We start from the raw sequence: 69,745 nt of genomic DNA, 5'->3' as shown, positions 1-69,745 counted from the left end.
CCAAATTACAGTATGGCTGCCATTCGAGTAGGTAGGGAAAATATCAATCTCCCACCTGGTAAAACGGTGCGTGTGCGATGTAAAGTACCACCTACCTTTGACATTTCCAATCCTGTGGTCCTGTATGAACCACCGGAAGAGAGTTCCATCCTCGAACAGCTTAGTGTTGGAGAGGGTCTACTAGAAATCAGTGATAGCCGGCAACCATTTGTTAAAGTGCCAATCTCTAACCACACTAAGCAGGAAATCATCCTGCCAAAAAGGTCTCAACTTGGCTCCATCCAGCATGTAGTCAAGATTCTCGAACTAGGCAAGCAGAATGTGCAATGTGGGAGGCCATCACCAGCCGGTGTAGTAACGGCTGAAGTTAATGTTGCTTCCCCTAGCACTCCCCCTAATGACCTGTGGCAACCACCGGTTGACCTCAGTCACCTCAGTTCAGACCAACGAGAAATAGTTGAGAAAGTACTTTATGAGGAGTCAACTGTATTTGCTCGGGACAGCAGTGACATTGGCTGTATTCCCTCTCTCCAGATGTCAGTTAGACTCAGAGACGAAACCCCTGTCCAAAAGGCTTATGCATCAATCCCAAAGCCATTGTATAGGGAAGTCAAAGAGTATATCCAGGAGCTGCTGGTGAAAGGCTGGATTATTAAATCACACTCACCATATGCTGCACCTATTGTTTGTGTGAGGAAGAAAGATGGATCATTGCGCCTCTGCATTGATTACAGGCTCCTCAACAAAAAGACTGTGCCAGATCGGCACCCTCTTCCCCGCATCCAGGACCTGATTGACTCACTGGGGGGCTATAGATGGTTTTCCATCTTAGACCAGGGCAAAGCTTACCACCAGGGCTTCATCGCTGAGGGGTCCAGACATCTGACTGCATTCACAACCCCATGGGGTTTGTATGAATGGGTTAGGATCCCTTTTGGCCTGTCTAACGCGCCAGCAGCCTTCCAAAGAAGTATGGAGGAAATGCTGGATACACTCAGAGATGAGTGTTGCATCCCGTATTTGGATGATGTACTCTGTTTCTCCAGGTCTTTTGAGGAGCATGTTGAGGTCCTGCGGCGTGTACTCCAAGCTCTGAAACAACATGGGGTTAAACTCAGGCCTGAGAAATGTGAGCTACTCCGCAAGGAGGTCAGGTATGTTGGCCGCCTGGTGTCTGCAGATGGGGTGAGGGTAGACCCAAAAGATCTTGAAGCTGTACAGGCACTGAAGCAGAAAACCCCACAAACAGTAGGTGATGTCAGGCGACTGCTGGGTTTTCTGAGTTATTACCGCGCTTATGTACAGGACTTTTCCCGTATAGCCAGGCCACTCTATGGACTACTCCAGACAAAACCTAGTCCACCGCTGACCAAGCCAAAAAGAGGGAAAATGAAGGGGCCTCAGCTTCCTTCACGGACTTTAGTAGAATGGGATGACCAGCACCAAGAGGTTCTGGAGCACCTCATAGATATTCTAACAAACCCACCGGTGCTGGCCTACCCAGACTTTGACCACCCGTTCATACTGCACACAGATGCCTCTCAACAGGGCCTCGGGGCAGTACTATACCAAAACCAGGATGGTAAGATGAGGGTGATAGGTTATGGGTCCCGTACCCTGACTCCAGCTGAACAGAATTACCACCTCCACAGTGGGAAACTGGAGTTCTTGGCCTTGAAGTGGGCCATATGTGACAAGTTTGTAGATTACTTGTACTATGCACCCCACTTCATTGTATTCACAGATAACAACCCCCTCACTTACGTTATGAGTACGGCCAAGCTCAATGCCGTGGGACATCGCTGGGTGGGGCAGCTTGCTGATTTCCACTTTGAAATTAGGTATCGGCCCGGCAAACAGAACATTGATGCAGACACCCTTTCTCGCTGTCCACTTGATATCAATGTCCTTATGGATCAGTGCTCAGAAAGACTATCAGAAGAAGTAGTGTGTGCCACTTGGGAGGGAACTAGGACAGCCAAACAAGGGGATGTAGCTTGGGTAGCAGCCCTCAATATCACGTCACAAAAACAAATACACTCAAACATAGAGCCACTTTCAGTAATCAGTCACAAAGAACTTGCAAAGGAACAGCATAAAGATCCTGTAATAGGTAAAATCTTAGAGTTAAAGGAGAAAAACAGAGAACTAACTGATGAGGTACGTAGGACACTTGACAAGCCCACAAGAAAACTGACACGGGAATGGAGCAGGTTGCAGGTGGAGGACGGCCTTCTTTATAGGAAGACTCCCGGGCGACGACAGTTTGTCCTGCCTGCCATCTACAAGCCAACTATCCTCTCACACCTGCATGACAGTATGGGACATGTTGGGGTGGAAAGAGTCCTTGGCCTAGTAAGAGACCGCTTTTATTGGCCTTTTATGAAAAGAGAGGTTGAGGAATACATCACCAGAAGATGTCGCTGCATAAAGCAAAAAAAGCCAACATTGCCTGACAAAGCACCCATGGGAAGCCTTACATCAAGCTCACCCCTAGAGCTTGTGTGCATTGACTTCCTGCACCTTGAGACCAGCCGAGGTGGGTACGAATACATATTGGTTGTAGTCGACCACTTCACCAGATTTGCACAGGCGTATCCCACCAGAAACAAGGCTGGAAAGACAGCTGCAGACCGAATCTTCAGTGATTTCATCCTGCGATTTGGGTACCCAGCTAAGCTCCATCATGATCAGGGCCGGGATTTCGAGAATGAGTTGTTCAAGACACTCAGACAGCTGTCTGGTGTAAATCATTCCAGAACTTCCCCATACCATCCTCAGGGCAACCCCGCAGAAAGATTCAATCGAACTCTGCTACAGATGCTCAGGACACTGGGTGAGAAAGAGAGAGAAAACTGGAAAGATCACCTGGCTTACGTCGTTCATGCATATAACTGCACCAAACATGAGTCAACAGGGTTCTCTCCATATTACCTTCTGTATGGCCGCCATCCACGTCTGCCTATTGACGTTCTCTTTGGATTGGTAACTGAGGATGAGACATGCACTCAAAGTGAATATGCAAAAAGATGGAAAGAGAAAATGATTGAGGCATACAAGATAGCCAGCACTAACAGCCAACATTCAAGTGCAAAAGGAAAGCGCTATTATGACAAACGGAACAGAGGTGTGACTCTGCAGCCCGGGGACAGGGTTCTTGTTCGCAACCTTTCAGAAAGGGGAGGTCCATGCAAACTGAAACCATACTGGGAGAAAGCCATTTACATTGTCAGGGAGCAGGTTGGGGATAACCCAGTCTATAAAGTCAGTCCTGAGAAGAAGGGTCACCCCACTCGTACCCTCCATAGAAACTTGTTACTCCAAGTTAATGATCTGCCAATAGACCTAACTGAGTCTGCCATGCTTGATAAGCCTCAAAAGAGGAAAGGAAGGTCAAATCCACCCCTGGAAACTGTCGAACAAAGACAGAACAGTGACACAAGTGATTCCGAGATGGATGGGGAGGCACCCCGTTACTGGCTACGGGTACCAAGAGAACAAGTGCAGGCCAATTTGGACATGTATGGGCAGGATACCACAAGCAGGCTACAGAGTACCATTGAGACACCTGGAGATCTATTGGAGGAGCACACCCCTGTGGAATCTGAGTCTGAAAGCGTGAACGTAGGAGAGATAGAGCAAGAGAAGGAAAATGAGATTTTGCTCTCTGCTGAGGAGCCCCAACTTGACGAAGCACAGCAGGTGCTTCAGACAAACAACTCAAGGGGAAATACTCAAGAGTGTCAACCAGACTTCCAGCCTCAGCCAAGGAGATCTACAAGGGAGAGGCGACCTGGCCAGATGCTGACCTACTCTTCCCTTGGTCAGCCAACTTATCAGCCACGTTTGGTTGTTGGCTCCATAGGAGTACAGCCGATATTTCACATGTGCCAGTACCCACAATCTTACTGGTATTCAGTCCAACCCACTCACACCATACCTGTCACCTACTCACCAATTAATCATTGTATCCACTGTTGTTAAGGTCGAGAAAGACATCTGACAGGTTTTGTTCATGCGATACTGTTATAAATTTGTAATGTGTGTTTATATGTATCATATAGGAGTTGAAACCTGGTTCAAGAGGTAAAAGGAATTTGGACTATTAACAGCAAGTGTCAGGAGCCACTTTTGTTTGTTGGGGAGCGTGTGGCACACCCAAAATGTATGGCCACTTTTGTGTTAATCTGTTAGTTTCATTTATTTAATTTGCTTACCTGTGATTTCCAGCGACAAAGACTCAAAATATTTTTGGGAAACATGACCAATATTTGTGCTGATTTATTGGGCAACATGGACTATACAGAAGGACAGTAAAATTGGAGCAACACCTCAGGTGGAACTGTTGATTCCAGGGAAGATGCACCCCGGTTGCTTTAGGGGGGTGAATTTCCGCCCGCTAAACAGATGCAATCTGGAAGGCAAACCGAGTGCACTGCGTCTTCATTGCTCCTGAATGTTACCGGTATTTGCAGGTTAGTACTTGGTTAAAAATGATACCACTGTCTGTCATTTGGAGAAAATGTTATTCTGCATGCTACGTTTGTAAAGTTGCATTGTTTTACACTTGTGAGCAGCAGTTTGGAGACCTGCAGCAGCCTCAGCTAGGGGACAGGCTCTGCAGGCCGCTGGCAAATACGTCACGGTAACGTTACGGTATTGTGGGTCGTATGCCCCGAGTGTGGTCTTGCAGGAGTGTCACTGCAGGTTTATTTGTTTTACATGATGAATATTTGTACTCCTACACACCTTACTGTTTAGAATAGAAATGTTTAAGATGTTTTGGCACTTTAAGTTTGAATGAGTATGAATGCCTCACATGTTATACGGGACTGTTTTATTTTCACAATGCTGTTAAGAATGTGTGATTAATTGCTTAGTTTCAGTATCCAGAACAGATACAGTGTCTACCGTAAATTGGAACAGCTAAAAGCATTGTTTTAAATACAGTTGAGAATGACTGTAAGGTGCACTATAGACATGTAGTAGCTTTCCATTGCTTATGCAAGGGCAACTGTGTACTGTTATTCCACCTGCACAGAGAGGTTGTACATTGGAGATAGTGGAGTGTTGATGTGTGAACACATCTACTTCTATGTTTATAACTGTTGGAAATATGGACATATGTGAGTTGTAAAGACACTGGAACTGAAAGAAAGTAATGCATACATGAATGTTGTTAATGTTTATGGAAATCTGAAACAGATGCAATCTGGAAGGCAAACCGAGTGCACTGCGTCTTCATTGCTCCTGAATGTTACCTGTATTTGCAGGGATTTCATTTTTGTTATGGTGGCACCATCCCTGGGGCCCGTAACAAATTGTGGGGGCTCGTCCGGGATCCACTTCCAATAGACTCGTCGACGGAAGAGGGTCCAGAGATATCAGAACCATCAGGCCAACGCGAGGTGACGTTGCTGTAGCCAAGACGACAGCTGGTGAGTGTCCGTGAGGGGAAGCCAAGATTCAGGCGAGGATCTTCGTTCTGCCAAGGGAACTGCACTGCTGTGTCTCACCAGTGGAAGCACATCATGTCAACAGCACGCAAGGAGCTGGTTTGGAGCATCAAAAAGAACCTGTATAAGCTTTCAGGTGGGGAAGCCTACCAGCTAGCAAGAGACATTGCAACTGACTATCCAGGTGATGAGTTAGAACCCACTGATGAAGAAGGTTGTGTGGAATGCATTATTAAATATATGCAGTCTGATGCCTTGTTACAATCTGAAGATGAAGGAATGAGTCAGCTGCTAGCGTTAAATGATATGTTGTGCAGCATAATTGAAAATCGTGATTTGCTTAACATAGTGCATAAGGTTGCACAGTCACAGGACAATGTTAATGTACCCGCTAAGACAGTAGAGTGCACCACACTCACACATGCTGCCTCCCATCAGTCACCACCAGTTACTGATGCTCTACAGCACACTGACTTTGGTGCACAGACACCCAACACCAATCAAAGCTTAACCCAGGCTAGAATCACACGAGGTGAGCTGGGTAAGCAGCCACAGCAGTAACATATACACACATATACACACACGTCAAACACTATATACAGATATCAAAATATTATATACATTTGTAGCCGGTAAGGTACACAGCATACACGGTATGCATTATATGGGTGAGTGTAATAAATAAAATGTATCTGACTGTATGGATAAAGTGATGGCAGTGTAGGTAAAGTGTCCAAGTGACTCAAGACATTATGATGTGTTATACAGTCTAACTACTGTTGGGATGAATGACCTGCGAAAGCACTCCTTCCTGCAGCGAGGATGTTTCAGTCTCTGACTGAAGGAGCTGCTCAGTTCACCCACGGTCTCATGAAGAGGGTGATGGGGGTTGTCCATGATGGATGTCAGCTTTGCTAACATCCTCCTCTCACCCATCACCATCACAGACTCCAGAGGACATCCCAACACAGAGCTAGACCTCCGCACCAGTTTGTCGATCCTGCTCCTGTCCCTTTCGGTGCATCCACCCCCCCAGCAGGCCACTGCGTAGAAAAGGGCAGATGCTACCACTGAGTCATAAAAAGTCTTTAACAGAGTCCTGCAGACACCAAAGGACCTCAGTCTCCTCAGCAGGTGGAGTCGACTCTGGCCCTTCTTATACAGGACGTCTGTGTTTGTACTCCAGTCCAGCTTGTTATTGAGATGAACACCCAGGTACTTGTAGGAGACCACTGTCTCAATGTCCTTTCCCTGGATGTTCACCAGTGCTGTAGCTTTGTGTTGCAGTATGACGTTCTGGAGGTCACTGATGCTCTCAGCATTCTGCTTCTCCAGTTTCTCACACCTTTTCTCGAGCTCTTCACATTTTTCCTGTTTCTCAGCATGCTTTTCTTCCAGCTCTTTGTACTTGGCTTGATGTACATCCTGTGCCTCGTGCATGTTTTTATTACTTTGCTGTACTTGGTCTTGTAATCCTTGATTTCTCCTGTGCACTTCTTGCAGCGTACACTCCATGTCTGTATGTATTTTCTCCTGTTGTCCTCTCTCCTCTTGCAGCTCTCTATGCGATTCTTCTAGTTGTTCCTTTTCTTTAAGCAGCTCTGTATTTCTGTTCAGGGCGTAGTTAAACATTACGTGTAAGCCTTCATTTTCTTCCTTCATGGCTTTGAGCTTGCCTTGCGTCTCCTTGTTCATCTTTTTCAACTCATAGAAGTTGCATTGGACTTCTGTGTGTTTCATTTGCTCTTCTCTCTTCTCATTCAGTATTTGTGTGTTTCTTTCCAAAGCTTCGTCAAGCAAAACTTTCAAGCCTTCATTTTTTTTCTCACTTTCTTGAAGTTTACACTGCAGCTTTCTGTGTTTGGCTTCTAGTTCATCTTTTTCTTTAAGCATGTCTGTATTTTTTTGCAGCGTTTCATCAAACAACACTTGCAGCTCTTGATTTTTCCGCTCTGCAACTTGGACCTTTTTGAACATATCCTTGAATACAACATTGCAGTGTTGGTTCAAGTGTGCAATGTGTCGCTGTGCTTGACGAAACATTTCTTGCCAATAACATTCACTTGAGATCTGCACGTTGACCTGATTATGCATATTCTGAACTTCTTGGTCTTGTGTTTTCACTGGAAGTTCATTGCAGATGTCTCCTGGTGGCTCATTTTGGGCCTCCATCTCTCTTTTTGTCTCTTCCAGAGGACATTTCTCCTCCTGCACACTGTGGTCTGATGCATTTCTGGGGGATTCTGCGTCAGTATCAAGTGGGACATCTGGCTGATAACCCCAGTAATAGATATCTGTGGCAGGGTCAGTTGAGATTTCTGGTAGATCTCCCCACTCAAGTGGAATTTCTGACAGCTCACCACAGTCAAATGGGACTTCTGGCTGATCACCACAGTCAAGGGAGTCGGTGTTACCGTGCTCTCTTGGGTGCAGAGACATGTTGTGATCTCGAACCATAAGCTTTATCATAAAGGAAAGTTTTCAGCCTGATCTTAAAAATAGAGAGGGGGTCTGTCTCCTGAATCCAAGCTGGGAGCTGGTTCCACAGAAGAGGGGCCTGAAAGAAAATGATATCATACTGTGTTCATTCAGAATCAGGAGCTGCTGCACCACCCAACATCTGACTGTCCACGATTATGAAATGCTGCCACCTGTCCTCTGATCTCCTGTCTGTCTGTTCTACTGTTGAAATGAAGATCTAAAGTTATCTAAAGCTGAGCTCTAATCTTTAGCAGTATAATCTTTTAACCTCTACATGTGACTTTCTCCAACTTTCTTTAATCCCAGAGGAAGCAGCAGACAGTTTGAGGGGGTTTGGGCTCACAGATGGTGACAGCATGGACAGACTGTGGTCCTTCCCTGAAGAACTGCAGGAGTCACAGAGGAGATGAGTCCATCTCACTGTCTGGACCTGCTGACTGATGTTCTTCTGCACTGCAGGTGTAGCACAGCACTTACAGGCTGCTAACATCTGAATCTTTGAATAACACAGTAACCAAGCAGTAAATGCAGAGCGGAGTATAAACAAAGTAAATAAGGTGAATGAAAAGAAACAGTGTATTATGGGAACCCCCCATAATCATAGATTTTGGATGTGGCTGCTGGGTACAGGAAGAGGCCCAATCCATCTTCTCTGGTATGACATCTGGCTTCTGCTCTTCATTCAGCCATTGCTCTGCAGAGTGATGATTTTGATTTCAGTCTGACCTTGTTCCTCATCCTTCCTTTCTGTCTGTGCATTGCAGGAACCTCAGCGTACGCTCCTCCTGAGTTTTTCACACATGGAAAGTATGAGGCTATCCCCACCACAGTCTGGCAGCTGGGCGCGCTGCTATATGAAATGCTGAATGGAGTGCATTCTAGTTTCTCTAGTTTCATTCACAGGAAAAGACCTTTCAACAAAGTCCTACCCAAAGGTGAGACATTGGTAGAATCTCTGTGTTTTGGTGCTGACACTGTATAAACATTTTGCTTACAAGTTCCAAAAGATTGCTGCAGGTTCCCTCCTGATCTTTGCTTTGTTTTCTGTCCTCTCTCTAATCAGACTGCCAGAACTTTTTGAAGCAGTGTTTAGCTCGAAACCCACAACAGCGGGCCACCTTAGAGCAGATTCAGCAGCACCCCTGGCTGCAGACTCAAGCTCAACTCAAACCTTAAACACTTGCCAAGATGCCTGGACTTTGATCTGCCTTTATTTTCTTTATTTGCTTATTTCTTTTTTTGGTTATTTACTTTTGTTCAATTAATTACTTTATAGTTACCAGTCACGGCAGATGACTGGTAACTACCAGGCCTAGGCTGCTGGGGACTGCCCCTCCCCGAGCCTGGTTCTGCTGGTTTCTTCCTGTTAAAAGGGAGTTTTTCCTTCCCACCGTCGCCAAGTGCTGCTCATAGGGGGTCGTTCTGACAGTTAGTTATTTTTCTTTATATTCTTTTCACTGTTATTGTTATTATTATTCTTATTAACCTGGGCCAAACACTACATAACTTGGCCCCAAATTGGACTATAGAAAATAATAAATAAAAACAAATTGGCTCAAACTTTCTTGATATGAGTTTTGTTAAATTGTTTCCACCTGTTAAGGTCAGTAGCCTTGACAGTCATGTGTAGCCTTATTTAAAACAATACACATGTAAACAAATGTTACCTGTTCCTCTCTCTAAAGCCCCATTTGCTCATGTTATTTCCCATGCTGTTGAGCTTTGTCTTTAGTGTTTTTGCTGTTATTGGTCTGATTGATTCTGCCTGTTTAGGTCAGTGGCCTTGACAGCTTTTATTTAAAACAGCACAAATGTAAATGAATAAATACCATTTAGCACAGAATGGACCACAGGCCACAGTGAGGTTGGAGTTTGGTGTAAGTAACGTGTTGGCAAGACAGGGGTAGAAATGCTCAACATAATGTCACTTAATTTGAGGCCTCAACAGTCACTAGGTACCTGCAGCTAAGGTAACTGGTACTGTCCTAGATTAAAGCTGCAGGGTTTTTACCTTACAGTATACAGTGCCATGAGACAGGATTTGTTAATGAATCAAACCGAACAGATCTAAAGACGGAGTTCCTGGAATTTGGGTTTATTGGAACAGGACAAATAGACATCCACAGTCCTCTCAGGCAGCATCTGACAGAAGAGCATTTAATGAGCAGGGATTTGACAAACTTGGAGATAAAAGTGCATTTGCTGCATTTGTTTTGTTTGCTCTTGCTTTTTCAAAGACAATGAGGCGCAAACAATGTGCAAAGCACCATAAGAAGTCTGTGTTCTGATGATGACTTTAAACAGCTGCTGAGTGAATCTGTGCCCATGCTTGGAGGTCTTGTGTCCATTTTCCAATAATCACAATATACAACAGAATCACGGTGAATGTTCAGAGCTGTCAGTTTGATTTAAGGTGCTGCCAGTTGGTTTTGAGAGAACAATGAGTTCAATCTTTTTTAAAGACTGGTTTATACATTCAGTGGCTGAGAGAGACGGTCAGTGAGGATATACATCTCCCACCCTGTGTGAAAACACAGCAGCAGAAACTGATGTTTCCCGAGTGGAAAAAGGTGAACAGGGATGACTTCTGTCTGTTTTAACCATCTAGGAGCTGAGAGATCACACAGACAAATAGAACACATTCATTCTCATATTGTGATGCATTTCATTTATTTTTTAAAGTGTTTTTAACATTCACCTTTTTAATGGCTAACAGGGATAAAAATAGGTTGTTGGAAAGCACTGGGAACCACACGATCCTGACACAATGGAGTCTTATTGTTACAGCTAACAACTGTTATCTTCCTACTTAGACAAAAGAAAATATATTCTGTAATAACAACTATTGCCTTATACCTTTAGTAACAAGCCCATAACACCTCCAGTGTTTTTAGCGGTTACATAGTACTTGTGATGACATGCACACACAGATGAAGTGAACAGTTTAAACAGTAAACTCTTAGGTATACTTTAAAGTGGATAATTACAAATTTGGATACTTTAAAATACAAGTTCAATCTATTATTATTATCTATCATTATTATTTGAGCCTAAATTTTTTGGACACCATTTTGGATATTTTCTAGCAATGACTCTGTTGGGTCGTGGTGCGGCTCTCTCCCTCTGCCCCTCTTACCAGGCGGAGGTGAGACCAATGGAAACCAGTGCACCTTGACAGTAACTTCACACTTTACAAAAACTCACTGGAGATGAGCAGGTTTCGTTTCCAGGATTTATTGAAGCACAAAGTTAAACAAAGCACAAGAAAGCAAAAAGCCCTCCTGAGACTGAGTGCCTTGGAGCCGCTGCAAAGGGGAGAGAGGAAGAGCAAAAAAGTGCGCTCCCTCCCAACTTTACCACTGCCTTTTATCGCCCAAACTCACACCTCCCCCTGCTGTTATCAGGACCAGTGGGCATAGAAGGATGCTCCCAATCCACTATGAGTTTGATCCTCATGCAATGGCTCCAAGACTGTCCAAGACTAACTTGAAACACTTTTAGGGCGATCTTATCTCAATACACAAATTTACTCCCTTACATTATTACAGTAGCTCAGGGGGGACTTCAACCCCCCTTTTCGGGACACACACTCCCCGCTACTCGACCTCCACACTGGCAATGCTGTGTCAAAAGTGCACTGTGTACAAAGGTGAGCCTCTAAATATGAATGAGTGCAGTTCTACTAGTGGAAAAAAACCCAAGGCCCTGGCAGAGCAGGCCTCAGTCCTTTCCACTCACCTAAAGCATGCAGTGTTCCAGTGTGTGTGAGGGACACTATAGGTGACAAATAATATATAATGTGACCATTAATCCAGTGTGTGTGATTAATATATGTAACAATACATGATATAAAAATAGTAAATACTGATGTCAAAATGATAAAAATACACCACATTCCCCCCTTTGATGCCTGCTGGTATCAACACAAAGTATTTTTATCAAAACAAGAGTAAATATTTGTCAAACAAGGTGAACATTAAAACACTGCGTGAGATGTTTTTATTAATATCATTATTCGCAAGCTTCAAACCTAAATCTTCTCACTCACATGGTGTGCTCGTCAACTCTGGATGCTAGAATAAATCTCAATCCAGCTTTCACCAAACAAACAAACTGATCTTACCAACATGCATCCTCACTTGCAGGGCACACCACGCAGGTCAGAGGCACCTTTACTTATGGGCTCAAAATATAAGGCACTTGAGATATAGTACATATATAGAAAATACAACTGCAGCATTGACTAAGGCATATTCAGTGAAAGACAAATTTCATAACACTGTCAGCATCAGCGTCCCCCCCTTCATTGCTCTAAGCAAATCATTGATGATCTTGAGCTTTCAATTCTCAGCCGTGAGCTTCTGAATCTCACTGGCTTGCTGGCCGTAACCAACTTCCTGGTGACAAAATCAGTGTCACTGTCAAGCTCTGCTGCTTTATTCTTTAGCTGACTTGTTTCACAGACTAGGTTGCTTGAAGATGCATTAAGCACTCCTGAACTGGGGGACCTCTCAGATCCCCCCCTAGTTAGCGTTGTTCCCGGTGTGCCTCGTGCCACGAATGTTAGGAGGCACTGGCTATCTGTTGTCATCAGAACTCCCACTGACTGGGGAAGCAGCTCCCAGGAGCCACGTATGTGATGTCACCAGGTCGTGAAGGCCCCTCAAACGACTAGGTCCCAGTCCAGGTGGCGTCCTCGGCCCACAACGTGTTCTGGTCGAGATGGTTCCTTCTGCGTTTCCCGAAGATCTAAGAAGATCTGGGTCCGTGCTGGACACCTGCTCTGCTGAGTCTCCCCTCTCCCTGGACCGTTCCACGACAGGGCGAGCCTTCCCTGGTCCTGGATCTCAGCGAGATTTTCTCCAATACGAGGCCAGGCTCGGCAGCCTCTTGGCTGGGGGAGGCTGAATGGGACTGTCAGAACCTTATCCTCCATTCTGGTTTTGCCATTACTGCTTATAGCATAAGACATAAGATGAATAATATCCATAACATGCAATGCTAAATCTACTTGAAGTAAAACCCTCCCTTTTCTCCCTTTCTTCTTGTTAAGTTGTTTTTATATATACACTTCTCTTCATTTTTTACGCTTTTATAGTGGGTAACAGACAGGATGGCATCTAAAGTTGTTATCTTATTTGGGGAGTCCTTGCCATCACACGGTAGTGTGTTTCATAAGGCAGAATATACTCAGTCTATTTTGCATTATCATGTACAATATTTCATGCAGTTACCCCTTGTAGTTAATCATTTTGGTTGTCATATAAGCTTTTATCTGAATTCCATTAGAATTAGGAGCTAATATTATGTCATGAGCTTCAAATTTAACATAGGTTAGAATAATACTTTGACCAAAAGCAAGCTTTATTTGCTTTACAGATGGACTACTAAAGCAGATAAGCATCCATTATATTTGTCTGATAGGAATTTCTTCTGTTCATTTAGGACAGTATCTGTCATCTGTATCCCCAAACAATTATGGGGTTCCCCAGGGTTCTCTATTGGGGTCACACTCTCTTTTCTTTATATTTGCTTCCTTTGGGTTCCACTTTTGAAAAGCACATCATTGCCTTTCATTGCTTGGCAGATGAACTACAAGTGTACTTACCTTTACAATCTGATTGCCGTGCTTCTGTGCAGACACTAGTAAACTGTCTTAGGGATGTGTAATCATGGCTGGAGATAAACTTTCTTAAACTGAATAAAAACAAAACAGAAATAATTTTATTTGGACAACCTTGGTTGGGTACGAGAGCGCTATTGATCGTTTAGCCTCCTATTATCACCCTGTTATGTGGAACCTTGGTGATTTTTGATGGTGTTTTAAAACTCAATAAACATATTAGCTTTGTTGTTAAGATGAGCTTTTCCAATTAGTGAAAAAATGAAGGCCTTTTTCCTACAACATGACTTTGCGAGAGTAATTTATGCTTTTATTACTTCTTGTTTCAAACTATTATAATTCTTTATATGTTGGATGTGATCAGGTGTTACTTTGTTATTTAAGTGAACTTTTGAAACCCTATATTCCTACCAAAGCCCTGCGGTCTACAAACCAACTGCTCCTCAGTCTGCCTAAATCGAGGCTGAAAAGCAGAGGCAACAGAGCCTTTACAGTGGTGACGTCTGATCTCTGGAGTAATTTACCCTTTCACATAAGAGTAGCCCAAATTCTCAATCATTTAAAAATTTAAAAATGTAATATTTGCTTGCATACAGATTTAATTGAGTTTAGTACCCTGGGTTTTTACTATGCTAACACAGCTTTTTCTTTTTTTCTGATTGATTCTTAGTATACATTTATTTATTGTTGGTTTAGAGACTGATCAACAGTGCATGTTTTATATAAACTATACTGCACTTAGGTCAATTGAGATTGTTTTAATATGCTATAACATAAATTTTGAATTGACTTGATGCACCCAAGCATATTATCATATTTAGACAAGAAAGACCTCACTTTCTACACTATGTTACCTATATGGAACAGTATTAATACTACTATTATTATTGCTAATAACATAGCAAATCATCAGCCTCACTTTCCAATGTCCTCCAACAATTATCCCCCCTTGAGGCTGATGAGTGCTTGACCTTAACTTCCTACTTTGGCTCCACTGTCTGTTCTCCAGCTTCATGCTGACCCCCTCTGTATTCAGATGACTTATGTCCAGTGAAGTGTCACCCTTTAGTTCTCCTCCTCCTGGAAAGACAAAGTTAGTTCTGACCGGGCTATTCCCTCGATCACACCTTTGAGATCTCCTGGGCATTTGATTTTAAAATAATGGCCACTGCACTGGGAAGCTGTAAAGCATCAATTAACTGCAACACAGCCTCTCCATATACTACAGGATTGCCTTCAACTCTCTGAAATCCTCTCTATCTCTAAATATTAGCATTAGTATGACAAACCTCATTAACATAGGCTGAATCAATGTACAAATTAAGTCTTACCTGTAGCCAGTGTACAAGTGACTGTTAAAGCTTTTTGATCTGAGATCAGCGATGAACTCAGCAGATCAACCTTCTGAGCTTCTAGAGCAGAAAAACTCACACCTGCAGAATTAAGTTAAACAACCATGTAGCCCACATTACAGCCACACTCATCCCTAAAGCAAGAACCACCCAAAATCAGTGTTAAATTAGCTGTAATAAATTCATTATGCACATTAATTTTCTCAGCTCCTGAATTTGTCAGTCTGTGGCACAATCATGAGGAGTTCATTTTGGAAACAGGGTTACCATTATTACATCTTTAATAGTTCAGGGGCAGATAACCTTACCTCCTACCCCGTAGTCTTATTTGAGTGATAACAAACCTTGGGCAAAAAACAACACACACAATTGATGTGGCATACAAAGAATTACAGGATGACCTAGAGTTAAAAATCCTAGTTTCTGAAAAACAAAGTCTGCTGCCATCAAACCTTGATTAGGGTTTAATATTTTTCCCGAAAATGACATGAATCAAATCCCGGGAAATGACGAGCCATTTCCCGGGAATCCCGGGAAAAAGTTTATTTATTTTTTTATTTTAATTAGGCCTTCTGTAGCCTGTGTCGGCCTTAACCTATTGTGATATTGTAGAGGTAGCTTTCCAGCTATGTCCTGTTATGCCCAGTAGGGGGTAACGTCGGCTTGATTAACGCAATAAAGCCTACATCTCGACATTGGAGTGCTCGAGCTATGCGGTGTTGTATCGTTCCTCAACACTCCCTTAACAAATATAATTCGAATATTCCTCCATTGTACATGGAATTATACCAAGATATTTTACAACTGCTGGTGCAAAACAATACGGTTCATCTCCACAGCATTGATAAAGACTCAGCCACGCTGTCGTGGCGACATCTGTTGCGCTATATCTCCACCAGTGGAACGCTGTAATAGTCATTGAAAAGTTAACTACCGTACTACACTATAATATGACATAACACAGGGCCTTGAGTAATGCACTACGACTTGGTCATTGCCATTCTGACAACAGCAAATTTATAACACCGTGTCTGAGGGTTAAAGTAGGTTCGCTGTGAATCGTCTTTTGAAAAACTGGCCGATCCTTATAGCCTAAAAAATATACATTTTACTCAACTCCATTTTAAAAGCGAAATATGTTAAAACAATCTATTTCATGATAATTTCTTCACACATTAGGCCCGTATCCTAATTCATGATTGTTAGTAAGCGGCTGCAAACGAGGAAAAGAAACACTCGAAGTTAAACAGATATTTCTTTATTGTTCAGGGCAGGCATATTTTATAGGCTATATAATGCAATATAACAATATATAATAATATAAAATTATATAATACAAAATACCTTAGGGTAAACACATTGCCTACGATTTCAACAAATTAAAGAGGAAAAAAGTACAACTGTGTAATACCTCTATTAAAACGCTTGAGATGAAGGCTGAAGCCTTAAACGGAGGCTGAACGTGCCTGAAATGAAGAGTAATGCTTTTCGCATTAAACGAACCCTTCTCTCAATATTTCCTTAAATTTAACTTTCTGAAGCTTTCTTTTCTTTCTGAAAGTCAAATCGACGCGCGCGACTTTTTTCCCATTTCCCGTTTCCCGGGAAACGGGAAATGGTTCTGATCGCATTTCCCGGGAATCCCGGATCCCGGGATTAAACCCTAACCTTGATAGCAAGGTGAGAAGCCAGCTTTCATGTTATCCAGTTTTATATTGTAATAAGGCAGGAGCTGCTTACCTACTGGGGGATCCTGCGTAAGGGCAGCTCTTACCTAGCCCCTGCTATTAGCCACATATAAATGGAAAGGTTTCGAGTAATCTGATTACCCAATGCCAGGTCAGATTGCGTGTCCTGCTTCAGTGCATCAGATGTTGTTTCAGCTCCTGTCGACCACTGCAACTAGGGATCAGAGTTAGTTTGTCCTGCTGTCTTATTGAAGCAGCAAAGATGCAATTTTAAACACATAGTCACAAATCCACCGTCTGCTGAATCCTGCCATTCCCAAACATGTCAACATTCACCAACCGTTTGCGGTTGTCAGGTTTGAATCAGTTTTTAACTGAGAGAGAGCAGTTAGCTTCCTCTGTCCACTAAACTGTCTTCCTAGATATTCAATGGTTTGGTAACAGAATTGCAAGAATTCTTCTCATTTTGTTCTTTTAGTGGACGACAAATCAGCTGCATGCTGTAAGACAGTACTGAGAATATGCAGATACTGCAAATCTTACACTAAAACTTGGTTGAAGATGTTAGGGCTGTTAATCACAATTATCATAGAATGTACTAAGTACTAAGCACAAATACCACTTAATATCTGGGGCACTGTTAGAAAGCAAAGATATGGATCAGGAACCACAGGTGTATCAGAATCTGCAATTGCATCAGTATGTAACTGTCTGAATTTTGGTTTTAATGTATGAGCTTTAAAAAGCACTTCAATAGCTCATCAATATTAAGCCTGATAGCTTCAGTGGCATGTGACTTAAATGAACATTGCCCAATTTAATAAGGTAATTTGACCCCAGGTTTCAGCTCAACTGTATCAGGCTGGGCAAATTTGAGCCTTCCCTCATTTCAAGGATTCAAGGATTTTTATTTGCCATTTGTGCATGGACCAAGGTCTAGACACATTGGAATTTTTTGTGCAGGGCTCTCTCGTAGTCAACCAAGTATACTGAGTTGTTTCGCTCAGTTGAGATGGAACCTGTTTCAACAACTACTCATGTTCAAATGATAATTTAATTTGATCTACACGTGTTTATCTAATAACAATTCCATGCACTATTCATTCACACCTCAGTCATACTTGGTGGCGGAAAGCTAATAATGCAGTCCTGCCCTGGGGCAGTCTGACAGAAGCGTGGCTGCCAATTCGCGCCCACTGCCACTAAATACCATCCACACAACCACATTCACACTTAAGCAATGTGGGGTAAGTGTCTTGTCCATGACACAATGACAGCATGCGCTCAGACAGGGACTCAACCCAGCAACCCTCCGGTTGCGAGGTGAGCACCTACCCACTGCACCACTGCGACCCACTTTATTCACTAACACTTTCATCACTATTTTTCATTAAAATCCTAATGAACTGTTTGTCTTTAGAAATGTTCATTTATTGTGTAGTTAGATTCCCTCTAAAATAAGCTTTGTCTTTTTGAACCATCAGTGCAGTACACGAGAGTATGTCCACGAGCAACCAACAATGAGATGCGGCCCAGCATTTGACACTTGTTACCAGTTTTTCAGTCCATCAGGTGCAGCAGCCACACCATGTGGAGCAAAGTAGATGTAGTCATTAGTAAAAAGAAAAATGTTCTTTTATTGATCAGTTCATCAAAACAGTTCATAGTCTTTGGACTCCAGTTTCTCATCAAACAATAAATGTAGAGCAACCCGGGCTCCTCAGCCTCCTCCTTTGCGTTCGTACCCAGAGCTCCCACATTTCATCTGTCGTTCATTTAACACGGAGTCTTCAGTCACTGGCTGCAACCAAAACACCTCAGGCTGAACCCAGACACAGTCTCTGTGTCTGTTGGCACATCATCATTCCTCAGTTGACAGTTTGCATACAGTTCATCACTGGTGCACATGATTTTGCTTCTGAAGAACACAGAATGTCTTTTCTCATGAGACTTATTGAAATGTCAGCTCACTTGACAAATTAAAGGATACGTCAGCTTGCTCCTTTTCCTCTTCAGGCCTCTCTGGACCTCCTTATGGCCAACAGGCTGTTGGTCTAGCCCAAGAGGTCATGTGGCAATCTCTGGAGGTGACCTGTGAAGTTACCTCTAGGCAGGTTGTTCCTCTGTTGAGTAGGCTTAGTGAGTCCAAGCGGCGGTCCTGGCTGTGACAGTTCTCTCCTTCCTCCACGCCAGGTCACTCTGCCTCTCATCTGCCTCTCGTCTCTCCCACGGGTGTACAAGTCCAGACTGTCACCTTGATTAACATGCATGTGTACAACAGGCACAGCAGATTCAGTTAGAGTGTTAGGAATAGTTGGTGCAGGGAATCCACCCATTGCCTGTGTAGTGCTGACAGCAGGAGGAGCAGGCTGGGTGTGTGAGAAGAAGCTGCAAGACTCTGGACCGTGTTAGCAGTCAGCACCGGGGCCTGAGCCTCAGTGTGCAGTTATCAGAGGTGTTTAGCCTTCTCCTTCCTCTGATTGGTCAGCTCTCTCTGTCTCTCCTCCGTTGGAATGTATTCAGCCCTTTTGCTGGACTCTCCTCCTCTGTCAGGATCTCTCCTATCTTAGAAGATCTCTGCCATCAGGATACTGCTGCCTGAAAAACTCCACCATACAGTGTGTTGCATCTCCAGATTCACATCATCAGGCAGGTTAGTCTGGAATACTCTGCTCAGCTTACTGGGATGTCTCCCAAAGAGCTTAAATGTCTCAAAGTGCAGAGGAGCTCCTGCAGCATTTTCTCCCAAGGAAATGATGACTTACTTGGTTTTTGTGTGATGTCAAACAGTCCATCAGCCAGTCTCACCATGTCCATAAACATCCACGGCTCATGGGTAGACACATCTCACCCCCTTCACGGTGGAGCACATAGACACATTGCGCTCCCCCTCCTCCCATTCAGGAGGTAAGAGTTCATGTGTGTCTGGACGTCACTTTGCCGGCTGTCCGTCCGGTGTATTATCTTCCAACCTCTGCAGCCGTCTCCCTCTCTCTCCTCTCCTGCCTCCTTTGCAGGAAGGCCATCCTCTTCCTTCTCCAGCTGTTGTTGTTGTTGTTTGGGAAGGTTGCTGTGGAGACCTGCAGCGTCATCTGTAAATCATCTCTGGACACAATGTTAGTAGAAGAGAACAGATTGCATTCTGCTTGTGTACTCTGCTCTTTGTCTTCATGGTTTTTTATTTAAAGGTCCACCTCTTGTGTGACGCCACTCACTGCAGTTTGCTCAGAGGACATGATCTCAAAAATGACCTTCAAGCACTTAAAGAATAAAGTGGAGAAATTTTCTGCCACAATGGGGCAGAGAAAGACACTTCAGGATTTTTTACCCTTTTTTCTTTGACTGTTTCACCTCCAGTTCATTACATCATTTCTGTTTACCATAAATTTTGCTTTAATCTATTTCCCCTCTATCATAACACCCAAACCACTTTCTATTAGTAAACACATTCTCATCTATATTTAACTCAGCAACATGCCATGTTAAAAGATACCAGGTGAAAGTCAGAGATGGAAATCATCATTGTCATTGTGCATATACCACACTCCTGGTTGGAGGTGGATATTACCGTTTTATTACCACGTGCATGGGGCTGTTGATCACCCCCCCCCCCCTGTTTTAGAGGGTCTCCATGGGTTCCTGCTCCACACTCGCTCTCTGCTGTGAAACAATAACTGTCTCTCTGGCTGTAAGTTCTACTCAAAGAGTAATCTCTCAGCACCATCACATTTATTTAATTCATTTGTTATTTATTTTAAATGTATTTATTTATTTACTAATTTGGTAAACTTACAGATTTACCTCTATAACTATGTTGGAACCAGGCAGATATACAGCAGAGAGGTCATTGCAACTCAATTTACCCCCTTCTTCTAAACCCTCCGGTATTCAAAGAACGTGCTGAGGTGAAGACATCATCTGCACTGAGAACACACACACAAATATCAAAACAATATTTCCCGAGGACCAACTTACAAATTTTTCTCTTTCTAGGAACTCCTTTTGACTTCATCTTGAATTATATTTTAAATTAAAGGTTCTTGTGAGTTGTCAAAGCTTCAGGTTGATCAGCTGAGTGTCCTGCAGTCTCTCAGACCTGTTACACAGATGTGTTTCTTATAATCAGATTATAATTTGTTTCTAAAATTCTTTTATTTCCTCCGAGGCTCAGCTGTTATTTCATCCTCCCTAATCTATTCTCACCGCTCCTTTACCTCACTCACACCTACTACATTTAGATTTTCAGTTCAATCTATTTATTTAAGGCTCAGTTTGTGTCCAAGCTATATTATTATCATTACTATTTAGTTATTATTATTCATACTATTGTTGTTATTATAGCTATTTTATTTAATTCTCTCTTACCCCTTATTCTCCCAAATATTTTAACATTTATTTCCCCATTTATTTCTTCCAATTTTATGATTCATTCTTACCCATTCTCTTAGGCTTTTTAATTTTATTTGACTCTTTTTCTAGTTAATGTTACTTCTATTATTAGTTTTAACCAATCCAGTTATTCTATCAGAGGTTCATCACATTTAAATGGGTTATTCTTTTACTCAAATTTATTTAAACTATTCCTGTTTTCCCCTCTTGGTCTCTAATTTAACACTTCTAACCCCTCCAGATTATCTACTTTCAAACTTTTTACACTCTTCAATATTAACTTTAAACCTCAATGTTTAATTTTCCTAGTTTACACTTATTTCTCCCAATTTTATGCAAACTTTCATACACCAATTACATAGAAAAGCAGACAAGTTCTGCTTTTAATATACACACACAAACAGATTTATGCTGCTGCAGGCTGAGGCCTTGCAGCCCGCAGCAGGTCCATCCTCACAAATCACTCCTCTACTACACTGACCACCAGTTCATGAACACATCTAGTTTGGTTTATTTAATCTACACTCAGATTATTTCCCAGTTATTTTATTGTTACCATTACATAATATTATCTATTATTCTACTACAGCTGTTTGAGATTTTATTTACTTTTCCACTATCTTCTAGTTTTCCCCAAGTACTTCCACCCTTATTTTCCCAATTTCTCCCAATTGTGTCACTTGTTCTCACTCACCTATTTTAAACTTCTAATTCTAATCTATTTCTTTTCAGCTTTTCTTTTGACCAACATCAATTTTAACATTGTTTGAATGACTTACTGGCTCCAGCAGGAGCTTTGTTTTGTTCACAATGAATAAACCATGGTAGTACTGGGTAGGACCATAGTACTTGTAATCACCAGGAGTTACCATGGTTACTGCATAAAAACCATAGTAAACCATAGTGAATTTTCGTAAGTGAAGAGATTGCTTCAATTAATATACTAAACAACACTAACCTAGAAGTGAACGACCAAAGACTCTGCCGATGAATACAGAACGACGAATACAGGCGATCGGCATATGAGCTGCTGGTCACCTAGGCAACCTGGCATAGCCACAGTGTGACCAGCTGACACCTTGATAGCGATGCGCGACGGCAAATAGTTTTTTTGTTTGTTTGTTTTTGGGACGGGCAAATAGTTTCCGGTGTGCACGCGGCTTTCCTGTGTTCACACCTGTTCACAACGTGTGCGCGCACTCGCGCACGTGTTGGAATATTCTACGTCATAATTCAGTTTATTCTGTTTACAGCGAGAAATCATACGGATTTTCCTGGATTCACGACTTCCACTACGAAACTAATAATTTGTTAAAGGTAAGTACCACTCTGTAAAAAACAAACTTTTGCACATTATGCAAAAGTTACATTCCAGTTAATTATGCCAAAAAAGGTCTTTTTAGTGCAATTATTATTATTATTTACTTGTTAAAAAGAACTTCAGCTATGAATCTCCCTTTGCACATTTACACTTTACACACTTTATTGGCAGAAAAGAGGGGAAAAAAGTGCTGATCTGTACCCATGATACAAATCAGAGCAATATGTTGGGTTGTTTTCTAAGGGACTAGTGAAGAAAAGTCCTTTAATTAAGAGCAAATTTCAAATGTGGCTAAAATCAATGATTCTGTTCATTAAAAGAAGCCAAGTTAGAAAAGAGTTCATGTAAAAGGGAATGGGTGACTGGTACAGAGTTGCTTCTAATGAAAATGGTCTTGTGCTCACATAATAAGCTAGAAAGTATGATATGCTTTGTGTCAGAGGCTCGCTTAACATCTCTCCATCTCTTTTATTTTACAGCAATGCTGAGAAGAAGCAGTCGTTTACAGTCAAACGGCTACTATGGCTGTGATGGGAAACCAGTCATCTCCTACAAGGAGACAATGTACAGGTAAGGTGGAGTATATATGTATGTAATTGTGTTTGGCTGTCACACATGTGTGACATGCTTATATGTGCATGGTATATGTTATTTTTTTAATGAATTTGTTTTTTAATGTACATTTTTTCTCATTTGGTTTTATTCTATTCAGGTTTTTCAAAAGGTGCAAATCTCGTTTACATCCCAGATTTGATGGATCACCAGATACAGAACTGGGTACAGAACGGTATACACCACCGTATACACCACCGTATACACCACCGTATACACGACCGTATACAGAACTGTATACACCACTGTATAAAGAACTTGATCCGGCAATAGATAAGCCCAATCAAACTGGTCCTGCAAATTGGCCATGGAGGACGATGGCTTTCGTCCTTTTCTTTTGTTTTGGAGTCTTTTTGACTCTGGCTGTCCCCACTGGGTTCTCCATCACCACTGTGAAAAAGGTATGGCAATCAGATGCAGCTTATAATAACAAATAATAATGATTCTGACATAAATCAGACAATGCCAGCATAATATTATCATAAGGTGTTTACATACACATAAACTGATTCTTCTCAATTACAGGTCTTCACTGGGAGCTCCGAAGATGTGTGGATACACCTCAAGGAGGTCCGAGGGGAACTGGAGGAACTCAAGGAGCTCCGAGGGCAAATGAAGGAACTCAAGGAGCTCCAAGAGGAACTCAAGGAGAAAATGGAGTTCCTTCATCCATTATCGGACACGATGGCCAATTTTGCCCTGGAGAGACTAGGTGAGACATTAATTCAATCTGGAAGTTGTGTAAGATTTTTTATTTATTTTTGTGATATTCATTTCTCACTCTGTCTTTAATCTAAAGGAGCCAGGATATTAACTGAAAAGACTTCAGAGTCCTATCCTCCAGAAGTGCCAGGATTGACCCTGTTTGGGTTTACAGTGGTAAGTGCCAAACGGCCTCCACCTGTAAGCCCGAGAACCCTTCTTCAGGTAATAACTTATTCCACAAATTAATATGTCATATGCTTGCATGACACAGCAGTGTGATTTGATTGATTTATTTGTTTGTTTTCTTTTAAGGGATGGGCACCAAATAGTCCGGGGCAGTGCTGGGCCTTTAAAGGTTCAAAGGGACAGCTGTCAGTTGAGCTGTCCCACAGCATATATGTCAGCCATGTGTCAATCGGGCACATACCAAAGAACATATCCCCATATGGAACCAGATCAAGTGCTCTGAGGATGTTCTCAGTGTTTGTAAGTCACAGATTTCTCAATTTTACAGTGCAAACATCTTTGCAGCACACTATTGAACTTTTACATACATTACAGTATATTAGAAAATAACTTAATATGTATCTGTTTGTGCGTCATCAGGGAAAACAAAATATCGAGGATCCAAAAATCTACCTGGGTACCTTTGAGTATGATGCCAGTGGAAGGCCACTTCAGCTATTTGAGATGGCGGTGAGTCCACTCTGTCAATAGCCACATGCACATACACTGTTTATTTCTCCAACTTATTAAAAATTAGAGTAATCGTAGATTAGTTATTAAATATAGCTTTCCTGTTAGTAATCATTACTAAATTACCGTCCTGTTGTGTTATCAACAGGCACAACGTTTATATCCAACTAACTCAGCTTATTTAATTTTTTTTTGTCTCATGAAAGCTGAAAGACTCTAAAAACTAATGACTTTTTTACTTTAGGATCACCACTATTCATGGGGTGACAATATAGAGAGAAGTAATTGGTCAGTAGGTGGTTGTTTAAGCCCTGCACGAACTTACTGTCTAACATAAATCTGCAGTACAAGTTACTGTGATGTCATGGTGGTACCCAGGTATGTAGTAAGTCACCTTTGTAATACTGAAAACACCTTTTAAAAACTGAAGTCACGTCACTAATCCTCAAACCCTGTTTCACAGTAAAGGCGTCATTATGCACTTTTGTGACTTCCATTTTAAATCCTGGGAATATAATGCATTTCATCTTGCTTGTTATTCAGTAGGTGAAGGACGAATAACCAGTATCTCAGAAAATTAGAATATTGTGAAAAGGTTCAATATTGGAGGCACCTGGTGCCACACTATAATCAGCTAATTAACTCCAAACACCTGCAAAGGCCTTTAAATGCTCTCTCAGTCTAGTTCTGTAGGCTACAACTGAGTACTGAGTGCTGTACATGCTCATACTTTTCATGTTCATACTTTTCAGTTGGCCAACATTTCTAAAAATCCTTTTTTTGTATTGGTCTTAAATAATATTCTAATTTTTGGAGATACTGAATTTGGGGTTTTCATTAGTTGTCAGTTATAATCATCAAAATTAAAAGAAATAAACATTTGAAATATATCAGTCTGTGTGTAATGAATTAATATAATATACAAGTTTCACTTTCTGAATGGAATTACTGAAATAAATCAACTTTTTCATCATATTCTAATTTCATGACCAGCACCTGTACAGTACCAGTCAAAAGCTTTAGTGTTGAAAAAAGTTATTTTATAACAAGCAAACAAACAAATATAACAACCCATATTCCAGCCAATCACACAGTAAAATGGGCAGTGTTAATGCAATTTTAAAAAGCTTAATTTAATCAAGCATGAAATACATTTCTGTTTGTCAAAAGTCAGAAAGATACAAGCGAGGTAACACAGACTCACTGCCCTCACTACAGACAGCTCCTCCTTAAGATTAGTTAACACACGAGCAACAACACTTTAAAACTTAAACAATAAAAAAAGATGACGACCCCTGTGGCTCACAACTGACCTGGTATCAAAGCTCCTCCTCCTTTGTGGCTCCTCCATGGTCACATCCACCTGCATGAGCACATGACATCAGAAGAGACACCACAACAGAGTGTTAGTGCTGCATAATTGATATTTTACAGGTGCATTAGTTAAGATAGATTTCTGATGTTACACAGACCCTGTTCACACAACATCTGAACAAAGAGTCGCTGAAGCAAAGTTCAGATTGTATTTACCTTAATTAGGCAGCGTGCAGAGATGAGATAAGCTCAGCAGTGAGCTGCAGGCTGCAACACAACATAGAGGTATAATATTATTAAAGATGATTCACCTGAAAGAAACTGATGACATTTCTATGTCCTAGAGTCCGTTCAGATAACATCCAGATTCTGCTCCATTGTTGTTCTTTAACTCTGGGAAATATATATGTATATATATATATATATATATATATATATATATATATATATATATAGAGAGAGAGAGAGAGAGAGAGAGAGAGAGAGAGAGAGAGAGATGTGTACAGACAGGAGCATTCAGCAACAAGTAAGCAAAGGCTGATCATTCATGAGCTCAAGGTCAGTTAATATGAGGAGCTGGTGAATTTAAGTAAAATTAAAAAAAAAAAAAAACATTTAGGATCTTTTGCAGATCATACCTCGGTCTCAGCCTTCACAGATCAAACATGTCTCAGTGTGATAAAGCACTCACAAGATGACATTTTTGACCCCCCCTCCCTCTCTCTCTCTCTCAGACAGATGCTCCCAGATTAGCTGTGCTAGCTTAACTTTACCTGCTGTCAGTCCTGGAAAGGGTCAATAAAATTATTCATGTGCTCGTCCCGGTATAACATAAACTACCGAGACACCGACCTAAACTGCCCCAGTGAAATAAATCCCCGAGGGGCTTTTTGAACTTTTAAACTCAGGGCTTGCATCTATGTTAGCTAATATGACGGTAGCTAATGTGCTATAAGCTAACTCCACCACCACAATCTCACATTCTGAATTAAAAACAACATATAAAGCAGTTACTTTCATTATCTCCTACCGGACAAGTTTACTCAACAGGTAACGCCGTGAATGAAGCACATTTAACAGAACAGTTTACAGTTCTTACCGTAAAGAAGCGCTGCCGTCCACTCCCTGCTTTCTGTGTGAGCAGCCGGTAACTTTGGAAAAAAAAAAGGCGCGTTTGCTGAAGGGGATCCGCTGTGAGTCCGGAGCGGAGCCGCTGTTTGGCGAGCCGCTGTCTGTGAGCGGGCCATAGTAAACCATAGTGAATTTTCGTAAGTGAAGAGATTGCTTCAATTAATATACTAAACAACACTAACCTAGAAGTGAACGACCAAAGACTCTGCCGATGAATACAGAACGACGAATACAGGCGATCGGCATATGAGCTGCTGGTCACCTAGGCAACCTGGCATAGCCACAGTGTGACCAGCTGACACCTTGATAGCGATGCGCGACGGCAAATAGTTTTTTTGTTTGTTTGTTTTTGCGACGGGCAAATAGTTTCCGGTGTGCACGCGGCTTTCCTGTGTTCACACCTGTTCACAACGTGTGCGCGCACTCGCCCACGTGTTGGAATATTCTACGTCATAATGACGTCCTTTGTTGACAGCCTTTATCTGTGCGTTGTGAAGTGGGAGGGAGTCCATACGCTGAACCTTGGCTGCTATTTCAGTTTATTGTTTACAGCGAGAAATCATACGGATTTTCCTGGATTCACGACTTCCACTACAGAACTAATAATTTGTTAAAGGTAAGTACCACTCTGTAAAAAACAAACTTTTGCACATTATGCAAAAGTTACATTCCAGTTAATTATGTCAAAAAAGGTCTTTTTAGTGCAATTATTATTAGTATTTACGTGTTAAAAGGAACCTCAGCTATGATTCTCCCTTTGCACATTTACACTTTACACACTTTATTGGCATAAAAGAGGGGAAAAAAGTGCTGATCTGTACCCATGATACAAATCAGAGCAATATGTTGGGTTGTTTTCTAAGGGACTAGTGAAGAAAAGTCCTTTAATTAAGAGCAAATTTCAAATGTGGCTAAAATCAATGATTCTGTTCATTAAAAGAAGCCAAGTTAGAAAAGAGTTCATGTAAAAGGGAATGGGTGACTGGTACAGAGTTGCTTCTAATGAAAATGGTCTTGTGCTCACATAATAAGCTAGAAAGTATGATATGCTTTGTGTCAGAGGCTCGCTTAACATCTCTCCATCTCTTTTATTTTACAGCAATGCTGAGAAGAAGCAGTCGTTTACAGTCAAACGGCTACTATGGCTGTGATGGGAAACCAGTCATCTCCTACAAGGAGACAATGTACAGGTAAGGTGGAGTATATATGTATGTAATTGTGTTTGGCTGTCACACATGTGTGACATGCTTATATGTGCATGGTATATGTTATTTGTTTAATGAATTTGTTTTTTAATGTACATATACCATGCACATATAAGCATGTGCATGGTATATGTTATTTGTTTAATGAATTTGTTTTTTAATGTACATTTTTTCTCATTTGGTTTTATTCTATTCAGGTTTTTCAAAAGGTGCAAATCTCATTTACGTCCCAGATTTGATGGATCACCAGATACAGAACTGGGTACAGAACGGTATACACCACCGTATACACGACCGTATACAGAACTGTATACATCACTGTATAAAGAACTTGATCCGGCAATAGATAAGCCCGATCAAACTGGTCCTGCAAATTGGCCATGGAGGACGATGGCTTTCGTCCTGTTCTTGTGTTTTGGAGTCTTTTTGACTCTGGCTGTCCCCACTGGGTTCTCCATCACCACTGTGAAAAAGGTATGGCAATCAGATGCAGCTTATAATAACAAATAATAATGATTCTGACATAAATCAGACAATGCCAGCATAATATTATCATAAGGTGTTTACATAAACATAAACTGATTCTTCTCTCAATTACAGGTCTTCACTGGGAGCTCCGAAGATGTGTGGATACACCTCAAGGAGGTCCGAGGGGAACTGGAGGAACTCAAGGAGCTCCGAGGAGAACTGAAGGAACTCAAGGAGCTCCGAGGGCAAATGAAGAAACTCAAGGAGCTCCAAGAGGAACTCAAGGAGAAAATGGTGCTCCTTCATCCATTATCGGACACGATGGCCAATTTTGCCCTGGAGAGACTAGGTGAGACATTAATTCAATCTGGAAGTTGTGTAAGATTTTTTATTTAATTATTTTTTTTGTGATATTCATTTCTCACTCTGTCTTTAATCTAAAGGAGCCAGGATATTAACTGAAAAGACTTCAGAGTCCTATCCTCCAGAAGTGCCAGGATTGACCCTGTTTGGGTTTACAGTGGTAAGTGCCAAACGGCCTCCACCTGTAAGCCCGAGAACCCTTCTTCAGGTAATAACTTATTCCACAAATGAATATGTCATATGCTTGCATGACACAGCAGTGTGATGACAGTGGTCTTTGCTGAACTCTATTTGATTGATTTATTTGTTTGTTTTCTTTTAAGGGATGGGCACCAAATAGTCCGGGGCAGTGCTGGGCCTTTAAAGGTTCAAAGGGACAGCTGTCAGTCGAGCTGTCCCACAGCATATATGTCAGCCATGTGTCAATCGGGCACATACCAAAGAACATATCCCCATATGGAACCAGATCAAGTGCTCTGAGGATGTTCTCAGTGTTTGTAAGTCACAGATTTCTCAATTTTACAGTGCAGACATCTTTGCAGCACACTATTGAACTTTTACATACATTACAGTATATTAGAAAATAACTTGATATGTATCTGTTTGTGTGTCATCAGGGAAATCAAAATATCGAGGATCCAAAAATCTACCTGGGTACCTTTGAGTATGATGCCAGTGGAAGGCCACTTCAGTTATTTAAGATGGCGGTGAGTCCACTCTGTCAATAGCCACATGCACATACACTGTTTATTTCTCCAACTTATTAAAAATTTGAATAATCGTAGATTAGTTATTAAATATAGCTTTCCTGTTAGTAATCATTACTAAATTTACCGTCCTGTTGTGTTATCAACAGGCACAAAGTTTATATCCAACTAACTCAGCTTATTTAATTTTTTTTGTCTCACAGGGTCATGAAAGAGATGTGGTGAAGTACCTGACACTGAAGATACACAGCAACTGGGGCAACCACAATTATACATGTATTTATAGCTTTAGGGTTCATGGAAAGAAGGCACTCAGTGACCTTTAAAGGCTGTAGAGACATGTAGGAATATATTGAATATAAAAATGAATAAGAAAAGAAAGAAATTATGTGAAGATCAATCAGATTGGACTAGTTCAGTGTTTGCAGTCTGATTCACCTCACCCTCCAACCGGTCGAGGCAGATAACCGCCCCTCCCCGAGTCTGGTTCTGCTGGAGGTTTCTTCCCGTTGAAAGGGAGTTTTTCCTCCCCGCTGTCGCTAAATGCTTGCTCGAAGGGGATCGTCAGATTGTTGGGAGTTTCCTTTCTTTTCTCATTCAATCATCCTTTGAGATGATTTTTTTTTTTCAAATTGTCTTGTATGAGCACAATATCGAATAAATAATAATAAAATAATAATAATAAAAAAGAGACAATGTGTTTGTTAAAATTTCTTAAATGTCAGTGTATATTATGATACAAAACTACTAATTATGTAACAACTGCAACAGATTATTGGTCCTTCACCTACTGAATAACAAGCAATTATTTTAAGATCTACATTAATGAGAGAGATTGGCCTGTAGCTGGATGGGAGTGTGGGGTCTTTGCCTGGTTTAAGAAGCAGGCTAATGTTAGCAGAGTTTAGGGTTGGAGATAAGATGTGATCACTCTGAATCTGAGTTACCATTCTGAAAAAAATGGGAGCTAGCTCTGACCAAAATTCTTTATAAAACTCGGCTGGAAAACCGTCTGGACCTGGGGCTTTATTATTTGGGAGGTGCTGTACTGCTTCACTAAGTTCACACAATGAAAGAGGTAAATCCAGAGCTGCAGCTTGATCGTCATCTAGTTTTGGTAGAATTATATTGTTAAGAAATTCTTCCATTTCAGTATCAGATGGGTTAATCTGTGGTGAGTATAAAGCTTCATAAAAGTCTTTAAAAGAGTTATTTATTTGTTGTGGGTCATGAGTAATGTTACCAGTTGAATCTTTAATAGAATAAATAGCTGTTTTTTCTTTATTTAGTTTTAATTGGTTGGCCAGGAATTTTCCAGATTTGTTTCCATGCTCGAAGTTTTCCAAACGCAGCCTCTGCAACATAAATTGTGTCCTTTTATCAGTTATTTCATTTAACTCCAGTTTCAGTTTCCTCAGGTTGTTAATTATATGTTCTTGTGGTGAAGCAGCATAGGCAGTTTCTAAAGATTTAATTTTCTGTTCTAATTCTAACACAAGTGTTTTTTCTTTATTTTTCATATGCGAGCAGTAAGATATTATTTTGCCCCGCATTACTGCCTTTCCTGCTTCCCAAAGAACACATGGTGATATTTCCGGAAGATCATTATTTTCTAAATATGCTGACCACTCCTTTTTGAAATAATTAATGAAATCTTGTTCTTTAAGTAATGATGTATTAAATCTCCAGTTCCTGGTTTGTGGTGTAACTTTTTTCTGTGTCAGAGAGAGAGACACCGGTGCATGATCACTGATCGTGATAGGATGAATCTGTGTGTCTGTAATGTCCATCATCATGGAGCTGCTAACTAGAAAGTAGTCTATGCGGGAGTGGGAGTGATATACTGGTGAGAAAAAACTATAATCCCTCAGAGTGGGGTGATGTGAACGCCAAGCATCACAAAGACCAAAATCCTTCATGTACTGTTTAAGAATGTCTGCAGACTGCCAGTTCCTCTGATTCACTGCTGTACTGAGCCTGTCAATATCTGCATTAAGTACCAGGTTGAAGTCTCCTCCTATTACTAGTGTAGTGTCAGAGTGATCAGATAGTGAGGTGAAGAAAGTATGAAAGAAGGAGGGGTCATCAACATTTGGTCCATATATGCTAGCAATACATAAATCTGTATTCTGAATAGATAAATTAAGTATTATAAATCTACCTTCAGGGTCTATTGTAGTGTTGCTAATGTTAAAGTTTATCTTCCTGTTAATCAGTATAGCTACACCTCTTTGTTTGGAGTTATAGCAGGCTGAGTAAGTGTGAGGGAACTGTGGAGAGGAAAGAGTGTGCACAGATGTTTTGGACATGTGTGTCTCCTGTAAAAGAACATCTGCTTTTAAGTCTTTTAACTGATTAAAAATTTTTAGTCTTTTTTCCCTCGAACCAGCTCCGTGTACATTCCATGAGACAAATCTGAGTGTGCTCATGTTTAACCTAACCGATGGGCTGTTGTGTGCTCACTAAAGATGTGTGTGTATATGCGCTGTATGTTGGTGGGTGTGTGTGTGTATGTGTGCGTATGCTCTGTATGTTGGCGTGTTGGCGTGCTAATTGCAGAAATAAAAAAGACGTGAAAAAAGTGACCTGAGTGACATAAGACTGAAATAAGAAGAGGAGGAAAAAAGAGGAGGAGAAGAAGAAGAAACATCTTTTAAACAAAACAAACAAGTGATCACGGCACTATGCTCATTAATCGGCGTTATTGGTACTATTTAGACAGTTGAATATACATTTAGAGAACTGCAGAGAAAGTAGAAAAAGAAACAAAAAAAAAAAAAAAAAAAAACTCAGAAAAGAGCGTTAATATGGACACAGATCACCTGATCGATCAGTAGAGCCATGGCGTGGTGCTTTTGTCGCGGTAAAGCTGTCCGTTTACATACAGTTTGTCCACGGCGATGACAGCCCGGGAGCCTCCCTGCATGAGCTTCTTCCGGATGGGGAACAGTACCTTGCGTCGCTCCAGGATCTCCTTCGGAAACTGGTCGTTGACGCTGAAGTCCGTCCCTCTCAGCTCCCGGCCGCGGCTCTTCACCAGCGCTTTTTGTTTAAAGTGTTCGAATTTGGCCACGATCGGTCTGGGTCTGCGTGCTCCGGGTCGCTTTCCTCCCAGGCGGTGGACTCTATGGAAGGCGATGGTCTTCACGGTGTCATCCGGGAGCTTCAGGTGAGTTTGGATAAACTCCTTCACTGTAGCCTCCGGGTCCTCCTCTGCCTTTTCCGGAATACCTGAAAACACAAGATTTTCTCTCATGCTGCGGGCATGAAGCTCGATAATAGATTCTTTAATTTTCTTATTTTCAGCTGAGAGCCGGGTCGTTTCCTCGGTGAGGGAATTTACCGACTCTCTGAGGACAGCGTTTTCAGCAGCCAGTGTTTCCACCTGATGCTGGCTGAACTCGACTGACTCCCGCAGGGCCTGAAACTCCTTGTGGAGGATTTCAACCAGGGCCAAGCGGGCGTCAAAGCTTGACAGCTTGTTGTCAATGGACTCCAGAATGCCCACAATATTAGTGGTGGGTGGCGATACCGCCTCTAGGGAATCTTCGGGGCGGCTTCTTTTCGTGCATGGAGTTCCCTTGCTGGTGGAGGGAGTCGACGTCTTGTCAGGTTTCCCCATAACGACTCGCTCAAAACACCCGTCAATGTAACGCAACAGACTGTCCAGGTCCTCTTCACAGTCCTCCAGATTGCTGCAAAAAATTTAAGTTAGGTTGAAAAAACTATCTAGATTTGTTAGTTTTAAGCCTGTCTACTTTATAAATTGGCGGAAAAAAAGCTAATCACTCAAATGTTTGCAAATGGAATCACGCCGCCATTGGCGATTCTGCCGAGATTCACAAAGTCTCGCGTGACTACAGCATAGCCTCCCGAGACCGAGACAAGACCAAGACATAGCCAGCATAGGGGTGAGAAATATTTCTTGCTAGAACCCTGAAGTTACCATGGCCACCACCAATGGTAACGGCAGAGAAGTAAGTAAGTTGTTTCTCCGCCATTAGTACATTGAGCTAGTGGTGGGCAGATTGATCCTACAGTAATATTGATAATATGGATGCCAACGTTGGTATTGGTATTGATCAATATCAGTGTAATGAGATCGATACTTTGGCTTCAGTTTCTCTCCTGTATGCAGTGCTGCGTTTTCATCAAAGATGCGAGCTGACTGTCTAAGTGTCGCTCCTGTCACAGCACAGAGCACTTTGCTCCTCCCCTCCCCACAGTGTTTTGTTATACTGGCATGTGACACATAACATATTTTATTTGGGAAAAAAAAAGGATTTTGCTATGAAACATTTAAATCAAATTTAAATTTAAATTTGTAGATAATTAGTGAGTGGACATTTTTTATTAAATTTTTTATAATACTTTCTGAACGATCTACCTGGAAAAAAGTTTGCATTTGTTCTTGAGTGATGATTTTGTACACTTAATTTATGAAAAAAAAAAAAATCCAGACATCAATGTATGGGGAAAATTGTTTTGTTAATATTCTATTGTTTCAGAACTTTTATTTTGATAAAGTATTTTCTACTTACATATAAACTTTGCCCAATCCTATCCTGGGTTTTAACTAATTAATGATCCAAAGGAAAAAAATGTCAAACCAGTTAAACATCATGGAAATTTTTCATAATTATTAAAAAGTATTGGTATCAGTATCGGTGATAATGGCCCTGTGTTTACTTGGCATAGGATCGATACCAAATCTTGAAGTATCGCACACAACTACATTGAGCAGCATACACGAGGAGTGATTGACAGTGCTAAGACCCTCCTCCTGGCTCTGATTGGTTGTTTTTGACTGGGAGCGGTTCAGGGAGGAGGTTATCGGTCTCATACTGTCGTGACATGGTGACAGTTTTAACAAATATGTTAAAACCAGATTTTTTATAAAAGTTACATCCTGCAGCTTTAATCTGTATAAGATTAAAGGCTTTAGTTCTTACTGTTGATGAGTGTTTGCCATTTTTTCAGTTTTACACATTTAGCTATGTGGTTTTGAAAAAGCACCCATATTTACAAAGATTGTTGGTTTAACAACAACTAGGGGTGCAGAAAAAAATCGATTCGAGCTCGAATCGCGTTTCTAACATTGAACGATTCAGAATCGATTCTCATTTTTAAAAAATCGATTTTTTTTTTTTTTTTGCGGGTGCGGCGGTGCCTTCTCAGCCACCGTAGTGCTAGGCAAAACAAGGAAGCAGCGTGGGCTATGTACAGGCATGCAAGCCTAGTAGGCTACAGAGGGGTGTGTAGTGTCGTGTTACGGTGTTTGTTGTTGCGCCGCTAAAGTATGGAGGATGAAGAAAAAGAAATCCAACCGCCTCCGCGGTCTTTGAAAGCAACCATTTGGAAACACTTTGGATTTTACCGGCAACCCGGCCCGGGTAAGAAAGGGCATGACATAACTCATGCGATTTGCAGAGATTGCAACGGTAAAGTATTTCGGGAATACTTCAAATCCCCGTTCTCACCTGGAAAGACATCACCCAGAGTTGTTGGTAGAATTGGATAATCCAGTGAAGACAGCGCCAACACGACCAGCTGATCAGCCCACGCTTCACCACTTTGAAAAACTGCCACACAATTGTGAACAGGCAAAGAAGATAACAAAATCCATCGCTTGTTTCATCGCAAAAGACCTTCGACCATACAGCGCAGTGGTGAGAGACAGCTTCAAATTCATGATTAATTAATGATAAAACCTTTACAATTATAAAATCTTTATAAATGTACTCTGCTTTCATGCCAGCAGACTGGAGTAGATCCTGAGATCCCGAGAATTGTTTTGAATCGAGAATCGTTTTTGAATCGGAAAATAATCGTTTCTGAATCGAATCGTTTGGATTTGAAAGAATCGGAAAAAAATCGAATCGTGACCCCAAGAATCGATTCTGAATCGAATCGTGGGATACCCAAAGATTCACAGCCCTAACAACACAACTTTATGCATTGTTTATGAAAGGCAGAGAAAAGTTTAGACTATTGTGATGAACTATGAATAACTGTTTTACATTCTGTGATAAATGATGGAAGTCACCCAGGAGTATTAAATAAAGATGGTTATATTTATTTGAGCTGTGAGTGTTTTGATATCAGGATGATTTTGTAAATAGTCTGTAAATAGTCCGGCCTGTTAAGGTTCAACACACAGGCACATCATGTACATTGTATATAGTGTTATTATTAGTAGTATTAAGGTTAATATTGTTTGTTGATTTTATATATATTCTTTTCTTAATAGTGTGAATTATTATATCTTTATTTATATTTATAATAACTGCGGCTGCTGTTACACCCAAATTTCCCCTCTGTGGGACAATAAAGGCTGTTTCTTCTTCTTCTTCTTCTTCTTTTATGGGAATGTGGATCTTTCAGATCAATTTGAGAAGTGATTTTGATCATGTTTCACATTTTATTGTGTCATGTAGCGTCAGGCACTGGTCTAGGTCTTGTCTCGGTCTCGCCCTCCCTCGGCCTTGGTCTCGACTGGTCTTGGGCCCTAAAAGTCTTGGTCTTGTCTCGGTCTCGGGTTAGGTGGTCTTGACTACAACACTAGTAGAGAGCTATTAAAGAACTTTTAAAGAACAAAACATAATTGACAGCACAACAAAATGACATGTGTGGTTTACTCAGTCTAAAAAATAATTAACCATAGCAGTTCAATTCTCCAGAGCATTGTCAAAAATTAGCAGAGAATAAATAAATAAATCCTGCATCTTTAATGATGGGAAAATGTTTTGGGAAATCAGATGGACAGTTTCTAGTTTTTTCTCTTTACTAGACGACTAATTCCTAGGAAGAGACTAAAGGAAAAAAGGGTCTGAACCTGCAGTGACAGGATCAGTTATTTAGCAAATAAATACTAATTGATGAAAGCAATAATGAACAATCATCTTATGTAATGTGCTTTAAACAGATATGTTCTGAGTATGTGTTTGCAGAATGATCATGATCTTGGGTCTCGTGCTTTAGTCCACTTGTTTGACATTTTGTTTGTTTGGTTTTAATTTCTAGAAAAGGAGGACGGTTTTGGAAAATATGAGTGCTTATAATAATTATCCTATAAAATGTGTTTCATATGCTTCTCCATTCTTTACTAAAAAAAAGAGAGAGAGAGAGAGAGAGAGAGAGAGAGGAGAGAGAGAGAGAGAGAGAGCTACTGTCTGTCTGAAACAAATGTGTGTGTGTGTGTGTGTGTGTGTGTGTGTGTGTGTGTGTGTGTGTGTGTGTGTGTGTGTGTGTGTGTGTGTGTGTGTGAGAGACCTTGTTGAAGTATAAACACAGATTACAGAACTCAGTGGCTCACAGAAAAATCTTTTTTTTTTAGAAAGTCTAGTTTGTAATGACTTATTGTGCTTTAAAATGTATTAAAATCGTGCCATTATTGTTTTTAGTTTTTGATCAATAGGTTAATAACCATAGGGGTATTAAATTGGTTTCACACCTGAACTCTGTGAAAAAGGAAGGAGTTGTTAGGGATTATTTTTTTTACTCAATGAATAAAAGGACAAATGTTTAAAAGTAAACTCCAGCAAGTTAATTAATAAACAATGGATCAACCCCATAATAAACAATTAAATAATACATTAGACAGAGAGCAAGAGATTAGAAAGTGCCTGACTAACTTCTCAGTCTCAGTGCATCTTATCTTGGAGGTTCGACCACAGTACGTACAATTAAAACACCAGTGTCACCATGTTCTGTTATTAATCTGGACACGATTGCTCTGTATGACTAATTGAAACATCAGGAGAGAAGATGCGCTTCATGGCTTTATTGCTGATGAGAGGAATCTGGATAATGAAAAACAAGACCAAATGATGAAGGCCAACTCGCAGCACCCAGAATCTGTTTACATGTAGAGAGTGGCAGTAAAAAATGTTATGGTTAGAGAGCAACATGGGCTCAGGGAGGGAGAGAGACAGCACACACACAGGCCTGTCTCTTCCCCTGAGTCCCCCACATGCATGTGTGAAGTCTCCTGATTTTTCAATATATTCAATGTCTTACTTTTATAATTACAATAAATTGAACACGTTAACATGGGTAATACCCCAGGGGCCGGGGTGTCATTTTTGTTTGTATGTTTGTTGGTTTTGCTTTTTGTTTTCTGCTATTTTGACATCTTGTGGAGTGTGACATAGTTATTGTTGCCTTTCTGTGTAGGGTCTCTGCTGTGTGGAGTGAGGACTAATTCCTTTTCATTTCTTTAACAATGAGGAGACTCCCTCACTGTTTTTGTTGTGTTTGGAAAAAGAGTTTGTTTGTTTGTTTTCGCTAAAATGTGTCAAAACATGTCTCTTCTCAATAAAAATTTTTGAGACAAAAATATTGTTTACAAATGTCCACTAACGTGTGCAGTAAATGTACAAAGGGAGATCCATAGCTGTAACTCAAATTGCTTCTAATAGGCAATTAGTAATTGCACTGAGCTAAGTGTGAGGAAGAAGTGTGGCATGGATGAAAATAAACCACCCACCTAAAAATATTTGATTTCATTATAATGTTCAGAGGTTTAAAATGTGTTAGTTGCTTTAGTTGTCACAATTAGACATAGTACTTGAAGAGCGGCTATTCCTCAGTTACACCACAAGAGGGAGTATCTCCAAAAAGGAGCAAGTCCAGCAGGAGTAAAGGGGCAGGGCCACTCACTGTAAAGCAGTGCGCCTAGGATGAGCCCAGAGACTGACAACTGTGTAACAATGTACTATGTCTGTATATTTGCGGGACAGCAGACTGTGGAGTAAAGGCAAACTAACAAAAGCACACTGGTCTTGATTAATTTGAATTCAAGTGTGCAACATAAGGAATCCTTTTCTGACCCAATCAACTGAAATATAAACGTCAAAAGGATTTTTTAAATAATATATAAAAGAAATAAAGTGCAGACTTCAGTTGTCTTCAGCTGACCAAATAATCAGTCGATCAACTGAGGAAATGAGGCATCAATCAAGTGTACAAAAGGTGCTTGTGGACGCACTGAAAACATCTCTGCAGGTCATTTCTTTACGGGGACACACACACATACAGTGACTCCTTGTTCCTTTGTTCATATTTCTTGTCTCTGAGCCGTTACTTTCAAAAATTTCATTTTTAACCTAAAATATGTGACTGAGCCCATAAATTCAGCAGGAAAGCTGAAAGACTCTAAAAACTAATGACTTTTTTACTTTAGGATCACCACTATTCATGGGGTGACAATATAGAGAGAAGTAATTGGTCAGTAGGTGGTTGTTTAAGCCCTGCACGAACTTACTGTCTAACATAAATCTGCAGTACAAGTTACTGTGATGTCATGGTGGTACCCAGGTATGTAGTAAGTCACCTTTGTAATACTGAAAACACCTTTTAAAAACTGAAGTCACGTCACTAATCCTCAAACCCTGTTTCACAGTAAAGGCGTCATTATGCACTTTTTTTACTTCCATTTTAAATCCTGGGAATATAATGCATTTCATCTTGCTTGTTATTCAGTAGGTGAAGGACCAATAATCTGTTGCAGTTGTTACATAATTAGTAGTTTTGTATCATAAAATACACTGAAATTTAAGAAATTTTAACAAACACATTGTCTCTTTTTTATTATTATTATTTTATTATTATTTATTCGATATTGTGCTCATACAAGACAATTCGAAAAAAAAAAATCATCTCAAAGGATGATTGAATAAGAAAAGAAAGAAAACCCCCAACAATCTGACGATCCCCTTCGAGCAAGCATTTAGCGACAGCGGGGAGGAAAAACTCCCTTTCAACGGGAAGAAACCTCCAGCAGAACCAGACTCGGGGAGGGGCGGTTATCTGCCTCGACCGGTTGGGGGGTGAGGTGAATCAGACTGCAAACACTGAACTAGTCCAATCTGATTGATCTTCACATAATTTCTTTCTTTTCTTATTCATTTTTATATTCAATATATTCCTACATGTCTCTACAGCCTTTAAAGGTCACTGAGTGCCTTCTTTCCATGAACCCTAAAGCTATAAATACATGTATAATTGTGGTTGCCCCAGTTGCTGTGTATCTTCAGTGTCAGGTACTTCACCACATCTCTTTCATGACCCTGTGAGACAAAAAAAATTAAATAAGCTGAGTTAGTTGGATATAAACTTTGTGCCTGTTGATAACACAACAGGACGGTAAATTTAGTAATGATTACTAACAGGAAAGCTATATTTAAGAACTAATCTACGATTATTCTAATTTTTAATAAGTTGGAGAAATAAACAGTGTATGTGCATGTGGCTATTGACAGAGTGGACTCACCGCCATCTTAAATAACTGAAGTGGCCTTCCACTGGCATCATACTCAAAGGTACCCAGGTAGATTTTTGGATCCTCGATATTTTGTTTTCCCTGATGACACACAAACAGATACATATCAAGTTATTTTCTAATATACTGTAATGTATGTAAAAGTTCAATAGTGTGCTGCAAAGATGTCTGCACTGTAAAATTGAGAAATCTGTGACTTACAAACACTGAGAACATCCTCAGAGCACTTGATCTGGTTCCATATGGGGATATGTTCTTTGGTATGTGCCCGATTGACACATGGCTGACATATATGCTGTGGGACAGCTCGACTGACAGCTGTCCCTTTGAACCTTTAAAGGCCCAGCACTGCCCCGGACTATTTGGTGCCCATCCCTTAAAAGAAAACAAACAAATAAATCAATCAAATAGAGTTCAACAAAGACCACTGTCATCACACTGCTGTGTCATGCAAGCATATGACATATTAATTTGTGGAATAAGTTATTACCTGAAGAAGGGTTCTCGGGCTTACAGGTGGAGGCCGTTTGGCACTTACCACTGTAAACCCAAACAAGGTCAATCCTGGCACTTCTGGAGGATAGGACTCTGAAGTCTTTTCAGTTAATATCCTGGCTCCTTTAGATTAAAGACAGAGTGAGAAATGAATATCACAAAAAAAAATAATTAAATAAAAAATCTTACACAACTTCCAGATTGTATTAATGTCTCACCTAGTCTCTCCAGGGCAAAATTGGCCATCGTGTCCGATAATGGATGAAGGAACTCCATTTTCTCCTTGAGTTCCTCTTGGAGCTCCTTGAGTTCCTTCATTTGCCCTCGGAGCTCCTTGAGTTCCTCCAGTTCCCCTCGGACCTCCTTGAGGTGTATCCACACATCTTCGGAGCTCCCAGTGAAGACCTGTAATTGAGAGAAGAATCAGTTTATGTTTATGTAAACACCTTATGATAATATTATGCTGGCATTGTCTGATTTATGTCAGAATCATTATTATTTGTTATTATAAGCTGCATCTGATTGCCATACCTTTTTCACAGTGGTGATGGAGAACCCAGTGGGGACAGCCAGAGTCAAAAAGGGTCCAGAACAAAAGAACAGGACGAAAGCCATCGTCCTCCATGGCCAATTTGCAGGACCAGTTTGATCGGGCTTATCTATTGCCGGATCAAGTTCTTTATACAGTGATGTATACAGTTCTGTATACGGTCGTGTATACGGTGGTGTATACCGTTCTGTACCCAGTTCTGTATCTGGTGATCCATCAAATCTGGGACGTAAATGAGATTTGCACTTTTTGAAAAACCTGAATAGAATAAAAGCAAATGAGAAAAAATGTACATTAAAAAACAAATTCATTAAAAAAATAACATATACCATGCACATATAAGCATGTCACACATGTGTGACAGCCAAACACAATTACATACATATATACTCCACCTTACCTGTACATTGTCTCCTTGTAGGAGATGACTGGTTTCCCATCACAGCCATAGTAGCCGTTTGACTGTAAACGACTGCTTCTTCTCAGCATTGCTGTAAAATAAAAGAGATGGAGAGATGTTAAGCGAGCCTCTGACACAAAGCATATCATACTTTCTAGCTTATTATGTGAGCAACATAATTAGAAGCAACTCTGTACCAGTCACCCATTCCCTTTTACATGAACTCTTTTCTAACTTGTCTTCTTTTAATGAACAGAATCATTGATTTTAGCCACATTTGAAATTTGCTCTTAATTAAAGGACTTTTCTTCACTAGTCCCTTAGAAAACAACCCAACATATTGCTCTGATTTGTATCATGGGTACAGATCAGCACTTTTTTCCCCTCTTTTCTGCCAATAAAGTGTGTAAAGTGTAAATGTGCAAAGGGAGATTCATAGCTGAAGTTCTTTTTAACAAGTAAATAATAATAATAATTGCACTAAAAAGACCTTTTTTGACATAATTAACTGGAATGTAACTTTTGCATAATGTGCAAAAGTTTGTTTTTTACAGAGTGGTACTTACCTTTAACAAATTATTAGTTTTGTAGTGGAAGTCGTGAATCCAGGAAAATCCGTATGATTTCTCGCTGTAAACAATAAACTGAAATAGCAGCCAAGGTTCAGCGTATGGACTCCCTCCCACTTCACAACGCACAGATAAAGGCTGTCAACAAAGGACGTCATTATGACGTAGAATATTCCAACACGTGGGCGAGTGCGCGCACACGTTGCGAACAGGTGTGAACACAGGAAAGCCGCGTGCACACCGGAAACTATTTGCCCGTCGCAAAAACAAACAAACAAAAAAACTATTTGCCGTCGCGCATCGCTATCAAGGTGTCAGCTGGTCACACTGTGGCTATGCCAGGTTGCCTAGGTGACCAGCAGCTCATATGCCGATCGCCTGTATTCGTCGTTCTGTATTCATCGGCAGAGTCTTTGGTCGTTCACTTCTAGGTTAGTGTTGTTTAGTATATTAATTGAAGCAATCTCTTCACTTACGAAAATTCACTATGGTTTACTATGGCCCGCTCACAGACAGCGGCTCGCCAAACAGCGGCTCCGCTCCGGACTCACAGCGGATCCCCTTCAGCAAACGCGCCTTTTTTTTTCCAAAGTTACCGGCTGCTCACACAGAAAGCAGGGAGTGGACGGCAGCGCTTCTTTACGGTAAGAACTGTAAACTGTTCTGTTAAATGTGCTTCATTCACGGCGTTACCTGTTGAGTAAACTTGTCCGGTAGGAGATAATGAAAGTAACTGCTTTATATGTTGTTTTTATTCAGAATGTGAGATTGTGGTGGTGGAGTTAGCTTATAGCACATTAGCTACCGTCATATTAGCTAACATAGATGCAAGCCCTGAGTTTAAAAGTTCAAAAAGCCCCTCGGGGATTTATTTCACTGGGGCAGTTTAGGTCGGTGTCTCGGTAGTTTATGTTATACCGGGACGAGCACATGAATAATTTTATTGACCCTTTCCAGGACTGACAGCAGGTAAAGTTAAGCTAGCACAGCTAATCTGGGAGCATCTGTCTTAAAGAGAGAGAGAGGGAGGGGGGTCATAAAAGTCATCTTGTGAGTGCTTTATCACACTGAGACATGTTTGATCTGTGAAGGCTGAGACCGAGGTATGATCTGCAAAAGATCCTAAATGGGTTTTTTTATTTTACTTAAATTCACCAGCTCCTCATATTAACTGACCTTGAGCTCATCAATGACAGGGTTTCCGCGGGGTAGTAAAAGGTAGTAAATTAAATGAGGTCAAATTAAGGCTAGTAAAAGGTAGTAAACAAAATTTGACTTGGTAGTAAATTTTTCATCACCCCTTCAATATATTTTGACTTTTCCATTGATGCAGACTTTTTGTTTTAAGTTCGTTTAACTATAAGATCTGTATAGAAATATAACTACTCAGCAGGACCTGAGCTGACGTTGACTGTCCGATCTGCTGTGCGCATGCGCGGAGTCATTTTGCGCCTCGTCATAGGACAATGTAGTTTTCACAACTTTGGCTCGATGACCCGGCAAAGACTGGCTTAACCCTCCAGAGTGCACGGACGCGCTGGCGTGTCAAAATGACATCGCCGATTTTAGATGACGTAGCATCGGGACGCTGCTGCCATGAATCTTCAAACTATGTACCAGTTTTTAAATTACGTTGATAGGCCAAATAAAACCAGAGTTATGCCCAATAATATACGCCATGCTTTTTCCTGTATATTGTCCTCACCTTCGATGCGCGTTTTGTGCAGAAATAAACGGCAAAAATGTGAGTTTCGCTAACAGGAAGTGCTTGCTAATAAAAACAAAACAAAACAAAAATTCCCGACAACCCCTTTCCTATTGGTGGAAAAATCAACCAATCAGAAAATTTTGCGGTAACACGATGCATTTGGGTGCATTTGGCTGCTGCGGAGCAGGTGAAAAAGTGGTAAAAGAGACATTACTGGCAAGTTTTGCCTGTGATGGGCCCCTCAGTCTTGTGGAGGACAGAAAATGTTTTTTGAGGTGGCATAAATAATTTGTGTAGCATCTTAATGTGAGTCCTGATTGCTCTGCAAATAGTTGTACACAAAAACACCTGAGGCCTTTCCTGCATTTTAATGTGAATAGTTGTATTTAACTTTATTTACTATATTTTTACACAAGTTTTGCAAATTTACAACTTATATTTGCATTTTAATTGTAAAAATAATTGAGCATGTTTCTGATTTTTACAGTAAAAAAAAACTAACTTTTTTTCTACTCTGATTTTATGTTTTTATGTGATTGTAAGTCCAATGTCTTAATACAGTATGTCAAAATGAAAGAAGGTAAGGTAAAGAAGGCAAGGTAAACAGTTTCTAAGGTCAACTATGAAGCTTAAAACAAAAGTAGTCAAAAATGGCCAAATATACCCCGGACCCCAGAGGTTAAGCCGGTTGTGGGGAATGATTGAGAGGCGTTTTGTAAGGTGTGCAGAAAAAATATAAATTTGACCTGAAACGGTGTGATGCCGATCAAATCACACCGAGCATCCACCGTTCACCAGCAGTGGATTCGTGCGCGTATTGAGCAGATCCGTATTTTGTTTTTTGGTGCTACGCAAAGTGCTGCGACTGCAACCTCAAGGTCAGCTATGAGCACAAGTATCACTGTCACATCTCAGCAGCAAACCAGTATTCCAATATTGTATTGGAAAATAAATAATGGGCTTGTGAAACTTGAATTTCATTGCATTTTGTTTATATTCTTAAAAAAACAAATTTAGATAGATTCAACTCATTGTCGTTGTGCGCACAAGGCACACAACGAAATGATCCAGAGACGAGCATCTGCGGTCATGCTGCCAGAGACCGGCACTGCCGTTAAGCAATGTGGTTTAAGTGTCTTGCCCAAGGACACAACGCAGCGCGGGGACAGGGACTCAAACCGGCAACCCACCGGCTGCAAGACAGGCGCCTACCCACTGCGCCACTTTTCGAAATGTGTTTGGAATATTAATGTATATGAGGTCTTAGTCAAGACAAGGTCAGAGTTACACCTTCTAGTAAGTGGGATAAAGTTTTGTCTTTGGTGAGAGATGGGCGATCATCTTACATGGCTTACTGCTGTGAATCCACCGCTACCCCAAAAAAGGCTGCTGCTCGATTTCGTCCTGGTAGTAAAAATATTTTAGAGGTAGTAAAAAAAGGTAGTAAAAGGTAGTAAATTTAACTCTAGGATTCCTGTATAAACCCTGAATGATCAGCCTTTGCTTCCTTGTTGCTGAATGCTCCTGTCTGTACACATATATCTATCTATCTCTCTCTCTCTCTCTCTCTCTCTATATATATATATATATATTTCCCAGAGTTAAAGAACAACAATGGAGCAGAATCTGGATGTTATCTGAACGGACTCTAGGACATAGAAATGTCATCAGTTTCTTTCAGGTGAATCATCTTTATTAATATTATACCTCTATGTTGTGTTGCAGCCTGCAGCTCACTGCTGATCTTATCTCATCTCTGCACGCTGCCTAATTAAGGTAAATACAATCTGAACTTTGCTTCAGCGACTCTTTGTTCAGATGTTGTGTGAACAGGGTCTGTGTAACATCAGAAATCTATCTTAACTAATGCACCTGTAAATATCAATTATGCAGCACTAACACTCTGTTGTGGTGTCTCTTCTGATGTCATGTGCTCATGCAGGTGGATGTGACCATGGAGGAGCCACAAAGGAGGAGGAGCTTTGATACCAGGTCAGTTGTGAGCCACAGGGGTCGTCATCTTTTTTTATTGTTTAAGTTTTAAAGTGTTGTTGCTCGTGTGTTAACTAATCTTAAGGAGGAGCTGTCTGTAGTGAGGGCAGTGAGTCTGTGTTACCTCGCTTGTATCTTTCTGACTTTTGACAAACAGAAATGTATTTCATGCTTGATTAAATTAAGCTTTTTAAAATTGCATTAACACTGCCCATTTTACTGTGTGATTGGCTGGAATATGGGTTGTTATATTTGTTTGTTTGCTTGTTATAACATAAAATAACTTTTTTCAACACTAAAGCTTTTGACTGGTACTGTACAGGTGCTGGTCATGAAATTAGAATATGATGAAAAAGTTGATTTATTTCAGTAATTCCATTCAGAAAGTGAAACTTGTATATTATATTAATTCATTACACACAGACTGATATATTTCAAATGTTTATTTCTTTTAATTTTGATGATTATAACTGACAACTAATGAAAACCCCAAATTCAGTATCTCCAAAAATTAGAATATTATTTAAGACCAATACAAAAAAAGGATTTTTAGAAATGTTGGCCAACTGAAAAGTATGAACATGAAAAGTATGAGAAGAAGAAGAAGAAACAGCCTTTATTGTCCCACAGAGGGGAAATTTGGGTGTAACAGCAGCCGCAGTTATTATAAATATAAATAAAGATATAATAATTCACACTATTAAGAAAAGAATATATATAAAATCAACAAACAATATTAACCTTAATACTACTAATAATAATAACACTATATACAATGTACATGATGTGCCTGTGTGTTGAACCTTAACAGGCCGGACTATTTACAGTATAAGACTATTTACAGTGTATATATTTACAGTATACAGTATTTATGAGCATGTACAGCACTCAGTACTCAGTTGTAGCCTACAGAACTAGACTGAGAGAGCATTTAAAGGCCTTTGCAGGTGTTTGGAGTTAATTAGCTGATTATAGTGTGGCACCAGGTGCCTCCAATATTGAACCTTTTCACAATATTCTAATTTTCTGAGATACTGATTATTGGTCCTTCACCTACTGAATAACAAGCAAGATGAAATGCATTATATTCCCAGGATTTAAAATGGAAGTCACAAAAGTGCATAATGACGCCTTTACTGTGAAACAGGGTTTGAGGATTAGTGACGTGACTTCAGTTTTTAAAAGGTGTTTTCAGTATTACAAAGGTGACTTACTACATACCTGGGTACCACCATGACATCACAGTAACTTGTACTGCAGATTTATGTTAGACAGTAAGTTCGTGCAGGGCTTAAACAACCACCTACTGACCAATTACTTCTCTCTATATTGTCACCCCATGAATAGTGGTGATCCTAAAGTAAAAAAGTCATTAGTTTTTAGAGTCTTTCAGCTTCCATGAGAAAAAAAAAATTAAATAAGCTGAGTTAGTTGGATATAAACGTTGTGCCTGTTGATAACACAACAGGACGGTAAGTTTAGTAATGATTACTAACAGGAAAGCTATATTTAAGAACTAATCTACGATTACTCTAATTTTTAATAAGTTGGAGAAATAAACAGTGTATGTGCATGTGGCTATTGACAGAGTGGACTCACCGCCATCTTAAATAACTGAAGTGGCCTTCCACTGGCATCATACTCAAAGGTACCCAGGTAGATTTTTGGATCCTCGATATTTTGTTTTCCCTGATGACACACAAACAGATACATATCAAGTTATTTTCTAATATACTGTAATGCATGTAAAAGTTCAATAGTGTGCTGCAAAGATGTCTGCACTGTAAAATTGAGAAATCTGTGACTTACAAACACTGAGAACATCCTCAGAGCACTTGATCTGGTTCCATATGGGGATATGTTCTTTGGTATGTGCCCGATTGACACATGGCTGACATATATGCTGTGGGACAGCTCGACTGACAGCTGTCCCTTTGAACCTTTAAAGGCCCAGCACTGCCCCGGACTATTTGGTGCCCATCCCTTAAAAGAAAACAAACAAATAAATCAATCAAATAGAGTTCAGCAAAGACCACTGTCATCACACTGCTGTGTCATGCAAGCATATGACATATTCATTTGTGGAATAAGTTATTACCTGAAGAAGGGTTCTCGGGCTTACAGGTGGAGGCCGTTTGGCACTTACCACTGTAAACCCAAACAAGGTCAATCCTGGCACTTCTGGAGGATAGGACTCTGAAGTCTTTTCAGTTAATATCCTGGCTCCTTTAGATTAAAGACAGAGTGAGAAATGAATATCACAAAAAAAAATAATTAAATAAAAAATCTTACACAACTTCCAGATTGTATTAATGTCTCACCTAGTCTCTCCAGGGCAAAATTGGCCATCGTGTCCGATAATGGATGAAGGAACTCCATTTTCTCCTTGAGTTCCTCTTGGAGCTCCTTGAGTTCCTTCAATTGCCCTCGGAGCTCCTTGAGTTCCTCCAGTTCCCCTCGGACCTCCTTGAGGTGTATCCACACATCTTCGGAGCTCCCAGTGAAGACCTGTAATTGAGAGAAGAATCAGTTTATGTTTATGTAAACACCTTATGATAATATTATGCTGGCATTGTCTGATTTATGTCAGAATCATTATTATTTGTTATTATAAGCTGCATCTGATTGCCATACCTTTTTCACAGTGGTGATGGAGAACCCAGTGGGGACAGCCAGAGTCAAAAAGAGTCCAGAACAAAAGAACAGGACGAAAGCCATCGTCCTCCATGGCCAATTTGCAGGACCAGTTTGATCGGGCTTATCTATTGCCGGATCAAGTTCTTTATACAGTGATGTATACAGTTCTGTATACGGTCGTGTATACGGTGGTGTATACCGTTCTGTACCCAGTTCTGTATCTGGTGATCCATCAAATCTGGGACGTAAATGAGATTTGCACCTTTTGAAAAACCTGAATAGAATAAAAGCAAATGAGAAAAAATGTACATTAAAAAACAAATTCATTAAACAAATAACATATACCATGCACATATAAGCATGTCACACATGTGTGACAGCCAAACACAATTACATACATATATACTCCACCTTACCTGTACATTGTCTCCTTGTAGGAGATGACTGGTTTCCCATCACAGCCATAGTAGCCGTTTGACTGTAAACGACTGCTTCTTCTCAGCATTGCTGTAAAATAAAAGAGATGGAGAGATGTTAAGCGAGCCTCTGACACAAAGCATATCATACTTTCTAGCTTATTATGTGAGCACATAATTAGAAGCAACTCTGTACCAGTCACCCATTCCCTTTTACATGAACTCTTTTCTAACTTGTCTTCTTTTAATGAACAGAATCATTGATTTTAGCCACATTTGAAATTTGCTCTTAATTAAAGGACTTTTCTTCACTAGTCCCTTAGAAAACAACCCAACATATTGCTCTGATTTGTATCATGGGTACAGATCAGCACTTTTTTCCCCTCTTTTCTGCCAATAAAGTGTGTAAAGTGTAAATGTGCAAAGGGAGATTCATAGCTGAAGTTCTTTTTAACAAGTAAATAATAATAATAATTGCACTAAAAAGACCTTTTTTGACATAATTAACTGGAATGTAACTTTTGCATAATGTGCAAAAGTTTGTTTTTTACAGAGTGGTACTTACCTTTAACAAATTATTAGTTTGTAGTGGAAGTCGTGAATCCAGGAAAATCCGTATGATTTCTCGCTGTAAACAATAAACTGAAATAGCAGCCAAGGTTCAGCGTATGGACTCCCTCCCACTTCACAACGCACAGATAAAGGCTGTCAACAAAGGACGTCATTATGACGTAGAATATTCCAACACGTGGGCGAGTGCGCGCACACGTTGCGAACAGGTGTGAACACAGGAAAGCCGCGTGCACACCGGAAACTATTTGCCCGTCGCAAAAACAAACAAACAAAAAAACTATTTGCCGTCGCGCATCGCTATCAAGGTGTCAGCTGGTCACACTGTGGCTATGCCAGGTTGCCTAGGTGACCAGCAGCTCATATGCCGATCGCCTGTATTCGTCGTTCTGTATTCATCGGCAGAGTCTTTGGTCGTTCACTTCTAGGTTAGTGTTGTTTAGTATATTAATTGAAGCAATCTCTTCACTTACGAAAATTCACTATGGTTTACTATGGCCCGCTCACAGACAGCGGCTCGCCAAACAGCGGCTCCGCTCCGGACTCACAGCGGATCCCCTTCAGCAAACGCGCCTTTTTTTTTCCAAAGTTACCGGCTGCTCACACAGAAAGCAGGGAGTGGACGGCAGCGCTTCTTTACGGTAAGAACTGTAAACTGTTCTGTTAAATGTGCTTCATTCACGGCGTTACCTGTTGAGTAAACTTGTCCGGTAGGAGATAATGAAAGTAACTGCTTTATATGTTGTTTTTATTCAGAATGTGAGATTGTGGTGGTGGAGTTAGCTTATAGCACATTAGCTACCGTCATATTAGCTAACATAGATGCAAGCCCTGAGTTTAAAAGTTCAAAAAGCCCCTCGGGGATTTATTTCACTGGGGCAGTTTAGGTCGGTGTCTCGGTAGTTTATGTTATACCGGGACGAGCACATGAATAATTTTATTGACCCTTTCCAGGACTGACAGCAGGTAAAGTTAAGCTAGCACAGCTAATCTGGGAGCATCTGTCTTAAAGAGAGAGAGAGGGAGGGGGGTCATAAAAGTCATCTTGTGAGTGCTTTATCACACTGAGACATGTTTGATCTGTGAAGGCTGAGACCGAGGTATGATCTGCAAAAGATCCTAAATGGGTTTTTTTATTTTACTTAAATTCACCAGCTCCTCATATTAACTGACCTTGAGCTCATCAATGACAGGGTTTCCGCGGGGTAGTAAAAGGTAGTAAATTAAATGAGGTCAAATTAAGGCTAGTAAAAGGTAGTAAACAAAATTTGACTTGGTAGTAAATTTTTCATCACCCCTTCAATATATTTTGACTTTTCCATTGATGCAGACTTTTTGTTTTAAGTTCGTTTAACTATAAGATCTGTATAGAAATATAACTACTCAGCAGGACCTGAGCTGACGTTGACTGTCCGATCTGCTGTGCGCATGCGCGGAGTCATTTTGCGCCTCGTCATAGGACAATGTAGTTTTCACAACTTTGGCTCGATGACCCGGCAAAGACTGGCTTAACCCTCCAGAGTGCACGGACGCGCTGGCGTGTCAAAATGACATCGCCGATTTTAGATGACGTAGCATCGGGACGCTGCTGCCATGAATCTTCAAACTATGTACCAGTTTTTAAATTACGTTGATAGGCCAAATAAAACCAGAGTTATGCCCAATAATATACGCCATGCTTTTTCCTGTATATTGTCCTCACCTTCGATGCGCGTTTTGTGCAGAAATAAACGGCAAAAATGTGAGTTTCGCTAACAGGAAGTGCTTGCTAATAAAAACAAAACAAAACAAAAATTCCCGACAACCCCTTTCCTATTGGTGGAAAAATCAACCAATCAGAAAATTTTGCGGTAACACGATGCATTTGGGTGCATTTGGCTGCTGCGGAGCAGGTGAAAAAGTGGTAAAAGAGACATTACTGGCAAGTTTTGCCTGTGATGGGCCCCTCAGTCTTGTGGAGGACAGAAAATGTTTTTTGAGGTGGCATAAATAATTTGTGTAGCATCTTAATGTGAGTCCTGATTGCTCTGCAAATAGTTGTACACAAAAACACCTGAGGCCTTTCCTGCATTTTAATGTGAATAGTTGTATTTAACTTTATTTACTATATTTTTACACAAGTTTTGCAAATTTACAACTTATATTTGCATTTTAATTGTAAAAATAATTGAGCATGTTTCTGATTTTTACAGTAAAAAAAACCTAACTTTTTTTCTACTCTGATTTTATGTTTTTATGTGATTGTAAGTCCAATGTCTTAATACAGTATGTCAAAATGAAAGAAGGTAAGGTAAAGAAGGCAAGGTAAACAGTTTCTAAGGTCAACTATGAAGCTTAAAACAAAAGTAGTCAAAAATGGCCAAATATACCCCGGACCCCAGAGGTTAAGCCGGTTGTGGGGAATGATTGAGAGGCGTTTTGTAAGGTGTGCAGAAAAAATATAAATTTGACCTGAAACGGTGTGATGCCGATCAAATCACACCGAGCATCCACCGTTCACCAGCAGTGGATTCGTGCGCGTATTGAGCAGATCCGTATTTTGTTTTTTGGTGCTACGCAAAGTGCTGCGACTGCAACCTCAAGGTCAGCTATGAGCACAAGTATCACTGTCACATCTCAGCAGCAAACCAGTATTCCAATATTGTATTGGAAAATAAATAATGGGCTTGTGAAACTTGAATTTCATTGCATTTTGTTTATATTCTTAAAAAAACAAATTTAGATAGATTCAACTCATTGTCGTTGTGCGCACAAGGCACACAACGAAATGATCCAGAGACGAGCATCTGCGGTCATGCTGCCAGAGACCGGCACTGCCGTTAAGCAATGTGGTTTAAGTGTCTTGCCCAAGGACACAACGCAGCGCGGGGACAGGGACTCAAACCGGCAACCCACCGGCTGCAAGACAGGCGCCTACCCACTGCGCCACTTTTCGAAATGTGTTTGGAATATTAATGTATATGAGGTCTTAGTCAAGACAAGGTCAGAGTTACACCTTCTAGTAAGTGGGATAAAGTTTTGTCTTTGGTGAGAGATGGGCGATCATCTTACATGGCTTACTGCTGTGAATCCACCGCTACCCCAAAAAAGGCTGCTGCTCGATTTCGTCCTGGTAGTAAAAATATTTTAGAGGTAGTAAAAAAAGGTAGTAAAAGGTAGTAAATTTAACTCTAGGATTCCTGTATAAACCCTGAATGATCAGCCTTTGCTTCCTTGTTGCTGAATGCTCCTGTCTGTACACATATATCTATCTATCTCTCTCTCTCTCTCTATATATATATATATATATATATATTTCCCAGAGTTAAAGAACAACAATGGAGCAGAATCTGGATGTTATCTGAACGGACTCTAGGACATAGAAATGTCATCAGTTTCTTTCAGGTGAATCATCTTTATTAATATTATACCTCTATGTTGTGTTGCAGCCTGCAGCTCACTGCTGATCTTATCTGATCTCTGCACGCTGCCTAATTAAGGTAAATACAATCTGAACTTTGCTTCAGCGACTCTTTTTTCAGATGTTGTGTGAACAGGGTCTGTGTAACATCAGAAATCTATCTTAACTAATGCACCTGTAAAATATCAATTATGCAGCACTAACACTCTGTTGTGGTGTCTCTTCTGATGTCATGTGCTCATGCAGGTGGATGTGACCATGGAGGAGCCACAAAGGAGGAGGAGCTTTGATACCAGGTCAGTTGTGAGCCACAGGGGTCGTCATCTTTTTTTATTGTTTAAGTTTTAAAGTGTTGTTGCTCGTGTGTTAACTAATCTTAAGGAGGAGCTGTCTGTAGTGAGGGCAGTGAGTCTGTGTTACCTCGCTTGTATCTTTCTGACTTTTGACAAACAGAAATGTATTTCATGCTTGATTAAATTAAGCTTTTTAAAATTGCATTAACACTGCCCATTTTACTGTGTGATTGGCTGGAATATGGGTTGTTATATTTGTTTGTTTGCTTGTTATAACATAAAATAACTTTTTTCAACACTAAAGCTTTTGACTGGTACTGTACAGGTGCTGGTCATGAAATTAGAATATGATGAAAAAGTTGATTTATTTCAGTAATTCCATTCAGAAAGTGAAACTTGTATATTATATTAATTCATTACACACAGACTGATATATTTCAAATGTTTATTTCTTTTAATTTTGATGATTATAACTGACAACTAATGAAAACCCCAAATTCAGTATCTCCAAAAATTAGAATATTATTTAAGACCAATACAAAAAAAGGATTTTTAGAAATGTTGGCCAACTGAAAAGTATGAACATGAAAAGTATGAGAAGAAGAAGAAGAAACAGCCTTTATTGTCCCACAGAGGGGAAATTTGGGTGTAACAGCAGCCGCAGTTATTATAAATATAAATAAAGATATAATAATTCACACTATTAAGAAAAGAATATATATAAAATCAACAAACAATATTAACCTTAATACTACTAATAATAATAACACTATATACAATGTACATGATGTGCCTGTGTGTTGAACCTTAACAGGCCGGACTATTTACAGTATAAGACTATTTACAGTGTATATATTTACAGTATACAGTATTTATGAGCATGTACAGCACTCAGTACTCAGTTGTAGCCTACAGAACTAGACTGAGAGAGCATTTAAAGGCCTTTGCAGGTGTTTGGAGTTAATTAGCTGATTATAGTGTGGCACCAGGTGCCTCCAATATTGAACCTTTTCACAATATTCTAATTTTCTGAGATACTGGTTATTCGTCCTTCACCTACTGAATAACAAGCAAGATGAAATGCATTATATTCCCAGGATTTAAAATGGAAGTCACAAAAGTGCATAATGACGCCTTTACTGTGAAACAGGGTTTGAGGATTAGTGACGTGACTTCAGTTTTTAAAAGGTGTTTTCAGTATTACAAAGGTGACTTACTACATACCTGGGTACCACCATGACATCACAGTAACTTGTACTGCAGATTTATGTTAGACAGTAAGTTCGTGCAGGGCTTAAACAACCACCTACTGACCAATTACTTCTCTCTATATTGTCACCCCATGAATAGTGGTGATCCTAAAGTAAAAAAGTCATTAGTTTTTAGAGTCTTTCAGCTTTCCTGCTGAGTTTATGGGCTCAGTCACATATTTTAGGTTAAAAATGAAATTTTTGAAAAATTTACTTCAGTGTTGCAAAAAAAAGGATTAACTGTGGTTTCACACCTCATGCTCATTGGCTAAAGAAAGGGCAATTACAAGTCAGTGAAAAGGGAGTTAATGAAGTTAATGTGCTGTGTGTGTAGATGCATCCAGGAGACTGTGTGAGTTTAGACATTAACACACAGATATTTTACTATGATAAGTAATGGCTCAGAGAGAAGAAATATGAACAAAGGAACAAGGAGTCACTGTATGTGTGTGTGTCCGTAAAGAAATGACCTGCAGAGATGTTTTCAGTGCGTCCACAAGCACCTTTTGTACACTTGATTGATGCCTCATTTCCTCAGTTGATCGACTGATTATTTGGTCAGCTGAAGACAACTGAAGTCTGCACTTCATTTCTTTTATATATTATTTAAAAAATCCTTTTGACGTTTATATTTCAGTTGATTGGGTCAGAAAAGGATTCCTTATGTTGCACACTTGAATTCAAATGAATCAAGACCAGTGTGTTTTTGTTAGTTTGCCTTTACTCCACAGTCTGCTGTCCTGCAAATATACAGACATAGTACATTGTTACACAGTTGTCAGTCTCTGGGCTCATCCTAGGCGCACTGCTTTACAGTGAGTGGCCCTGCCCCTTTACTCCTGCTGGACTTGCTCCTTTTTGGAGATACTCCCTCTTGTGGTGTAACTGAGGAATAGCCGCTCTTCAAGTACTATGTCTAATTGTGACAACTAAAGCAACTAACACATTTTAAACCTCTGAACATTATAATGAAATCAAATATTTTTAGGTGGGTGTTTTATTTTCATCCATGCCACACTTCTTCCTCACACTTAGCTCAGTGCAATTACTAATTGCCTATTAGAAGCAATTTGAGTTACAGCTATGGATCTCCCTTTGTACATTTACTGCACACGTTAGTGGACATTTGTAAATAATATTTTTATCTCAAAAATTTTTATTGAGAAGAGACATGTTTTGATACATGTTAGTGAAAACAAACAAACAAACTCTTTTTCCAAACACAACAAAAACAGTGAGGGAGTCTCCTCATTGTTAAAGAAATGAAAAGGAATTAGTCCTCACTCCACACAGCAGAGACCCTACACAGAAAGGCAACAATAACGATGTCACACTCCACAAGATGTCAAAATAGCAGAAAACAAAAAGCAAAACCAACAAACATACAAACAAAAATGACACCACCACCCCCCCGGCCCCTGGGGTGTTACCCATGTTAACGTGTTCAATTTATTGTGAAGGAAGACACCTGAAACACTTTAATTATAAAAGTAAGACATTGAATATATTGAAAAATCAGGAGACTTCACACATGCATGTGGGGGACTCAGGGGAAGAGACAGGCCTGTGTGTGTGCTGTCTCTCTCCCTCCCTGAGCCCATGTTGCTCTCTAACCATAACATTTTTTACTGCCACTCTCTACATGTAAACAGATTCTGGGTGCTGCGAGTTGGCCTTCATCATTTGGTCTTGTTTTTCATGATCCAGATTCCTCTCATCAGCAATAAAGCCATGAAGCGCATCTTCTCTCCTGATGTTTCAATTAGTCATACAGAGCAATCGTGTCCAGATTAATAACAGAACATGGTGACACTGGTGTTTTAATTGTACGTACTGTGGTCGAACCTCCAAGATAAGATGCACTGAGACTGAGAAGTTAGTCAGGCACTTTCTAATCTCTTGCTCTCTGTCTAATGTATTATTTAATTGTTTATTATGTGGTTGATCCATTGTTTATTAATTAACTTGCTGGAGTTTACTTTTAAACATTTGTCCTTTTATTCATTGAGTAAAAAAAATAATCCCTAACAACTCCTTCCTTTTTCACACAGTTCAGGTGTGAAACCAATTTAATACCCCTATGGTTATTAACCTATTGATCAAAAACTAAAAACAATAACGGCACGATTTTAATACATTTTAAAGCACAATAAGTCATTACAAACTAGACTTTCTAAAAAAAAAAGATTTTTCTGTGAGCCACTGAGTTCTGTAATCTGTGTTTATACTTCAACAAGGTCTCTCTCTCACACACACACACACACACACACACACACACACACACACACACACACACACACACATTTGTTTCAGACAGACAGTAGCTCTCTCTCTCTCTTTTTTTAGTAAAGAATGGAGAAGCACATGAAACACATTTTTTTAACACTTTATTTATGAGATTTTTTAAACATTATATACAGGTTACAAAGACATGCCCCCCACCCCCCGCCCCCAGAACCACAGTCTTCATCCCAGGAAAACAAGGACAAAAAAACAAACAAACAAAAAAAAAAGAATAATTAATAAATAAATAAATAGATAAATAAATAAATAACTACTGACTGCAGGGTTACAGTGACAGCCATTCAGTATAATGGAAAGTGATTCAGTGACACTTAGCATACTATATGCAAAAACAGGCTTAAGAGTAAAAAGTATCTGGTCTGTACTCCTGGATAATAACATGTAAGTTGTGCCTTGAGAGCAATTTTACTATGAGTAAGTGAGGGAGAGTGTAAGAACACACTCAATGAAAGGGGCCCCAGGTGTCCTTAAACTTCTGACGGGATTTGTTCCTGTTGTATCTGAGTTTTTCTAATGGAATTAAGGAGAGCACCTCCCGAACCCATTCAGAAAATGATGGAGGTGCTTTTGACTTCCAATTGCCAAGGATAAGCCTCCGTGCTTGTAGTGAAGCAAAGGCAATAAAATTAGCCTGAGGCTTTGTGATGACAATACTCTCATCTGAAACTCCGAAAGTACCAATGGTTGGATTAGGATTAATTTTGGTGTGGCAAATCTGTGAAAAAACATCAAAGATACGATTCCACAACGGCGATAATGATGGACATTCCCAGAACATGTGACCAGTGGAGGCGGGGTTCAGATGACATCTAATACAGGTTGGATCTGCACCAGGATAAATCTTAGACAGCTTTTGCCTAGTGTAGTGCAAGCGATGCAGAACTTTAAATTGAATAAGACAATGTCTTAGACAAAGGGATGTAGTATGGATACGTTGTAGAGAATCTGACCACACCTCCTCTGTAAGTGGAATTTGTAGGTCCTCCTCCCAGGCCAACTTAGTTTTATCAAGGGATGGCAGCGAGCTGTTTTGAATAATTTTATAAATCTTTGCAACATTGCCCTTAAACTCTGGTTCCTGAGCTAAAATGGTATCTAGAGTGTTTTCCTCCAATATAGTAGGAAAGGAGAAGTGTGATTTAGCAAAACTACGGACTTGAAGGTATCGAAAGAAATGTGACTTGGGTAGATTCTTACTCTGCTGGAGAGTTTCAAATGATGCGAAGGTGCCATTCATGAATAGATCATTAAAAAAGACCAGGCCACTGTTATGCCACACCTGAAATGCTGCATCAATCTGAGAGGGGCGAAAGAGGAGATTGTGTGTCAGTGGCATATGAAGGCAAGCTGTTTTGAAGTCAAAATGTTTTCTGAACTGATGACATATTCGGAGTGAGTTCTTAATCACGGGATTATTAATATGCTTGATAGTAACACCTTTAAGGGAGCAGCATAAAGTGGATATCTGACAGGCTGCAGGATTAGAAAGGGTCTCCATGTGAGCCCATATTGGAACGTTTTCCCCTTTGAAAGCTGCGATCCAATAAGGCAATTTTGCAATATTAGCTGCCCAATAATAATGTAAAAAATTAGGCAATCCTAGACCACCCTTCAATCTGGGCATTTCCAAAGTGGATCTTTTTGTTCGAGGAGTGAATTTATTCCAAATAAAAGTAGAAAAGTGGCTGTCGAGATCTCATGGATTTGGGTAGAAAGAAGGGAATCATCTGAAACAAATATAATAGACGCGGGAGCACTGTCATTTTAATTATGTTAACCCTGCCTGCAAGAGAGATTGGCAAGGATGACCATTTTATTAATTCTAGCTTGGTGTTATCTGCCACCTTCTTAAAATTATGGATGTATAAGTCCTTGTATGAACGTGTCACAGTGATACCCAAATACTTAAATGAATTTGATTCTAATTTGAAAGTAACATTGTCGTAGTTAAGACCTTGGGCCAACTGATTGACTGGAAATAGGAGACTTTTAGAAAAGTTAAGTTGATATCCAGAAAGCTGGCCAAAACTATGTAATAAGTCTATGAGCCATGGTAAGGAGTTTGTTGGGTCAGTTATGTAAAGAAGTAGGTCGTCTGCATAAAGAGAAACTTTGTGGCAAGAGTCGCCTCTTAAAATCCCTGCAATTTTGTTGTTGGCTCTAAGGGCTATGGCTAGTGGTTCAATTGCGAAATTGAATAAGTAAGGGGATAGACTGCAGCCTTGTCTAACACCACGATGAAGACTAAAGTAATTAGAGCGTTCAAAGTTGGTACGAACCGACGCAGTAGGAGAGGCATAGAGCAGCCTGATCCAGGATATAAATGATGGGCCAAAACCGAATCTGTCTAAGACTGAAAAAAGATAATTCCATTCGATGCGATCAAAAGCTTTCTCTGCGTCCAGAGAGAGCACAATTTCTGCATGAACTTTGGAGTGAGAGGCATAGATCACATTAAGTAGTCTGCGCATGTTATAGAAAGACTGTCGACCTGGTGTGAAACCTGTTTGATCTGGAGCAATAATTTTTGGAATCACCGTCACCATACGCTGTGCAAGTATTTCTGTGAGAATCTTGTAGTCAGAGCAAAGAACGCTAATTGGCCGATAGGCACTGCATTCTAGAGGATCCTTATCTTTTTTATGAAGGACAGAGATAACAGCTTGCATCATTGTTTTAGGCAGTTTCTGAAGAAGCAATGCTTCCTGATAGACGGAACATCATAGAGGAGTGAGTCTAGATGCAAAAGTTTTAAAAAACTCAATGGGGAACCCATCGGGGCCAGATGCTTTGCCACTTTTCATGGAGTTAATGGCATTAATAATTTCTTGAGATGTTATTGGAGCTTCAATAGTTTTAAGGGCTTCAAGGTCAATCTTTGGAATCTCTATCTGGTTTAAAAAAGAATTAATCTCGGATATACCTGCATTGGTCTCTGAAGAATATAAATTTAAATAAAACTGCCTGAAGCAATCATTAATAGTTTTGGGGTTGGTAGAGGTCATATTGGGTGCCACGCGGATCTCTGGGATAGCATTATTAGCTGTTGTTTGTTTAAGCTGATGGGAGAGAAGTTTATTTGCTTTATCACCATGTTCATAGAATATTTGTTTGGATTTGAATAGAAGCTGTTCTGTATGCTTGATTGACAAATTGTCAAATTCTGTTTGCAGCAAGAGTCGCTCTTTATATAGTTCCGGCTTGTGGTTAATAGATAATTTTTTATCAATATCAGCTATTTGCATAGATAACTCTGAAAGACGGCTCGACCGTTTCCTTTTCTCGTAGGCTGAATAGGAAATTATCTGGCCTCGAAGGAAAGCCTTCAGAGATTCCCATACCGTAGCATACGGCATTCCTGGATATGAAACACATTTTATAGGATAATTATTATAAGCACTCATATTTTCCAAAACCGTCCTCCTTTTCTAGAAATTAAAACCAAACAAACAAAGTGTCAAACAAGTGGACTAAAGCACGAGACCCAAGATCATGATCATTCTGCAAGCACATACTCAGAACATATCTGTTTAAAGCACATTAGATAAGATGATTGTTCATTATTGCTTTCATCAATTAGTATTTATTTGCTAAATAACTGATCCTGTCACTGCAGGTTCAGACCCTTTTTTCCTTTAGTCTCTTCCTAGGAATTAGTCATCTAGTAAAGAGAAAAAACTAGAAACTGTCCATCTGATTTCCCAAAACATTTTCCCATCATTGACAATGCTCTGGAGAATTGAACTGCTATGGTTAATTATTATTTAGAATGAGTAAACCACACATGTCATTTTGTTGTGCTGTCAATTATGTTTTGTTCTTTAAAAGTTCTTTAATAGCTCTCTAGTAAAGTTGATCAACATTCCTGATTTAATATTATAATTAACCCAATCTAAATTTAGTTTAATTTTGGCCCGAAAGACATACAGTGGCTTAAACTCTGCTGCTATCTGATTTCTAACCTTAAATTTGTTAAGAACCCCACCAGGAACTCTTAAGGCATAAAAAACCCCTTTTGGGCTGATTGTTTTATTCTTTTAATTGAGACAACAACCTGGACTAACTCAGGCACCATCCCATTCTCCTGGAAAACTGGGGACACAGTCTGTGTCTCCCACACATCGGCCCTTGAGCTACCTGTTTTCTTAAACCAGGTTCTATTATATCCGGGATCTCAAGAACGAAAACCTGCTCTTCGAAACCGGCTGACATCTGGCTTCTGCTCTTCATTCAGCCATTGCTCTGCAGAGTGATGATTTTGATTTCAGTCTGACCCTGTTCCTCATCCTTCCTTTCTGTCTGTGCATTGCAGGAACCTCAGCGTACGCTCCTCCTGAGTTTTTCACACATGGAAAGTATGAGGCTATCCCCACCACAGTCTGGCAGCTGGGCGCGCTGCTATATGAAATGCTGAATGGAGTGGATTCTAGTTTCTAGTTTCTCTAGTTTCATTCACAGGAAAAGACCTTTCAACATAGTCCTACCCAAAGGTGAGACATTGGTAGAATCTCTGTGTTTTGGTGCTGACACTGTATAAACATTTTGCTTACAAGTTCCAAAAGATTGCTGCAGGTTCCCTCCTGATCTTTGCTTTGTTTTCTGTCCTCTCTCTAATCAGACTGCCAGAACTTTTTGAAGCAGTGTTTAGCTCGAAACCCACAACAGCGGGCCACCTTAGAGCAGATTCAGCAGCACCCCTGGCTGCAGACTCAAGCTCAACTCAAACCTTAAACACTTGCCAAGATGCCTGGACTTTGATCTGCCTTTATTTTCTTTATTTGCTTATTTCTTTTTTTGGTTATTTACTTTTGTTCAATTAATTATTTTATAGTTACCAGTCGGGGCAGATGACTGCCCCTCCCTGAGCCTGGTTCTGCTGGTTTCTTCCTGTTAAAAGGGAGTTTTTCCTTCCCACCGTCACCAAGTGCTGCTCATAGGGGGTTGTTTTGACAGTTATTTTTCTTTATATTCTTTTCACTGTTATTGTTATTATTATTCTTATTAACCTGGGCCAAACACTACATAACTTGGCCCCAAATTGGATTATAGAAAATAATAAATAAAAACAAATTGGCTCAAACTTTCTTGATATGAGTTTTGTTAAATTGTTTCCACCTGTTAAGGTCAGTAGCCTTGACAGTCATGTGTAGCCTTATTTAAAACAATACACATGTAAACAAATGTTACCTGTTCCTCTCTCTAAAGCCCCATTTGCTCATGTTATTTCCCATGCTGTTGAGCTTTGTCTTTAGTGTTTTTGCTGTTATTGGTCTGATTGATTCTGCCTGTTTAGGTCAGTGGCCTTGACAGCTTTTATTTAAAACAGCACAAATGTAAATGAATAAATTACATTTAGCACAGAATGGACCACAGGCCACAGTGAGGTTGGAGTTTGGTGTAACAGTAACGTGTTGGCAAGACAGGGGTAGAAATGCTCAACATAATGTCACTTAATTTGAGGCCTCAACAGTCACTAGGTACCTGCAGCTAAGGTAACTGGTACTGTCCTAGATTAAAGCTGCAGGGTTTTTACCTTACAGTATACAGTGCCATGAGACAGGATTTGTTAATGAATCAAACCAAACAGATCTAAAGACGGAGTTCCTGGAATTTGGGTTTATTGGAACAGGACAAATAGACATCCACAGTCCTCTCAGGCAGCATCTGACAGAAGAGCATTTAAACCTAAAGTAACAAGCTTGTTTTGAAAATGTAAGAAGTAGAAAGCACAGATACTTGTGTAAAAATGTAGGGAGTAAAAGTAAAAAGTAGTCAGAAAAATAAATACTCAAGTAAAGTACAGATACCTGAAAAATCTACTTAAGTAACTAAGTATTTGTACTTCATTACTTTCCACCACTGCCTTTAACACTGTGATCCCAGGCCAGAGCCGGCCCAAGCCTTGAAGGGGCTCTAAGCAAGATTTGATTTGGAGCCCCCTTCATACCATTTCATTGTCCCCTGAACTTAATCGTTATTAATGCTGGAGGGTTAAAGTTGATTATTAATTTTTTTTTAGGATGTATTACTGTTTCAGCCTTTTCAGTTCAATTTTTCAGTTCAGTGCCAACTCAAACAGTTGCCTCAAGGCACTTTATACTGTAAGGTAAAGACCCTGCAATAATTACAGAGAAAACCCAACAGTCATCCTAATCTTAAAAATAAAGAGGGTGTCTGTCTCCTGAATCCAAGCTGGGAGCTGGTTCCACAGAAGAGGAGCCTGAAAGCTGAAGGCTCTGCCTCCCATTCTACTCTTAAGTATCCCAGGAACCACAAGTAAGCCAGCAGTCTGAGAGTGAAGTGCTCTATTCAGGTGATACGGTGCTATGAACCAATGAAAAGAAGCCAATATGTGAGAAATATGCTCTCTCTTTCTAGTGCCTGTCAGTACTCTAGCTGCAGCATTTTGGATCAGCTGAAGGCTCTTCAGGGAGCTTTTAGGACAGCCTGATAATGACAAATTGCAATAGTCCAACCTAGAAGTAATAAATGCATGAATTAGCTGTTTAGCATCAGTCTGAGAGAGATATTAGAGCGTAGCCTACTCATTAAATTAGTGTTGTTACAAGTGTACAAATCTCAACAGTTATAATAGTCTCTTCTTTCTTTTAGGAAATTGGCATTTGTAAAAAACTAAAACAAACCAAAAAAGTTTCATGACAAATGTGGGCGACCTTGGGAGCCCCCTGGTGTTCAGGGGGGCCTATGCAGCCACACTTCGCCTATGCCTCAGGCCGGCTCTGTCCCAGGCAAGCTGGTAGACAAATTGCTGACACTGGGCCTGAACTACCACCTCTTTAGCTGGATTAAAGATTTGCTCTCCTACAGACCACAGCACATGAGACTTGGAAACCTCTACTCATCTACCATACTCATCACCCCCAAGGCTGTGTTCTCAATCCACTCCCATTCGCACTTTTTACACATGACACTGCCCCCATTTATGACACAACCTATACATTCAAGTTTGCAGATGGCACAGCTGTGGTGGGATTGATAACAAAAAGGCAGATGAGGCAGCTTACAGACAGGAGGTCCAGGCCCACACATCCTGCTGCCAGAATAACGACTTGCTCCTCAACATCAACAAGACAAAGGAGCTTGTCATTGACTTCGGGAAACATAATGACACAGTACAAACTCATCCTTTTGCTTTGGAAGAAGAAAGCCATGCCCAATGTTAAACAATGGTTCACTGAGTAAACGGAAACTCTGCATCTAGAAAGAAATCAGATTTCTCTTTAAAAATTGGGCGCCGGGGTGGCTCACAGGTTGAGGTTCGAGTCCCGGCCTGTTGCCATTTGCCGCATGTCCTCCCCTGTGTCTCTCCTCCCAATTTTCTGTCACTCTCCACTGTTAACAAAAGCCACTGTGGCCAGAAAGTTTAAAAGAAAAAAAATTCTACTTAGAAATAAACTCAAGGAGTTTGATAAGTTTTGGCACACTTTTGTCCCCTATCTGAACGGTTTAAACAAACTTAAATCCTGTAGGTGACAGTGTTATAAGTAATACTGGGTAACACCCCAGGGGCTGGTTGAGGTTGCTTTTTGTTTTCTACTATTTTGCTGTCTTGTGGAGTGTGACATAGTTAGTGTTGCCTTTCTGTATAGGGTCTCTGTTGTGTGGAGTGAGGACTACTTCCTTTTTATTTTTTTAACAATGAGGAGACTCCCTCACTGTTTTTGTTGTGTTTAGAAAAACACAACAAGACTGTGTTCTTTTTTTCACTAACATGTATCAAAACATGTCTCTTCTCAATAAAAATTTTTGAGACAAAAATATTGTTTACAAATGTCCACTAACGTGTGCAGTAAATGTACAAAGGGAGATCCATAGCTGTAACTCAAATTGCTTCTAATAGGCAATTAGTAATTGCACTGAGCTAAGTGTGAGGAAGAAGTGTGGCATGGATAAAATAAACCACCCACCTAAAAATATTTGATTTCATTATAATGTTCAGAGGTTTAAAATGTGTTAGTTGCTTTAGTTGTCACAATTAGACATAGTACTTGAAGAGCGGCTATTCCTCAGTTACACCACAAGAGGGAGTATCTCCAAAAAGGAGCAAGTCCAGCAGGAGTAAAGGGGCAGGGCCACTCACTGTAAAGCAGTGCGCCTAGGATGAGCCCAGAGACTGACAACTGTGTAACAATGTACTATGTCTGTATATTTGCAGGACAGCAGACTGTGGAGTAAAGGCAAACTAACAAAAACACACTGGTCTTGATTCATTTGAATTCAAGTGTGCAACATAAGGAATCCTTTTCTGACCCAATCAACTGAAATATAAACGTCAAAAGGATTTTTAAAATAATATATAAAAGAAATGAAGTGCAGACTTCAGTTGTCTTCAGCTGACCAAATAATCAGTCGATCAACTGAGGAAATGAGGCATCAATCAAGTGTACAAAAGGTGCTTGTGGACGCGCTGAAAACATCTCTGCAGGTCATTTCTTTACGGACACACACACACATACAGTGACTCCTTGTTCCTTTGTTCATATTTCTTCTCTCTGAGCCGTTACTTATCATAGTAAAATATCTGTGTGTTAATGTCTAAACTCACACAGTCTCCTGGATGCATCTACACACACAGCACATTAACTTCATTAACACACGACTCAAGATATGACCACAATGTTTTGTGTTCAACATGTCATAAAAGTCAGATTTTATATGGTGGAATAGTTTTTGATGGGGTGACAATATAGAGAGAAGTAATTGGTCAGTAGGTGGTTGTTTAAGCCCTGCACGAACTTACTGTCTAACATAAATCTGCAGTACAAGTTACTGTGATGTCATGGTGGTACCCAGGTATGTAGTAAGTCACCTTTGTAATACTGAAAACACCTTTTAAAAACTGAAGTCACGTCACTAATCCTCAAACCCTGTTTCACAGTAAAGGCGTCATTATGCACTTTTTTGACTTCCATTTTAAATCCTGGGAATATAATGCATTTCATCTTGCTTGTTATTCAGTAGGTGAAGGACCAATAATCTGTTGCAGTTGTTACATAATTAATAGTTTTGTATCATAATACAGTATACACTGACATTTAAGAAATTTTAACAAACACATTGTCTCTTTTTATTATTATTAATTTTTTTATTCGATATTGTGCTCATACAAGACAATTCAAAAAAAAAAATCATCTCAAAGGATGATTGAATAAGAAAAGAAAGAAAACCCCCAACAATCTGACGATCCCCTTCGAGCAAGCATTTAGCGACAGCGGGGAGGAAAAACTCCCTTTCAACGGGAAGAAACCTCCAGCAGAACCAGACTCGGGGAGGGGCGGTTATCTGCCTCGACCGGTTGGGGGGTGAGGTGAATCAGACTGCAAACACTGAACTAGTGTTATGTGGCAGGATAGATGTTCACTGGATGCTAGACTGTTTTGGTTCACCAGACTCCACCCAGCTAATATCCACCTTGGAAAAAATTAAATAAAGGCATTTCCAGTCTGATTGATCTTCACATAATTTCTTTCTTTTCTTATTCATTTTTATATTCAATATAATTATTTATGTCTCTATAGCCTTAGAGGTCATGGAGTTCCAGCTTTCCATGAACCCTAAAGCTGTAAATGCATGTATACTGGATCTTGTTCCAATTACCCTGGATCTGTAGCGACAGGTACTTCACCACAATTCTGTGATGATCCTGTGAGACAAAAAAAATGAGTTGAGTTAGTTGGATAAAGACTTTGTGCCTGTTGATTGCATGACAGAACGGTAAATTTAGTAATGATCACTGCAAGGGAAGCTATATTTAAGAGATAATCTACAATTAGTCAAGTTTTTAATAAGCTGGTGAAATAAAAAGTGTATGTGCGTTTGGCTAATGACAGAATGGACTCACCGCTATCTCAAATAGCTGAAGTGGACTTCCACTGGGAAGATATTGAAAGGTACCTAGGCAGAAGTCCGGATCCTCAATATTTTGTTTTCCCTGAAGACACACAAAGAGATACATGTCAAGTTGTTCTCTAATAATATACTGTAATATATGTAAAAGTTCAATAGTGTGCTGTAAAGAATGTATGCACTGTAAAATTGAGAAACCTGCAACTTACAAACACTGAGAACGTCCTCGGAGCAGTTGATGTGGTCTCATCTCGGGTTATGTTTTTTGTGATATACCCTGTTGACACATGGCTGATGATTATGCTGTGTGACAGCTCAGCTGACAGGTGTCCCTTTGAACCTTCATATTCCCAGCACTGCCCCGGAATCACAGGCGCCCAATCCTTTAAAAATAAAAATAGAGTTCAGTAAAGACCACTGTCATCACATTCAGGCATATGACATATTATTTTGTGGAATAATTTTCTACCTGAAGAAGGGTTCTTGGTCTTACAGGTGGAGGCTGTTTGGAGCTTATCACTGTAAGCCCAAACAAGTTTAATCCTGGCTCTTCTGGGGTATAAGGCTCTGATGTCTTTTCATATCGAATCCTGGCCCCTTTAGATTAAAAACAGAGTGAGAAATGAATTACAAAAATAAATAAATAATCTTATGCAATTTCCAGATTGAATTAATGTCTCACCCATTAATGTCTCCAGGGCAAAATTGTCTAAGGTTTCCGACAATGGCTGATGAAACTCGAATGATCTGAGTTCCCCCAGTTCATTATATTGGTGCTCCTCGAGGTGTTTCCACACATCTTCGGAGCTCCTAGTGAAGACCTGAAATTGAGAATCAGTTTTTGTAAAGCCCTTATAATGCTTTTATGCTGGCATCATCTGATTTACATTTAGGATTTAAAATTTTTTTTTAAATTATAAGCTGCATCTGTTTGTCATACCTTTCTCATAATGGCGGTTGAGAACCCAATGGGGACAACCACATTGAAAAAGAATCCTGGAAAGGAAACACAGCAAACAATGAGATGTTTAGTTCAAAAGAAAAGCCCATAATGCTAGTTGAGAGATTGCAATGGTGTGTGAAGGAGATCATTTACCAAAACACAACAGGACAACTAAAAGTAATGTCCTTGATGGCTTTACTGGGGAGCCAGTTTCATTGGGCAGATCTTGTGCTCTATGGCTTCTGGAATCAAAACCAGATTTCTGCTTTTTTAAAACCCTAAATAGAATAAAACCAAATGAGAGAAAAGTTACACTGAGAACAAATCACTGTTTCACAGAAAAATCCCAAAACTTATATCATGCATATACACTGTAAACCCAGATAAGTTGAATCTACTTTTCCAACCTCCTCCCCTATCCTTTTTTTTTTTTTTTTGGGGGGGGGGGGGGGCAGCTGAATCCTATCCCAGCTGACGTAAGGCCAGAGACAGGGTACATCCTGTACAGGTCACCAGCCTGTTGCAGGGCCAATGCAGAGCAAGGCAGAAAAACATTCACACTTGTGAGCAATTTAGAGTGACCACTTAACCTAACCACAGTAACTGCATGTCTTCAGATTGTGGGAGGAAACCCACACAGACATGGGGAGAACATGGGAGCTCCACACAGCAAGAGGCCAAGGTAGCATCGAACCCAGATTATTAGATAGCTATTATATAACTGTGAGGCAGCAGTGCTAACCACCATGCCACCATGCTGCCTGTAGCCTTGCTCAGCACTGGTACATTAACATTTACAAATAACATTTGTCCATGGAACAATTAAAAAAAATGTTCACATACTAGGCAATTTTAAGTAATATGAATAATATTTTAAAGTCCAATCAAAATCGGGGTTTACAGTGTATGTGCATGTGTGACAGCAAAACACACATGCATACATATCCTCCACCTTACCTGTACATCTTCTTGATACACTGAATCAAAGAAAATCAGTGTGACTTCTCAGAACTTCCTGCTTCGTACTAAGCCTTCTAGAGGCTTCTCAATGGGATAAAATGAAATTGAAAACAGGGTTTCATTTAACGACTCGGTTCCACTTCCAATGACGGTCGCATCAAAGGGCGCCATTATGACGTAAACAGGGGATTCTGTTCATTCCAGGTTCTGGTTGCCTATGTAACAGTTAATATTGTATTGGATTCCACTTGTCATTATTTTTCATTTTGGGTTTATGCATAGCGGGTGAAACGGCGCCATCTCTTGGTGGTTAGCCGCGATAAGGGTAGTGGACACAGGAACCTCGTTGCCAGTGTATGGGAGAAGAGCACGAGGTGGGTTCGCTGATATTAGCACTGTGGTAAAATGTTGTGTATTATTGCTGTATGTTCGTATATGATCACTGGCTAACTGTAATATGTACTTATATCAACCAGGACACTAATGAGTTGCATATTGTACCTTTGATGAGATTAATAACATTATAACACACAGTTGGAAAAGTTCGCTAGCCTGATGCTAATGGAAAATGTCATTCCTCGTAAGGTGCTGTACCCGATGATGAGCCCATGATTCTGACCAGTACATGTTCCGTTTCATGCAGGCAGATAAAGTCAGCATTCATCTCATCCTGTTTCCTGATTGTCATTGAACACAACGCAGACACAAACTATACGACGAATGAAAACACAGAACTGGGTTATGATTATTTGGACCGAGCTGAATTAATACACGTTCAGCACGGTTACACCTAGGTGACCTTAACGCGTTTACTAGCAGTGCTTATGCGGATCAGCTGTATTCTTCACTATCATTGGCCGAGCTTTTAGACCAGTGGTCCCCAACCTTTTTTTGAGCCGCGGACCGGTTTAGTGTTAGAAAATATTTCCACGGACCGGCTTTTAAGGTGTGGCGAATAAATACGTCAAAATAAATGATACGACCATAACCAAGTGTGATATTTTCTACGTATAATAATAAAAAACGGGAATCCACTTTGTATTCGTATGCAACTCTATCAGCAGCGTTCTCGTAACATCCCGCCTCAACATGAATAACAGGCTCTCTGCCCACAGCGCTCCCTGGTCAGCTGTTAGAGCCATGGTAAAACATGCCTTCAAAATAAGATACACCGCAAAAACAAATACAGTAGAAATCACCTCAGTCGGATTCAAATGGCCCAGTTTGGGGTCTATTATCGAATTTCGCTGCAATGGCTTCTGCTTCATCTATGAATTTGCTTCTGCAAATTTTATAATCTGAAATTTTACTCGTAAGTGCAAGTTTGTAGCTTACACTTGCCACGATTGTCCCCGGTGAAATGAACTGATATAAACACTAAAACAATTTCCAGGCGTTGTTAGTGTGTGTGTAGTTGTGCATGAACGAGCCGATGCATGGAAGTGGGCGGACAGGAGCTGAGGAGGGTTTTAGCGCTAAACTCATCCAGTTTATGCGATCACATTTAACTGGAAATTTATTACAATGGGACCAGATTTTTCATCCGAGGTAGGTGAATATCCGACGGATTTATGTGATGATTTTATTGGAATTAATGT

At 40.2% G+C, this 69,745-nt stretch overlaps 5 protein-coding genes and 3 long non-coding RNA genes across 12 annotated transcripts; 4 read left to right on the top strand and 4 right to left on the bottom strand.

Annotated features, from left to right (window-relative positions):
• Positions 1-23,239: 23,239 nt before the first annotated feature.
• Positions 23,240-24,354, top strand: LOC115778186 (SUN domain-containing protein 5-like). The gene is made up of 5 exons (XM_030726244.1): positions 23,240-23,323; positions 23,448-23,634; positions 23,722-23,849; positions 23,940-24,113; positions 24,234-24,354. The coding sequence occupies exons 1-5, from the start codon at positions 23,240-23,242 to the stop codon at positions 24,342-24,344; spliced, it is 684 nt and encodes a 227-aa protein (XP_030582104.1). The 3' UTR covers positions 24,345-24,354.
• A 1,054-nt stretch (positions 24,355-25,408) lies between these two features.
• LOC115801051 (uncharacterized) lies at positions 25,409-27,181 on the bottom strand. Its single transcript, XR_004021708.1, has 3 exons — positions 26,737-27,181; positions 25,949-26,030; positions 25,409-25,686 (listed from the first exon to the last, which is right to left on the bottom strand). It is a non-coding gene; the product is annotated as an uncharacterized LOC115801051 (long non-coding RNA).
• Positions 26,829-30,144, top strand: LOC115801030 (SUN domain-containing protein 5-like). Of its 3 annotated transcripts, none has more exons than XM_030758743.1 (8): positions 26,829-27,384; positions 27,868-27,958; positions 28,171-28,447; positions 28,574-28,790; positions 28,885-29,012; positions 29,128-29,301; positions 29,422-29,511; positions 29,715-30,141. In XM_030758743.1, exons 2-8 carry the CDS (start codon positions 27,870-27,872, stop codon positions 29,835-29,837), a joined length of 1,098 nt encoding a protein of 365 aa, XP_030614603.1. In that variant the 5' UTR covers positions 26,829-27,384; positions 27,868-27,869; the 3' UTR covers positions 29,838-30,141. The 3 variants fall into 3 exon arrangements, with proteins under 3 accessions (XP_030614603.1, XP_030614595.1, XP_030614586.1); XM_030758735.1 differs by lacking the exon at positions 26,829-27,384 and having other exon boundaries at positions 27,427-27,958; positions 28,171-28,235; positions 28,320-28,447; positions 29,715-30,144; XM_030758726.1 differs by lacking the exon at positions 26,829-27,384 and having other exon boundaries at positions 27,427-27,958; positions 29,715-30,143.
• Positions 30,145-39,213: 9,069 nt separating this feature from the next.
• On the bottom strand, positions 39,214-42,748 carry LOC115778104 (SUN domain-containing protein 3-like). The gene is made up of 8 exons (XM_030726135.1): positions 41,805-42,748; positions 41,239-41,329; positions 40,820-41,096; positions 40,507-40,693; positions 40,284-40,411; positions 39,995-40,168; positions 39,785-39,874; positions 39,214-39,581 (listed from the first exon to the last, which is right to left on the bottom strand). The coding sequence occupies exons 2-8, from the start codon at positions 41,325-41,327 to the stop codon at positions 39,459-39,461; spliced, it is 1,068 nt and encodes a 355-aa protein (XP_030581995.1). The 5' UTR covers positions 41,328-41,329; positions 41,805-42,748; the 3' UTR covers positions 39,214-39,458.
• LOC115778105 (uncharacterized) lies at positions 41,465-45,795 on the top strand. Of its 2 annotated transcripts, none has more exons than XR_004019752.1 (3): positions 41,465-42,451; positions 45,241-45,291; positions 45,458-45,795. It is a non-coding gene; the product is annotated as an uncharacterized LOC115778105 (long non-coding RNA). The 2 variants fall into 2 exon arrangements; XR_004019751.1 differs by lacking the exon at positions 45,241-45,291 and adding an exon at positions 45,115-45,196.
• Positions 45,796-46,952: 1,157 nt separating this feature from the next.
• LOC115778280 (SUN domain-containing protein 5-like) lies at positions 46,953-49,154 on the bottom strand. Of its 2 annotated transcripts, XM_030726340.1 has the most exons (7): positions 49,126-49,154; positions 48,561-48,651; positions 48,142-48,418; positions 47,829-48,015; positions 47,606-47,733; positions 47,317-47,490; positions 46,953-47,196 (listed from the first exon to the last, which is right to left on the bottom strand). In XM_030726340.1, exons 2-7 carry the CDS (start codon positions 48,647-48,649, stop codon positions 47,086-47,088), a joined length of 966 nt encoding a protein of 321 aa, XP_030582200.1. In that variant the 5' UTR covers positions 48,650-48,651; positions 49,126-49,154; the 3' UTR covers positions 46,953-47,085. The 2 variants fall into 2 exon arrangements, with proteins under 2 accessions (XP_030582200.1, XP_030582199.1); XM_030726339.1 differs by lacking the exon at positions 49,126-49,154 and having other exon boundaries at positions 48,561-49,098.
• A 60-nt stretch (positions 49,155-49,214) lies between these two features.
• Positions 49,215-53,114, top strand: LOC115778193 (uncharacterized). The gene is made up of 3 exons (XR_004019755.1): positions 49,215-49,771; positions 52,433-52,514; positions 52,777-53,114. It is a non-coding gene; the product is annotated as an uncharacterized LOC115778193 (long non-coding RNA).
• Positions 53,115-65,573: 12,459 nt separating this feature from the next.
• LOC115778367 (SUN domain-containing protein 3-like) lies at positions 65,574-68,293 on the bottom strand. Its single transcript, XM_030726465.1, has 8 exons — positions 68,145-68,293; positions 67,341-67,465; positions 67,185-67,240; positions 66,927-67,065; positions 66,714-66,841; positions 66,454-66,627; positions 66,240-66,329; positions 65,574-66,041 (listed from the first exon to the last, which is right to left on the bottom strand). The coding sequence occupies exons 1-8, from the start codon at positions 68,150-68,152 to the stop codon at positions 65,919-65,921; spliced, it is 843 nt and encodes a 280-aa protein (XP_030582325.1). The 5' UTR covers positions 68,153-68,293; the 3' UTR covers positions 65,574-65,918.
• Between the last annotated feature and the right edge of the window lie 1,452 nt (positions 68,294-69,745).

The sequence above is a fragment of the Archocentrus centrarchus genome, chromosome 3, assembly GCF_007364275.1.
Source record: "Archocentrus centrarchus isolate MPI-CPG fArcCen1 chromosome 3, fArcCen1, whole genome shotgun sequence".
NCBI classification, from domain to species: Eukaryota; Metazoa; Chordata; class Actinopteri; order Cichliformes; family Cichlidae; genus Archocentrus; species Archocentrus centrarchus.
The sequence above is the reverse complement of the archived record's forward strand: the minus strand, read 5'-3'. Positions and strand labels throughout refer to the sequence as shown.

What these genes read in the sequence shown, in the direction of transcription:
- LOC115778367 (XM_030726465.1), bottom strand. An exon ending in AGTTGTCCTGTTGTGTTTTG is followed by an intron (nt 67,241 to 67,340) that starts GTAAATGATCTC and finishes TTTCCTTTCCAG; the next exon opens with GATTCTTTTTCAATGTGGTT. An exon ending in CAACCGCCATTATGAGAAAG is followed by an intron (nt 67,066 to 67,184) that starts GTATGACAAACA and finishes TCTCAATTTCAG; the next exon opens with GTCTTCACTAGGAGCTCCGA.
- LOC115801030 (XM_030758726.1), top strand. Translation starts at nt 27,771, where the DNA reads ATGAAAATGGTCTTGTGCTCACATAATAAGCTAGAAAGTATGATATGC. An exon ending in TGAGGATGTTCTCAGTGTTT is followed by an intron (nt 29,302 to 29,421) that starts GTAAGTCACAGA and finishes GTGTGTCATCAG; the next exon opens with GGAAATCAAAATATCGAGGA. An exon ending in TTCAGTTATTTAAGATGGCG is followed by an intron (nt 29,512 to 29,714) that starts GTGAGTCCACTC and finishes TTTGTCTCACAG; the next exon opens with GGTCATGAAAGAGATGTGGT.
- LOC115778104 (XM_030726135.1), bottom strand. Translation starts at nt 41,327, where the DNA reads ATGCTGAGAAGAAGCAGTCGTTTACAGTCAAACGGCTACTATGGCTGT. An exon ending in GCCCGAGAACCCTTCTTCAG is followed by an intron (nt 40,169 to 40,283) that starts GTAATAACTTAT and finishes TTTTCTTTTAAG; the next exon opens with GGATGGGCACCAAATAGTCC. An exon ending in TGAGGATGTTCTCAGTGTTT is followed by an intron (nt 39,875 to 39,994) that starts GTAAGTCACAGA and finishes GTGTGTCATCAG; the next exon opens with GGAAAACAAAATATCGAGGA.
- LOC115778280 (XM_030726339.1), bottom strand. Translation starts at nt 48,736, where the DNA reads ATGTGCTCACATAATAAGCTAGAAAGTATGATATGCTTTGTGTCAGAG. An exon ending in CCATCACCACTGTGAAAAAG is followed by an intron (nt 48,016 to 48,141) that starts GTATGGCAATCA and finishes TCTCAATTACAG; the next exon opens with GTCTTCACTGGGAGCTCCGA. An exon ending in TTTTGCCCTGGAGAGACTAG is followed by an intron (nt 47,734 to 47,828) that starts GTGAGACATTAA and finishes TTTAATCTAAAG; the next exon opens with GAGCCAGGATATTAACTGAA.
- LOC115778186 (XM_030726244.1), top strand. Translation starts at nt 23,240, where the DNA reads ATGGCTTTCGTCCTTTTCTTTTGTTTTGGAGTCTTTTTGACTCTGGCT. An exon ending in CCATCACCACTGTGAAAAAG is followed by an intron (nt 23,324 to 23,447) that starts GTATGGCAATCA and finishes TCTCAATTACAG; the next exon opens with GTCTTCACTGGGAGCTCCGA. An exon ending in TGAGGATGTTCTCAGTGTTT is followed by an intron (nt 24,114 to 24,233) that starts GTAAGTCACAGA and finishes GTGCGTCATCAG; the next exon opens with GGAAAACAAAATATCGAGGA.